This window comes from Diprion similis, chromosome 2 (genome assembly GCF_021155765.1).
Source record: "Diprion similis isolate iyDipSimi1 chromosome 2, iyDipSimi1.1, whole genome shotgun sequence".
In the NCBI taxonomy this organism is placed as follows: domain Eukaryota; kingdom Metazoa; phylum Arthropoda; class Insecta; order Hymenoptera; family Diprionidae; genus Diprion; species Diprion similis.
In genome coordinates, this window is record NC_060106.1 from 434834 (window position 1) to 506922 (window position 72089).

Here is a 72089-nt window from a genome sequence, read left to right on the forward strand (position 1 = left end):
ATAATCAACCAAATTATTTTATAAATACAGCTGAATGCCTACTTATAGCCTTACACTATTCTTCACTACTTTGTGAATTACTATAACTAAGTGGATTTATATTGTCTATTTAAATAACCCAAAATAAGGATATCAAATTCAAACGAAACAAAAGAAACGAAAATGCAACTGAAAAATATATATAACAGAAGAAAAGAATATTTCAATTTGATATGTGGATATGATCGCTGTGGATTGATCTAAGGCTCTCTCTACTAAACTGTACTCGGATGTCTACGTTATGAGCCGGCTCTGACACCTAGGGTGCGATTCTGTATTTGAAGTGAGATTGCTCACTTCTCGCATTTTCATCTCACGTGAGTTGGTTCGACTGATTCCGTAACGGTGTAGTGAAAATACGAAATAACTAGACGTGAGATGAGATGGAATGTTGTTTTTTCTCAGACTGTACTGTACTTTCCTACGCGTTGGCTCGACATTCGACTCAAAAAAAATAAAAAAAGATTTGATCGCAATTTTGTGCTTTGTTTATTGAACTTTTCAGTCAACATGAATGTAACTGAAAAACAAAAGCAAATGATTGTCAATTTCATGCGCGCCCACCCCGACTTTGGGCGAGGTAGATTGCGGTATAACCGCGATAATAAGAAAAGATTGGTAAGTAATTTTTTGGTTATGTTCAATTGAATTAATTAACTCAAAGTCGATCATTTATATGTATAACTAATGAAAAATAACAAAAACAGGAGGAGTTGTGGGAAGAATTAACACTTCATATTAATTCCGCTGGTAATGGTCCTAAAAAACAAGCAAAAGACTGGGCTAAAGTTAGTTAATTTCCATTACTTCATTTCTCAATTTGACATGAAAAGATGGTATAAATTGTATATTGTTTTTTATCACAGACATGGCGTGATTGGAAAAGCAATCTATTAAAAAAAGTGGCCGTCTATAAAAGTCATGCAGGGCAAACAGGCGGTGGTCCACCGATGACTTTAAATTTGAGTTCCGTTGAAGAAGATTTGTTAGACTTCGTAACGCCAGAAGCCAGTGGGCTGTCCGGCATTCCAGAAGGAGGGGCTCTTGACGATACGCGTCCATCAACTTCGTATTTTAAATCCAGGTCTTCCATCATAATTTCTGAAGAAAATACATGTAGCGAGCAAACATCGGGGATTGCAAGATTCGACATTCATCGTCCAGGGGTAAGAATATCACCTGACAGTCCTTATTATTTCAATATTAAAATAATATATGATTACGCTTGTTGTTTCCAATTCTCTGAAACAAAATTCCTAAATTTATAAATTTAATAATTTTTTTTGTCCACATCTTCAACATTTTTTCCAATGTACATTAACATTTTTCATTTATTTACATTATAGAGTTCTTCTTTCAATGCTTATGAAGATGATACATATGATGCAGAATATCATGCGATAAATGTAAGCCATGTTATATAATTTTGTTTCCCTTATGATTTTTTATATTTTTCGCTTAGTATAGTATTAATTGTTTTATATTGTTCTAGATCTCTCCCAATGTACATCGCTCTACGGGAAACGTAAGCGATGCTATATCATTTTTTTTCATTGACAGTTTTTCATATTTTTTGCTTAGTAGTATTAATTGTTTTATACTGTTCTAGATCTCTTCCAATGTACTTCGCTCTACGGAAAACGTAAGCCATGCTATATAATTTGTTTTCCTTTATGATGTTTTATATGTTTTGCTTGGTAGTATTAATTGTTTTATATTGTTTTAGATCTCTCCCAATGTACATCACTCTACGGGAAACGTAAGCGATGCTATATCATTTTTTTTCATTGACAGTTTTTCATATTTTTTGCTTAGTAGTATTAATTGTTTTATACTGTTCTAGATCTCTTCCAATGTACATCGCTCTACGGGAAACGTAAGCCATGCTATATAATTTGGTTTCCTTTATAATGTTTTATATTTTTTGCTTGGTAGTATTAATTGTTTTATACTTTCTAGATCTTTCCCAATGTACATCGCTCTACGGGAAACGTAAGCCATGCTATATAATTCTATTTCCTGCATGATTTTTCCGATTTTTGGCTTAGTAGTATTGATTGTTTTATACTGTTCTAGATCTCTTCCGATGTGCTGCGCACTACGGAAAACATGCAGGAACAAGATTTGGTTGGAACTCAAACCCAAACAACGCCAACGCAAAATAAGCGGAAACTGTTGGATGACTCAGGTAATAAGCATTTATGTCGCATATTGAATGATCATTACAAGCAGAAATCATGCAATTTATGTCACTTTTCAATATTATTTGAAGTTACGTAAAATATTGTTGCACTTTTTTTCAGATACTGGCTCGAAAAAGACGAAGAAGCCACGGGTTGCGCATCTTTTCGAACAGCACACATCCGAGTACTCCAATATTCAACAGCGAAGAGTACAGCTAAAGGAAGAAAAACTGGCTCTTGCGAAGGAACAATTCGAATTTACGAAAAGAGCTCACGAAGAGCGAACTGAAATAATTCGGTTACTTATCCAAAAGGTAGTTGAATTGACTGAATCGGTTCAAAATTTGGGTCCGCAATATTTGGAGTAAAACACAGAGCGCATCGTACACAAAAAGTGTTTTATTCATATAAAACTATTCTTATTACAGTTTTTATAATGATATGAACGAATACTATTGGAATAAATTAAAAAATATAGTTTTTCATCGTATCTCGGCTTTGTGCGCATTTATTTTTATCATCCAATAAAAATATACAGATTAATATTAAAATTATGTACAAATTAAGTTTTCTGATATTTCGGTGATCTTAAAGTCAACTACATTACTGTATCATATAATTATTAATGTTTTACATTGATAAGAAACTTATTTTTGTATTGTACAAAAATGTTTCGCCAAAAGGCTGTGATGTTTTGTACTCGTGTGTCGAATAAGGATTAAGGTAATTCTATCGCGACATTCAAATCGAAACATTGTTCTCAGTTTTTCTCAGATACAAAATGCTTGCGGGCTTCAATTAATGAAGAAAAGTTGTTGCAAAATCGACTAAAGAACAGCATACTGCGAATTCAAGGTCATTCAAGATAATATGTACTTGCTGTGTAATTACAAAATCGTTCTCTTCAGATTTTTTTTGAAAAACTAAATGAAGCTTCTTTGATGTTGCACAAAAATGTATGCAAAGTGTAACTTGTAAAATGCGCTCTTATGAGAAAGTACCGAAAATTGTGATTTTCAGTAATGAATACGCTTCCGCTCGGTGAAAGCTTCCAAAATTTACGTTAATTAGTAAAAAATAACTGAATCACGCGATTTCGGGTTTGTACTCCCTGTTCTTCCTGGACGTCATTGTGTGGTATCGGTGGCGCAAGGTCCATTTCATCCAGATGAACTTCCTCATACGGAATCCCCCGTCTCATAGCCATATTGTGTAAAACGCAACAGGCGTTTACAATGAGCGCTGTAAATACGTTTCAATATGTTAGACCGGGAAATTCATTACAAAAATACCATATACTAATATCATATACGAAATTATTTGTACATAATATAATATTATATCATAATATATTAATGCAATTCTATGTTGAAAATGATAGGTTATTAAAATAAGTCCGCATGGAAGACTGTTAAATAATATAGGGGTATTACCAGCAAATTGTGGACAATAGTGTAAAGCCCGTTCCTTCCGTAGACAACGCCAGCGACCCTTTACAATGCCAAAACATCTTTCTACAGCGACACGAGTCCGAGCATGGTGATCCGTATATCTTGCGCCTGGAGTTCCTTCCTCTTGATTTAACTTTGGCGTTAGCAGAAACGGTTGGAGCGGATATGCAGAATCACCTGAAAAAAAAAATTGTAATCGATAACTAAAGCTATTAAACTTTGTTCACTCACAACATGCAGAATTCAGAGTACGATTATCTCTGCGTAGCAACATAATTACTTGCCTAGAAGCCAGAAATCTCTTTCTCCTCCTGCGTATCTTTGTTCTAAATGAGTGAATATTCTTGAGGATCGTAAAACTCGAGAATCGTGCGTCCGCCCACCATGAGAACTATTTACAGCCAATATTTCACATGTGGAATCACAAACCTATAATCCCATCCAAAGCATAATACCATGTTATTGTTTGTCAATTAATTATCGTATTAATTTTTAGATAAATGTTGCAACATTATAGAATCCTTATATACTTACAACTAATACATTTAGCGAGTGATACGATTTCCGGTTGATAAACAAATGTTCCCTTTCTACTTCAGGTGGAAATATGGCAATGTGCGTCCCATCAATTGCCCCAATCACGCCAGGAAAACCACCAGCCCTGAAAAATCTGAAGAAAAATGAATTAATATTGATAACATGTTTCATTATTTGTAGTCTACTATACAGCACCTACTTTTTTACTTGATCTGCATTCTATATATGTACATATGTAAGATAATTTTTTGACCCTTCTTTGATGTGTTGAATTCTGTCAGCAGTTGTTGGAAATCGAATCCAATTGTCCATCACGTTATTTAATGCATTTACTGTAGCGTGTAGACTACGGCTGAGTGATGTTTGGGACATACACGTTAAAAAATCTTGCCCAACTCGTCTTTGGTAAGATCCCGATGCAAAGAAGTTTAACGATGCTAGTATCTACATGAAATAATGTATCGCATTAAGGAGGTCTAACAAATATATACAAATTAAACTCTGTTGCTTAAATTAAGAATTAAAAATACATTTTACGATAAATATATCACAAGTGCGTTTACCTATTTTACCTGTAATTCATGAGGGATCGCACTTCTTCTGGACAGTTCAGGCATAAATGGCACTAATTCTTCTATGAGGGCACGGCTTGTATCTTTGGTCAGTCTACAATAGAAAATGCATACCACACGCAGATTTTAGAATCTTCATCACTATTGAGATTATTTAATCGAAAAACTTACCTGTACAGTCAACGAAATTCAATCTCAGGAATTGAGAAAGGATCACATGTGTCTCTTAGTGTTCTTCGTGAAACTCTCATAATGTGATCGGGAGCATCCTCTTCATCGTTCAGTAAAATAAAAGCAGCAAATAATGCCATTTTTCAGCACTTCCGTGCACTTTAGTTGCTCTTAACACTACAAAACTTCGTTCTTCTTAACCTCAAAACCTCTAAGCTTTCCCTTAACCTCTGCAACTTAACCTCTTAGCTGCGGGGGTGGTCAATATATCGACCACCAGTTACATCGGGAACTCTACCTGAGATACACGGTGATTTTATGTATAAATTTCGCATTATATAAGAGGTTGATTTGTACTGAAATTTTCCCATACCTTAAAGGTTGAATTTACTCCAAAACGCATTACACATTACATGCGTCGGTTTGAGCCAACGCCAACGTATTTCTCTCTCTTTTTCTCTCTCTCTCTCTCTCTCTCTATTTCTGTTCTTTCTCTCTCGGACCCACGTATACGTCAAGAAATTTCATGTCGAACAAACTCCCGTGAGATGGCTCACTTTTTCACTATGGTGAAAGTTACGGAATCGAGAGAACTGCTCACTTTGAGTGTTTTCACCAGATTTCAGTTACAGAATCGCACCCGTAGTCTGATATTATAGATTTCAGAAATGCAATGAGTCAGCCGGGTCGGTTGCCTCAAGTCTGCTGCTTGGTCCGTGGTTTGCCGGTCAGATATTTAGTGGCCCGTGTCACCGTTGCTTCGAGCCCCGGTCGTCGCGTCATCCATCTGTCGGCGTATGGTCGGTACTGTCGGCGGTCTTTGTCGTAGCGCGATCGGTCTCTGTCGTTCAAAGGTGGTCTGTGGCTCCCACCCAGGGGTTCTTATCCGGTGACTATTATTTTGATGTGACCAGTCACCGGTCACGTTACAATATACCGGGACCATCTCTAGAAACTAAACAGGAACTGCGCATGCGCGAATTTGAATCCGCCGTCCGTGTAGTCTGGCCACCCCGAGACCCTGCTGTCAAACTCTGTTTCTGTCGGCGATGTAGTTCACATGCATTTTTGGGGTTAGAATCTCAAGTTATTGAGATAGTCACTCGGAAAGGCTTGGGAAGCATTTGTTATTGAAAATTGATTGTTCAAAGAACGGTCGGAATTTAATGCTGATGCTCTTTGAAAATTCGTCCTATTCGATTGAAACAAGAAATCTGTTCAAATGTTGGGTGCTTGGAAGAAACGAAGCAGGTAGGTGGGGACAATTTATTCAATCATTTTCATTACTTCATACATTAAGAATAACAATGAAATTTTTTTCTTTCAACAGAAAATACAGTCAAAATAATAGCATCTCTGCTGTTCGCTGATGTCTTCTCTTCCCGTTCAATTCATGACACATGCAGAGATCATCGGCCACTTTTGTTGGTTGGAAAAGGAAGTTGTAGATCTTACGGTTTCTTTCAATTTCAAATCTAATCTAAAAAAATCTAATCCGAAGAGTAAAACTCAGAAAAATTCTCTGACACAAGTTAAAAATCAACATTTTCAAAATGTGCCTCAGTGTCACAATTAACTTTAAGGATAATCATGTTTTAGAGTAATGTTCAGAATATTCATATGAAAACATTGACTTATCGGGTTCAACATTGTACCCCTTGTTCCTTTGAAACAAATGAATATCTAATTTTCACTGAAGTTCATAAAAATATTTACTTAAACCTAAATCCAATACAATATCTTGTTCATAGTGCTCCGAACATCATCCAGTAACATGAATATCCGGAAGGAATCCCTCTGTCGCAGAAACCGTTATAAGGTTCTTTGTTTTTAACTTGTGTCACTAGATAACTTTTGCATTGCAGATTCCATTTCCAATTTTAGGATGAGATTTTTTGTTTCGAACAGTGTTAACATGGGATGCAGAATTAATTGTAATAAATGGAGATTCACAAACTCTCAGTTTCAATGAAGGACCATTGTAAGAGTATAAAATTGAATCTGGTTTCAAGCTTTCAATAAGTTACCGGATGACTCCCTGATAAAGATTCATCATAAAAAAGTTAGCCAGCAAGTAAGTCCTATTGTAGACAAAGTGATCATTTGTAACGTGTACTAGTAAGTGAATGCATTCCTTAGACCTTGCTGGGGTTGAACGAGGCTCAAGCACGTATGATAGCTGCAACTAGCTAGTCAGATGATACTGTCGATTAATATTGACTTTAAAGACATTTTCAACTGAAGTTATCCAACATTTTTAGATTGAGATTGGTTCAGTTTACACATCAAAATTCATCCTTGGAATCTGATTTAACACTTGAAACACTATTCATCTGAATTGAATACCAAGAGAGTGAAAAATAAAATATCAAAACTGCCGAAAATAAAATTTGAAAAATAATGCGGGCCAATAATACTGCTTGGATTACAATGGTACACGGAATGATTGCTCTGTAAAATTAGTTAGCAGCAATTGTTGAATAACAAACTTATTACTATTGGCTCGATAGATCTAAAATGATGGAATATTCAAACACCATGATCTGTAGTGTGTCGTGCTCTTCAATTTTGCCACGACTGATGTTCAGAAGGTGGCGATGACCAGAAGAAATTCCTTCGGATACCTGTTGTCTAATGGAACAACGGAACAACCAAGTTCGATGGTTGGAACGGTGGCACCAATCGAGAAACTAGGGTCCTAGCCACCAAAACGTTTTGACCATCAGGTAAGGTATGATTTTCATCCTATTATCCAAATTTGAAACTTTAAATCTGTCAGAACAAACGAATTTTATCATTAAATACATGTGAAAATATTGTAATATGCAAATATCATAGTATCAGAAATTTACTCACACGCTTCGACGCCTGACAACTTTAGTCTCGCTTCGATGATGGTTGTTTCCCACCTGAAAATATTAAAAGATATTATCATCAGACAAGAGCTTCTAATTGTTCTGGATACCACTAACTATCAATAAATTGCGACAGAAAAACGAATTGCTACTTTTTGTACTCCTAAGCTTTGTGTTTCAAGATACACTATTTCTTTTATTCCTTGTTACTGATTTTATTTTAATATTTTATGTTCATCGGCACTGATTACTGGCTTCCGGAGCACTGCACTGTAACAAATCTACTCTGGAGCAACCTTCTACTGGGTTTCAACAATCCATTTATTTTTAATTTCATGTAAATAAAGAATCTGTTTAAAATAAACAATATTTTTACTTACCTGCCTCAGTTTGCCTAGACTCCCACTCGTTAATGACGTTCCACATTTAATTTCAGATTTCTTCTTTCAATAAATAACTGATCCAATTTCTGTAGCTTTTGATATTAGTTTCTCCATTGACGCCTTTATTGTGTCGATTAAATATCTTCTAATATTAACTACGGTATTGCTGAATGACACTTTTCGTAGAAAATTCACGATAAGTAGGAATAAATATCAACATAACCTCAATACGCTACTTTACGCGCGAGATATTCAGAGCCTTGTCACATTTCGTGTACGTTGGTCGCCTTGGTTAGCTGACGAAAATTACTCCGCGAGGCAATTTCGCTGACCAATGAAATTGAATCATTTGGCGCACGCGCAGTTCCTGTTTAGTTTCTAGAGATGGTCCCGGTATATATATATATATATATATATTGTGACGTGGTGGGTCTACCAGCCCGTCACCGACCCGCACCTCCACTCCCAGGCGGTCGCGTCAAGCGCTCTTAAAGAGCAAGGGAGAGCCCTGCCGTGCCGCCGATGAACAACCAGAGTTAGTTTTAAGATTTATGTATTGTTGCTAATGCTTTTTGTTACTCCCCCAACCCATTCTCTGAGGTGACCGCCACTGCCGCCGCCACTGCCGCCGCCAAGGCCAACGCCATCCAACGACCACCCTGCGCTGCCGTCGCGGGAAACGCGGAGGGACCACAGGACGACCGGCGTGAAGTTCGAAGCCCCGGACCCAGTAGTCGCGCTGTCGCTTGCTCGGACCTCGATGCCGCCAAGGACATGCTGCCGCTGCCGCCCAGGGGTCGAGTTGCCTCCACCTGAGCCTCCGATAAGACCGGCCTTGCCACCCGGCACCCACAAATAACCGGACTCAGTCTCCCCCTGGGCTCGCCGATGCCGACAGGACATTTCCGCCTTCGCCAGACCACCCTCGCAACACGCAGCACAGCGCGGCGAACAGACCGGCTGCCTAGGCTCCCGCCGGTCTCTCGCCAATCTACCTATCATCCCCTCCCGTAGCGCCACCGCGGGATCGCGATCGCCGAGGGCCGGCGGCCACCTTACTCTCCCTTGTGCTGCGCTATTGCAAGTATCGTAACTCATCGTAGTGCCTAATCGTCTTGAAAAATTATATTGAGAAATCGAAGTCGAGTTCTGTTGTGGTCCTTGCTCTGTATCTCTGCCGAGGAGGAACCGTTGCCGCTGTTTTTCTTTGGGAAGAACCGGGAGGTGTTTGCCGAAATAAGGTAGGCTGTCGCTATCCCGAATCTCGCTGGCTATAGATTCGCAACGGCCTCAGGCCATTTTTTCTCTTGCAACAGGTTGCCGGCCGGCTTTGCTCGGCCATTTTGTATGAAAGCCCGCGAGCCTCGTGGTAGCTAAGCTTTTCTGTTCAATTGTATTTCTGAGTTTAATTGCTACCTTGATTTGTTTTAATTACGATAAGATACTCTGGTTGTTCATTCGATATTTTTTTTTGCCGCTTTATTGTAACGTATAACTTGTACTAGATCGGGTACCGTGCCGCTTCCCGGCCGCGTACCATGTACGTGAGTGTGAGAGACAGAGAGAATCTGTGAGTGAGTGTGTGCGCCCGTGCCGTCGTTGCCGAGCGTAACTACCACCGTCAAGCAGCGACAGGCGACCGTGCCGATATTCTAGAAAAAGCGAAGAAGGATTATCTCGTATTTGTGAAACTGTTAGATTGTTAGCAAGTTTGTTTTTGGAATTGCTCTGCCTTGTTTTGAGTTTGGAAATTGTTAACGAATTTGCTTCACAACGATCCTGTCGTCGTATGAGTTATTGAATTGTTACTGATTTTATGCCGCTTATTAGTCGCTTAGCTTGGTCGCTTGCCGCTCGTCGCTTCTAGCTTATACTGCTTGATTTTGCCGTGCCCTATTGAATTGTTTAGTTTTGTTGCTGTGTTATATTTCATGCTATTTTTGTTTTATTGTTATTTATTTTGAATTGTATCGAAGCGTACCGCCACCGATAAGACCGCTTGCCGTGTAAATATTTTATTGCCTGTTGCCTTCTGCCTTGCCGTCACGGCGTTGCTTGTGAATAAATGCTGGTAATTACATCTATAATCATTCGATTATCATCTATACTATTTCACCTTCGCGCCTACGTTCCCCTCACCGCTAGCTAGTCGGCTGTTTTTGTTTGTGCTTGCCCCTGCTATAGTTTCGCTTCGAGATTTGGTGGTGTGAGTTTGGTTTGCCGTTCGAGTCGGCGAACGAATGCTATTGGACGGTAAATTTCGAATCTGGTAAGAGTATAGTCTATTACGGCTCTCTCGAGCCTGGCGCCCAACACCTGTTCTGCAGTGCCGTCAATCTTTATTTTTCCATCTTTCTATTGCCGTGTTGGTCAACGCCATTTTTGTAAACGAGCCTCTGTGCCGACCCCGCTTTCCCCCGGGTGAAGTAAAAAGCCCGTTACAATATATATAAAAACCTACGAAAACGCATAAACCATATGGTCAAAAGGCGAAGAGCGAGGCAAATGACTGACACACAATTTTACGGGACATACTACGGATAAGTTTTATTTTTACACCTATTTTTATTTTATTATATATTTTGTTTTATGTTGTTACCTCTATTTTTTTATTTTGCTGTATATCTTTTATTTTCACGTCTATATTTATTTACTATTTATTTATTTATTTGTTTTATTTTTACATCTACATTTATTTAATTATATACCTTCTTTAATTTTTACACCTCTATTTATTTTATTATACATCTTTTATTTTTACACTGTTTACACTCCTTTATAAATGTTGCAATAGAGATCTAAGTTCCTCAGTATTTATTATTTTCTTTTCTTTCACTTTTATTCATATTTAAAGAATGTAGTAATGAGAGCGATCCGTTACAACCCATTAAAACAATCTGCATGATGTCAAGCTTCAACTGCCGTCAAGTCAATTACACTTGAAATTCTTGTAAGAATTGTTCGAGCTTGATCATCTCTTCGTTCTTTTACTAGATTGAGAAGTGTTTCTTTGAACTGATACTCACTTACTAATCTGATTTTTCTTCGGGATGCTTTGGGTGACTTTACATTTTTGACCAGATCTGCTTCTTCATTGCATAAAAAGCAGTTACTCTTCCACTCGAATCCCGCGGAAACACTTTTCCTTAGTTTTTTTTTTCGGTGGGCTACAATTTTGAAATGTTGATTCCTCGGATTTGTTTTTATTATAAAGAATATTGATATACTTCTTATTTACGTATTTTTGTCGACACTCTGAGTAAACATGAACAGATTTAACGCTATTTAAAAACTTTAATCTTACATCGGATCGCTCCGTTGCGGCAAATCGTAAGTTAGGCATTCCTCTCTTCACTTTTATGAGACCTCCCGTAGTTTCGCTAATGAAACATTTCTCACGGCCATCGGAATTTACAGAGTCTTAATTGAGCCCACTCATCTCTAACGGCATGTAGCAGTCCTACCTTTACCGACCGAGCAAACTCATTCTTTTTCTTACTATAATTAATTAACAAACGAACGGATAGGGTTAAAATTTTGACGGCGCATAGCTCTTTCGTAGCGGAATCGAGCAAGGTTACTCATATCCTGGAATTCGTAAAAAAAATTGCTGGTTTTTTGACACGTGTTACTATTCCCACATCTCCTGCATTTCAGGGACCAAAAAGCGCATAGCTGAGGTACCTTCCGCCATTCTGCGAAAAATAAGGAGTAAAATGAGCCATCTTGAGACTGTTTTCATGCAATGTTGTGACCAGGCTATGAGAACTAGTAATTACAATAATTTCGCAAATAAAAGATGCTCTCGCGATCAGCTGGGCACACGGTCGGTACCGCCAAGCGTTCCTTAGTTGGCGTAGTCACCGCAGCACGAAGTGGCGCTTGCGTAACAATGGGCCCTGTGGCAGCTCGCCCAGGAGTGTAGTTATTTAATCGGCTCAAGGTTAGTGGCGTTTACGAATATCGCTGAATATGACTACGGGAATTTTTAACCCGAGTTATAAAAGATTCGTTTGAAGGTATAATACGGTTTCGGGGATAATACGATCAATGTAAATGTGACTCTTAATGCCTCTCGGAAATTCTGACTACGTGAAAACGACGTTCCAATAAACACGGAAACTACTGAATGCAACGGTAAGTGGTGAAATCGTCTGAATAATAAATGTATACATCTTTTCTCGTGGGTCTTTCAGAAAAGAATAGACGACAAAAATTTTGGAACGAATCTCAAAAAATCAATTTTATCAGACTCCGAATTATAATTTCAAATTCGAAATTGACCTGTTTGGATCATTCTACATAACAGAAATTGCTACATAACATGTTTCACTTTATTGGTCTCGTGCTCGGTTTTAAAGAATCATATATGTACATTGTACATAAATGTTAGCACAATAATACAACATTATGTTACAACAAGCGTCCCGAATAGTTGTACATCGACAGTAATTTGAATAAACACACCAAACCAAATGTCTTTGTAGTCGTACACATTTCTGACAAATAACACATTCATTTCGCAAGAAGACATGTCTATTTCTCACAATTCATTCGGAACCTTATTCTCTAATCGACGGTTCTAAAATAATTCGTCAAGTTTCTGCGCATAACAACTGTTGAAATAAAAATTTGACGCTGATTATGATGATTTGCCGATAAAATTAGTACTAAGTTAAACCTATCTAGTGAGACTTGCTCATCATTATTCAACAAATTTCCGGCTTCACAGCTGTCACCCTTGTCAGAAAACGTGACGGAATTGACTACGAATATTAAAAAAGTTATCATTTAGGCAAAAGAAAAAAACGTAATTATAAAATTAAGTATTTCGTAAAATTCATTGACGTAATTTCGAAATACATGGTTCACACCTGTCATACTGAGTGCCTGTCCAGTTCTAAGTATAACTTCGGGCTCTTCGGCTCAGTATATACTATACTGAGGCGGTTAGGATGTCAAAAATTGTAAGTTCCTCGACTATATTGTTGATAAATGTTTCTTGCATGGATAACAAATGAACTGCATCGTGACTACGCGTTCAAAACTACTTTTGATCACCACCTGTGATACGTAGAAACATACATACATTATATAATATCCTATTGGCCTAGTAATAAAATTAGATCTAGAATCAAAGTCCTTCTTTGGTAAGACAGGTATAAAAATCAGGAACTGCTAATAGGAACATTACAAAATAAAAATACCGAGTGAGTTCAAATATTCGATGAAGCAATCAGTATCTATCTAAGCAGTTTCAGTCGCATTGCTCAACCACGTGCGTACTTCACGCATTCAAGGGGTGAACTGAATTGTCGCAAATTTCATATTATAAAAATATACTTGCATGAATCCATAGAATGAGTTCATGTTTCTATCAAGTTTTGTATCCATCACAAAATGGGCCTTGAATAGAACATCGAAAGCAGCGTCTCCAGTTAATGCATCTGTCAGTCGTAATTTACCATCCACAGCTACATAGTAATTAAGGATGTTATCCTTTTTTGGACCTACAGCGACAAGGCATGGTTAGATTGTCTTGACAGCAGCGGCTTCCAATGGTTTTCCACTCTGAAAAGATTTGTGCCATCGATTTAATATTACTCAAAACAAATCAGACGTTACATCACGTGCAACTGAAGGGAGTGTATATTCATAAGTCGTTAGATAACCACAGTCGTGACAAGCAATGTGTCCTTCAAAGACCAAGAATAACGAAGTTTTGTGAATTTCAAAGAGCTTATGTTTTGTTCAGATTAACCCTTTGAGGGGCACATTTTTCTATGGAAAAAATTTTTAAAATCGTAAGTAGTCTAAGGGTTTTTGGGGTCGCTGATTACGATTCTGACGTCAGAATTAGGAAATTCAAGACGGTGGACCCAAAATGGCAACTATTTTGGGCTAAGTTCGTGGTTTTTCGTTCAATCGGCACAAAATTTGGTATAGAGGGTTTTTAGGGTCGCTGATCACGATTCTGATGTCTGATGTATATAAGCCTTCTGAAACTACTCCCCCTTACTGCAAAAGGCCGCAAGCAGGGTGCACGTGATGGGATATCTGCAGCTATCGATAGACTGATCATATTCCACCATGTATGTAGTTACACTATATATTTTTAATTCACTTTTTGTCACCAATTCTAACCACTGGCGATTCTCATGTATTGGTAGCAGATGACAATTGTATGTTGTTTATATTTATCAAATAATATCATCCCCAGCAAAGAGATTCAAAATGCATCAAATAGTTCTTTGAAGCAAAAAGCTTCAATTCGTAAATTCAGACACGGATAAACAAATATTAGCTTGAACGCTTACTGATTATTTAGTTAACCCTTTGAGGGGCAGCGGTACACATTTGTACCACCTTTTTTCCTGCAGTTTTTTCATTATTGCCGTTCTATTTTCCAATACCTCTATACTTCTAAGTCGTTTCTAGTATCTTGAAGGTTCAAGCTAAAAGATACTTGAGGGAAAAAGTGGATATTTTTTTATTTATAATTAATTATACATAATTCAAACGCAAGAAACTCGTTTCTTTTCAGAATAAATTCAGCTGTTCTCAAACGAAGTGACGAAACGCTTTGAAATTTTTTTCATATATCTTTCAGGTTCATTACTAACTTATAAATTTTTTTCAGATTTTTCGGCAAGCTCAAATTTTCAAAAAAAATTATCGAATTTTCTAAAAATCCAATTTCGAAGAAAAAAGTTTGTTATACATCAGACATCAGAATCGTAATCAGTGACCCCAAAAAACCCTCTACACCAAATTTTGTGCCGATTAAACGAAAAACCACGAACGTAACCTAAAATAGTTGCCATATTTTGGGTCCGCCGTCTTGAATTTTCTAATTCTGACGTCAGAATCGTAATCAGCAACCCCAAAAACCCTAAGACCACCTATGACTTTGAAAATTTTTTCTATAGAAAAATGTGCCCCTCAAAGGGTTAATCGATTTCGTCAGCCCTACGTATTTTATTTTTCGTAATTCAAAGCGGGTAGGCATCGGTTGGGAAGTTTTCTGCTCATCGACGTTAAAGAATTCTTTTCACGCACTTTCCAACAGAAAAAGTGTGCTTTCTAGTCCATGAAGTTCACTCATATTCACCGATTATAATTCCGAATGCCAACTTACAGACTTTGCACTCTTTGCAGCCACGAGGTCCGGAAGAACTAAGCGTAGCATTACCACTAGGGCGTCGGACACACTGCGTATTTTGCATGCAGCGACCTGAACTCATGCCAAGACCGTGGACAACACCAAATGGCCGTATTTGACAGTGCTTACACCGTTCGGAGTTGAATTCGCTATTGACCGGTTTCTGCACATCTCTTTGGTGTCAGCCCATGAAACTAACGCACGTGTTTCGTGTTACTGGCGGTATAATGCGGAGTGAACCAACGGGCAATCGTCGAAGGGTGGCGAGTGGGAGAGCGGGGAACTAACGCCACTACTCGTGTGATATTCGCTCAGCACGAGTTATATAATATACTACTATATAATATACTACTATACAATATACTACTATTGCTATTTAGATTTCAGTTAGGACCCGCGACAACCGTTAAAAACGATATTTTCTAGTTCCACTATGTAAATAGGATAATTGTTAAAACTTGTTATCCAGAGTTTCTGTACGGATTATAATTTTTTTTTTTCAATCGTCTATTGAATTTAGAGTATTTGGCTAGAAATCTCTTCAGTTTGTTATGGAAAATTATGAAATCCTTTAGCATTGAATTATGCGAATTTTCAGAGAAATCCAGAGAATTCGTTGGAAGCCTATCGCAATTTTAGTGAATGTATTTATTGCTCTAAACATATTTCAACACACAGAGGGTATGGCATTTCCGATAGGGGTACTACAAACTTTCCATTATGTTATAGAGATTTGAAAGACTATCTAACACAGTCCGAGGATAGAAGTGCATGAGAAAAGGTTAAATCTAAAGTTCTACATCTGAGTAACAACAATGATAGCACTCAACCGGTGTTGAACGTACCGTAGCTACACCTTCGAAAAACACAATCACACCGAATTCAATTAATTAGACACCAGATTAATGTTGCGCTAAAAGCAGTTTACAAGCGGTGCACTATCGTCACAGACTTGTATACCACAAGGCAAAACACCAGGCCTAGTGTTAAACTTGAGTAAATTTCCATGCAATATCGCTGTTCACGCCTCAGGCATCTCCGTGGCGACTTCTGCGTGTGATTAGTGTAAGCATTTTAATCTTAAGTCTAACTATCGCATCTGGAGTTTCTACGAAATATCGCAAATATATTTATGTAAACCCCGTAGCGCCGGCGATATACCACGTTCAGCACCTGAACTCTCTTTCATTGATTCCGAGACCGTCGAAGTACACACACGCGCTTACAACGACGGCTCATATAATAAACTTGCTATCATCGAAGAATATCTCCCTGAAAATTGTCTGTACGATTAAAAGAAAGCAACTGAATTTTCGCGTTAAGTGCATATTATTCAGGTACCGAGCGTCTATCCAAGTGTACCGGGATAAAAAACATGTGGTAATAAAAGCATTAAAACATTTTCATACAATTAACACGTACACGATTATTTTCCGAACGATCCGAAAATTCATGTCCTTCGCACACGAGTACGTCGTGTACTTTATTCATAATGAAACAAAAAATTATTAATCAGAAGTTGCCCACGTAGCGAAGGCGTGGACAAAACAATCGCTAAACACCGACGTACGGTGTATGTGGTTAACTATGATATGAAAATGGTACTGTTAATGACACTACCAATTTTAACCACTAACACCGGACAAAATTAACACGGCTACCGTCGCGATATTTATTAGCCTGGAGTTGAACCAGCTATAAAATCTGCTATTCCGCCTACTACAAAGCAGGATGGTGGCTGTCTGTAAACCCATGGTCTACCGAAGGGCTACAACAGGGTGACAAGCCCACACGTAGGAGGAGCGAACCATGTTGGACTGGTAGTCCAAAGGATGGCAATCCAGCGTGTAAGTCATCACCACCAGGAAGTCTCAGTACGTGACTTGGCGTTGACAAACGTCGACTGAGGTACATCTTCCCCTCTCAAAAGTGACGCAAAGCAGCTGACCGTAACCCTTCCAAATATTGCTCAACGGACCGATAATTCGATACATGTAAACGTGGGAGGAGAAGACGTTTAAAGGAGGACCGCCCGTCTACACCTGTTGACCCGTACCACGTGACCTGCTGGCCCAATTAGCGATCGTCAAAAACGAGAAAAGTATCTCATGATAGAAGCACGCCGAAATAAGGCCGGGATGGTCTGGATCGCCACGCGCCTCTTGACATTCTACGTTCAGCTAGTCGAACCTGCAGACGTGCTTTCGTTTAGTCTAATATCACTATCTTTCGCTTATCCTTTCAATTCAGTGCTCTTCTTCTCTCTCTCTACTATCACTACCTGTTTCTACTGCTATCTTTCATCTTTGTAAGTGAGCTTTTCTTTTCTATTTAGTTAAGCCACGAGGTTACTTGCATTACATTTTTTCTCCTTTTTTTTTATCTATTATCTTTTCTCTCTTATCTCGTGGTTTGCTCTGCGTGAGCCACGTGGGCTCATATATTATTTTTTTATTATCTCGTACCTTATTCCCTTATTTTCTAATGCTGCAAGTCATTTCGCGATTGTTTAGCTCACTCATTTAATTTGTAGTGACTATTGCTTGTTTCCTTGATTTTGTCTTGTTTGAATAATTCTGCGCCTTACTTATGCTCAATTGGAAGATCTTCGATTACCTTGTTTTACTTGAATTGCTCATCTATTCTCCGTAGTGATTGATAGATCAAATAGCTTATAAATCCTCTAATTTTGTCTCATATTCTGTTTCTTGCTATATGATCTCTATGTTCTTGTTCCTAACTTCTAAATATCTTTTTATCTAATTTTTTAATACCTTTCTGATTTGGTGATGAGTTGCTTTATCACCGAATATCTTTGATTGCTTATTATCGTAATTGTACCGCGTGCGCGATGTTATATCGTTGTGCGGTATAGTCGTACCTCTTTTGACTTTGGGAGTATTGTGTCATACCGAATAACACCTTTTTCACTGCTCTCTTCGCTAATACCGCTGTTACGTAGTTTGCCCGTAGATATTATAGTTTGTAATATATCGTATTATAATATTTTCTCTTTGTAATATTCGGTCTTAATACGTTAACAATATCTATCTCTCCTTTATTTCTATTATAATATCTTAGCGTATCGCATATATCGCAAACTAAAACCTGCGTATTTCTTTAATTTGTATTATACTATTCGTCTCATATTATTCCGTTGCGTTTGATTTTCTGTAGGCTTCAATAGCTTCGCTTCAATTGTAAGACTATTTGATTGATTCGTATTCCCTGCTTTTCTGAAACCGTGAGAATATTTCTCACTTGCTTCTTCGAATGTAATATTTCTGAACTCTTTTATCAATTGTAGTATCTTTTACTTTCTTTATCACTTGTAGTATTCTTACCTTTTCTATCAATTCTCATATCTTATTGTTGTTACCTGCAAATTGCTTCAATTATTCCTTCTAGATGTGATCATACTATTTTCGCAATCTTATATCGCTTTATCTGAATTGTAACAATTAGTTTCAAGGATCTTAGACTGTGCATTGCATGCTAGTCCACTTCACCTGCTTTGTAAACTTTGCTGATTTTGATATCGAGCAATAGTATAGCAAACACACTCGCTTTTATATCGCTTATCACCCGAATAATTGTATTGCTAATTTGGTAACTCTCACCCATATCTTTCTCTTTGCCTCTCTTTGAATATTCTTGAATTGTCTAATTGTATCTAAATTCGTCTTTGCTTGATGTGTTAATGCACTTGATACTATTGAAATTTCTGAATTATTGTGTTTTATCTATTGAATACGACCCCTCCCCTCTACCATTATCTGTACCTACGAAGTAAGTTGTGCAAAACCGTCGTAGAATATGATCTATCTTGTCTCTTCTCAATTTTCCATTCACCTCGTATCTGACGCTACTGCGTCTGGCGCCCAACATTAGTATTTTTTCTCCAATTATCGTTTCTTATCTAATTGACCAGGTTAGTAACTGCGCCGTAGGGTAACGTGATTTTCCTCCCTCAACAATTGCCTATTTTCAGCCGATAGATACAACTTCATCGCCTTTCTCTCTCTTCGAAAATCACACTTGAAATTTGACGTTACAATCTATACAAAACATTATTAAGGCATCATCTCAGTGTGACCGCCCGAAAAATCACTGATTTTCGCGATTTTTTTTTCATGGTTAGGATATCCTAATCGGTCTGGGTTTTTTTAAATAAATTAAAGCAGCGATGAAGAATACAAAATGATTTTTGTTGCGGTGATTTTTTAGTTTTTTATTATTGTTATTAATTATCAAAAATGTTGTAAAAAAAAAGAGTCCTAATCGGTTTCCACTTTTCCGGGCTCAATTTTGATCTGGAACAAAAATTTCAAAAAGATTATCAATGTGTAGGAAAGCCGCTATCGTCCGATGAAGACTTTTTTTATTTAGAATTTTTTTTGACAAAATGGCGGCGATTTGAACAAAAAGTAGTGAATTTGGCCTTTTTTTTCGACAGTTTTTCGAGAAAAAAAAATAGGAAGTTGAAAAAAAAAAAAGCTTCCGTAGGACGATAGCGGCTTTCCTACAGAATAATAATCTTTTTGAAATTTTTGTTTCAGATCAAAATTGAGCCTGGAAAAGTGGACACCGATTGGGACTCTTTTTTTTTACAACATTTTTGGTAATTAATAACAATAATAAAAAACTAAAAAATCACCGCAACAAAAATCATTTTGTATTCTTCATCGCTGCTTTAATTTATTTAAAAAAAACCAGACCGATTAGGATATCCTAACCATGAAAAAAAAAATCGTGAAAATCAGTGATTTTTCGGGCAGTCACACTGAGATGATCCCTTAATCTAAAATAGGAAGTCCTAACGTAGTCTGATTGAAGACTTCTTAAATATGAATTATTCATGATTTCATCAGCGAGAACTCAGAAAAACGAGTTGCTCAGGAAGCCATTTTGATTTATTGAAAAAAAAGTTTTCTCAAAACATTCTTATTTATTAAAGTAGAAAGAAAATTCCGTACAAGCTCTTGCTTAAGAAGTCTAAACTTACTCGTAAAGCGGTGCATCCAACGTCTTAAGGACTTCTTTACGGGTTCTTTTGGATGGTAATTTAGATATCCAAATCATGAATAAGAACTCTTTCGATATTCCTCCAGAATTCATATTGCTATCTCGGAAGGTGTCTATATTCTGGATAATTTTGGAAGTATCAATGAACTGAGTAGTTCGAAAATTATCGATCTTGAAAATTATGATTCAAACTCTACATCATACAACATTTTATTTGAAGAAAAATAAAAATATTTTTAATTCCTAGAGTTTAGAGAAAATGTGTGATTTTTGGGTACCTTTGGTACCAACATATCATTTATAATTGTAAAAAAGTACCATTATGAAAATAATTACTAATGCCACGTATGTCACAATAAAAAAAAATTATCAAAAAATTTCACAAGTACATATTGAGTATGCTACAACTTACAACGTTAAACGTATCATGCATAATTTTGCATTTACTGCCCGACCCTATCAGCAGCGTCGTTCATGAAGATAAACTTGTGCCGTGAGGTGGGCGATAGCAACCGAGTGTGAAAGCGAGGAAGCGGCCCTATTAAGAACGTGCGCTGCAATAGACAACAGCTTCGTACATATGTGAATATACTATATGTATAAATATCTTTATTTATCATTCATCCCGCGGATTTTTATCAATTTTTCGTTTATAATGCATTGTTATTTTGTTGAAATCCATAACTTTTCATAATGCAACAAATACGTTACAGTATAAATGCGAAAACTACTCTAAGTTTATCTTAAAGAAATCTCCTTGCACTTCTGTACACGACCTACAAAGTGTTTCCAACGGCAACGGGTTTGTTTGGTCGCTAACATCAAGTTTGTTCCAGTATGCCTTTACACTTTCCACGCGTGAGCCAGAAAAAATCACATAATTATGCGAACTCTCGATCAGTTATACTTTTATGCAATATAAAAAAATTGGCAATATAAATACTGAGTCTAAATTATCCTAACAATAAGTGCAGATATAGATTGTGTTCAAATTTCTGTCAAACGATTCGATGTGTCGAAATTTCACTGAAACAATTCTTATAGTTGAATCAATCGTCAGTTTACGACATTCCTACATATAAGTGTTATTACATCAGTGGTTTAAATGAAGTGTTTGGTCACACAATACTCAAAACACGATCGAATTGTTCGTAAAAATAAATATACTGTTTGATTAAAACTTCCGTAAAAAGTATTTGTTCAAAATGGATAACAACCATAAATTAAATGTAGCGAAGTGGCTCTCTCCGAATACTTCAACCCTAGACGAATGGTATAAAAACTGTTTATTACTCTACAAGTCTATGCGTAATCTGGTAGAAGATATTATCTCCACCACTGCGGATATTGAATCTTCGAATAGTTGCTATCATAAGGTTAGTAGCTGGACATCGATAAATTAGAATAGTACATAAATAATGACCGTATAACAGCCAATCTGCATGATATACGTACATTTACGATATACATATATTGAAAACTTAGTTTTGGTTTTGAAAAATCCAATGCGAATGAGTTGCCATGAATTATACAGTTTTTCATGAAGATTTAGTGTGAATTTACCTATAAATGACGTATTATTTTTTTTCATAATGAGGATTGGTGTTTCACATAAATTTCTCTTGACCATCGAAAATATACCTATGAGTTACATGTGAGATCTGAAATTTTTTTGATTATTGATTCGACAGCTCGTGACATATCATGAATTCTTTCTATAGATTCACAGAATTTTTGGACTTCGTTTATCGTCACAGCATTCATGATTTCTAGAAACGATCTAGATTTATTATGATTATTAGATACGTTATCTCTTATGTCGGGTTATGCTGAGCATTCCATGATTGACAAAGATACTTGCTGCCGGTTACAGCACATGTCGGAAAATGTTTTATTGTCAGATCTGGCGGTGCCATTGACACTGTTCAACAATAATCTGCTCAGTTCTTCTCCAATCAGGCGATATTGATATATTATCCTTATTTCATTCGATAACATTTTATTTCCGTGGTATGTTTAAACAGAATTCTGTAATCAAAGTAATGAATGGAAAACTAACAATACTGATACTCTAAGTTTTTCTCCAGTTCTTATCCCTCGTTTTTTTCATACTCTGAAATAATCCTATCTCTAAGCAGTCGTAGTTCTTTTCTAGTTTTGTCGAAGTCACTTAAGGTGCTTACAAAGACGCGTTGTATACCTCGAAAACGCGGCGATGCAAAACTCCTATACCGCTCAAGCGATCAGAGTGAAACTTGGGCAGTTAATGCCTCATTTTGGCAAAAAGTGGAGCGAGTTTTTGATTTTTGAAAATTTGGAAAAAAAATTCACAGATTGGTTATCACCCACAGAAATTGGCCAAAGGGTCTAGCCGAATAAGCATGTTAAAAATGCCCCCGAAGATTTTCAGCGGGGAATAGGGGCAAAAAATTTGTCATCCAAAGGAACACATTTTGACCAAAATTGAACCCTCTAATCTTCTTATTTATTGCGGAGTGTCAAATATTGCATTTTGGCGTTTTTCCTTTTTTTCTTCGACCTCATTCAAGCTGTCGTACTAAAAAAAATCACAAATGCGAAACTGGTCAGAATACGTAAAATCGTATTTTTTTAACCCATCTTGGCGTTAATTCCGAGAAGAAAAAAAATTAAGAAGTTTTTTTGTTTGTTTTCACTATGATAAAATAGACTTGCATTCATCATTATTTTTGAGAAAGAGTATGTGCTCAAAGTACAAAACTTCTAATTTTTTCAGATTTTTTGCATTGGTGGGCCATCGTCAAAAAAAACAAATACCGCTTTTTTAAATATTTTCCCGGGATTTTTCAGTATCTGGGTATTCGATGGTCGATTTATTTCACTTCCGAGCACGCTTCTGCAAATACACGTACAGACACATTGTTCTCAAAATAAGATCTCAACAATATGCTCAACAATGCAACAATGCTCAACAATAAGATCATCCCGGCGTAGACTTCTGAATCCAAAATGAGAAGGTAGAATATCTTTTTCGAAAGATTTCATTACTGATTCACAAAAATCAGAAACCTGTTGTTCTCGCTCGAGTTCGAGTATGGAAGCAATAATGTTATTCGAATTACCGCTGCGTAATTTAAACAAAAATACAACTAGAGCTTGCGTAATATTGCGGACTTCCGATTTCCGCATTGAAGTCATCATTTCAGTTAGCTGCCTAATATTGTCCCATGACAAGCCTGTGAATATTTTGAAACGTTCTTCGGAGAATGTCAAGTCCCCTACTTTGTCCAAAATTGTAGAATCACTCTTAACTGACATTTCTTTAAGATACCTTGATAATTCGTTGATTTCAATTGCGCTTGTATTTGAAAATACACGTAAATTCTGAAGCTCTTCTTCGAAAAAACGCTTTTTAATTAAATGATTCGTACAGCATCGATTATCATTGGGAATAAATATCCTTGTCTTTATGAAAGATTGTAATGGAGCTTCAAATGGTACGAGAACGATGTTTTTTATAGATCTGCAAACGCAGCAAAATCTATGAGTCGAAATTGTTCTACGAAAAGGCACGAAAGTGAACTGCGTGTTAACTTCTACCGTAGATCCAATTGTAAACGTTGGATCCTCCGTTGATGACTGAGAAGTGAGAACAGAACTTGAAGATTGAGAGACACTCAACGAGAGATTAGACCTTTGTACGACGCACATTTCCGTTCTTTTATCTTCAGATTCCTTAGCAGTGAATTTGATATACTTGCGACATCCACTACACAGTACATCACCAATTTTTACATCTGTTTCCGTAAGGTTTTTGACGATTTGCGCCTCTATTTCTGTCTGAATAACTTTTCTAAGTCCAGTTGTTTTACGCGTGAATATACCGCATTTAATGCACTTGCTGAGGACTCGAGAATCACGGGGGAGAATACATCCGTGCACTCAGATCTTTCGCCAGTAAAATACAGAGTGCGCTACTCGAGGAGTACGAAAATTCAAATGGCGAAGAAATAAAGGGTTGTAAAAAGTGATGACAGAATTGAGATTCTAAATTTACATCAGGAATCTCCATGAGTAGTATCGGCCAATCGATACATTTTTGGAGCAATTCTTTTTTTGGTCTGTTGTGTAGGAGCGTGCCTGGAAGTGAAATAAATCTACCATAGAATACCCAGATACTGAACAACCCCGGAAAACTAGTAAAAAATGCAGTTTTTATTTTTTTGACAATGGCGCACCAATGCGAAAAATCTGAAAAAATTAGAAGTTTTGTACTTTGAGCACATACTCTTTCTCAAAAATAATGATGAATGCAAGTCTATTTTATCATAGTGAAAACAGGAAAAAAAAAACTTCTTCATTTTTTGTCTTCTCGGAATTAACGCCAAGATGGGTTAAAAAAATACGATTTTACGTATTCTGACCAGTTTCGCGTTTGTGATTTTTTTGAGTACGATAGCTTGAATGAGGTCGAAGAAAAAAAGGAAAAACGCCAAAACGCAATACTTGACAGTCTGCAATAAATAGGAAGACTAGAAGATTCAAATTTGGTCGAAATGTGTTCCTTTGGATTACATATCTTTTGCCCCTATTCCTAGCTAAAAATCTTCGGGGGCATTTTTAACATGCTTATTCGGCTAGACCCTTTTCACAGTTGCACTGAATGGATCGAACTCTCCCGTATGATGCCACTTGGCGGTGATGAAACACACATTTTTATCCCAGTCTCATGAGATTTGGTAACAAATGTCGCGAAAATGAGATTTCGGTGTTTTTCATAATCGAAAACCAGATCAGCTCCCATTTCGTAATTTCCCCATCAAATCTCATGAGACTGGGCAAAAAATGTGTTTTATTACCGCTGAGTGGCATCATACGGGAGAGTTCGATCCATTCAGTGCAACTGGGAGAATTTGGCCAGTTTCTGTGGGTGGTAACCAATCTGTAAATTTTTGTTCCCAATTTTCAAAAATCAAAAAATCGCTCAACTTTTTGACAAAATAAGGCATTAATTGCCCAAGTTTCACTCTGATCGCTTGAGCGGTAAAGGAGTTTTGCATCCTCGCGTTTTCGAGGTGTACAACGCGTCTTCATAAGCACCTTAGGTGAATTTTTTATAATGTATTTATTGGCTGCAAATACCAGTTGTATTCATCCTTGGTTCTTTTGTCTTTCACTAATCGCAATAGTTCGTTTTGACATATTTTAGGGTATCCCCGTTCCCACAAAGCATTAATTTTTATAATCCGGTTGGAAGTCTTTTTAATTATTTGTAAATTTAGTGATAAAGATCTGGATCCTATCACGATTGCGCCATTTACAGAGTATTTCAACACATTCAGAATCCCCTTGAAGAACTAATATTGTAACGTATTTATTCTATCGATATAGCGGAGCTTTACGTTGCATATTGATTTATGCATTATTTTATGTTCAATTTATAATAATATGTTTGTTTATGTAACGATCATTCATTGATTCATACCTTTCAGTTTGAATATATGTAACTACGATATTTAATCACCTTATATATTTAAATAAAAGAATTCTGCTCTTTCAAGATAAAAGCACGTCATGAAAAAATGAATTACTGGGTTACTCTACCAACTGCTATTATTATTGTAAAAAACAATCTATCGTTAACCATCAAACGAGCAATACGCCATGCTAATTTTGCATAAACGAATCTTCTGAAAATTACATCATATTCATTTCTATCAAAATAATAAATACATAAACGTTTATATAAAAACATGTTCTTTGCGGATTAATGTCCGTAAAAACGTACTTTAATTAGTACAGGAGCCTTCAAGTCTAGACTATAAAACAAAACGCTGGTAACTATGGCTTCGAACAATTTTTGAAGCGAAGCTTTCTGACGTACGTTTTAGATGAGAGTAACGAATCAAAAAACCAAAAATCAGAATAGCCAGAATTTCGAATTTAGTAAACTCGAATAACAAATATGAGAGAAAAGATACTATGAATGTGTTACGTGGGGGTGAGGCATGAAAGTGCGGTTATCGATGTCGATTCTAAATAATCTATGTTTGCTCCCACGTAACTACGATGAAAATAAAAATTAAAAACTAAAAAAGACCTATCTTGCGATAAGTCGATAATATGTGAGTACGTTGTTGCTTAGTACGGAGACTGTGAGAATTGTTTAAATGATGGAGGCCAATTTATACCGAGTTTGATACTAATAATAAAATGGATAGGTGATCGTTAAAAATAAATGGTTAAATATGAATTAATCTGGTAAAAGTTAAAGTATATTCCTGAAATTGTTTTGGTTTTAGGGAAATAAACGGATACAATAGATGATGTAAAGAGTCAAATCAGAATTTATAATGCTAATGTATATGAATTTAGACAATGGTAACATCGACGAGAGAATTCGGTTTCAAATACAGAAAAGCTGTAGAACCAGTCAAATTCAATCGTTTACGTTATTCACTAATTTTGTGTGTTATTAATATTTAATGATGTAGTTAATAGGTACCAAGAACATCTATGCTAAACGATTATTAAATTTAGCTGGTCGTTTATAATTATGTAGTATCTCTCTTTTTAGATTGACGCAGTTTAACTTAATATATATATATATCTGAATTTATTCTCAATCAATCTACAATTAACTATGTTTATCCCAAAGTTATGTAATGAGGGGTAACTAATCGCAAATATGGTGTCCCAAGCATTTCACAAGTATTTCATAGAATTTCGCAGGCATTTCATAGAATTTTATGGTATTTCACAGGCATTTCAGATGTAATTCATAGTATTTCATTACCATTTCATAGCAATTCACACGCATTTCATAGCATTTCACAATCATTTCACACGCATTTCATACGCATTTCATAGTATTTCACAATCATTTCATGTCGCTGTGCACAGTTTCACACGATTTTTCGTCATACACAATTGATATTGCAGGTGATATGATCTCAATTTGAAGAAATAAAACTCATAGAACAAAAAACAACGTTTTAGGTCATGAAATATATTTTTCGACAAACAATCAAAACTTAATCTAAATCTGCAATATCGTATCATCAAACTTTAAATTACAAAATATTCGACTCGTTGGGATAAAATCCACTTATCATCTACATTGCAGGAAGAGTTTCATCTTGTACAATCGTTCATTGAATACATCTGGTAGCATTTTTACCTTACGTTATAATGTACTAATTTAATAGGTGAATTTAGAATACGTCACGGAAACAGGTTCATTTTGTACTGTTGTTTAACATGTAACATCGTATATTCGCTTAGTACTATACAGAATACCAAGATAATGAATACCAAAACTTATTACCAATTCGAAATCACGTTTTCAACCAGGAGGGTAACTATTTCTGTTCGTGAACATCTCTTATATAATTTCATATTATGTTTATTTTCTTATTTCATACGATATAGCTACTGACGAGAATTTGAAGTTGGCGCTCAATTTACTAATACGCGGTAATAATAAGTTTCGTCAAAGCCGCATCTTTCGTGATGGCGCTGTTAAGCGCCTTTTTGTATCAGTATTCAGCACGCAGTCGTGGCGTTCGGTCGATCTCTCGCCAACGTTATAATAAAAGAAAAAAGTTATATTTTCCTGACCGTGTCTGTATTATTTCATTCCTATTATTCCATCAACACGTGCGTAGCACCGGCTTTCACTTGAGAGCACAACATATTGGTCCTTCGAGCCGGATTAACGGAAATAAAAAAAAAAAAAAAAGTCTCGCTAGCGTCTCTATCGTTGAGTCGCCGAGATAAAAACAAAAAAAAAAACGTGGTCGAGCGTCGTTACGAGGCTACCGTCACGCGCGCGCGTAAACGTGAGGTACTGGCACAACTCGACGGCGATCTACCGTACCGACGGTGTATGCGAGATAGACGAATAAAAGCAAACGAGCTTCATACGTCTACCGCGAGGGTTATTCTCGTTTCGAGTGTTATGATAATTGTGTAAACAATACATGTTCTATAGTCAACATGGCCGAACAAGCTGCACTACTCAAATCGCTCAAATCAAATCGTACCACGATCAAATCAACGTGTACGAGATTTCGAACGTATTTAACCGATTTGGACGTTCCGCGAGCACAGCTTATTGAGTTACGTCAACGACTACAAAGATTCGTCGGATTGTGGGAGAGTTTTAATGACGTCCAAACGGGCATTGAAGCAATCGAGAGTACCGAGCAATTCCAGGCAGCTCACCAAGAAGAGAAAAATATTTTCGAAACACGGTATTTCGCAATAACTGTCGATTTGGAAACTTTGATCGAGAGGAAAAACGAGGAAATGCAAGTAGCTCACAGCTCGCGAAATGGTACGAATACTCAAAATCAGAGAGAAGGTACGCCGATATCGCAGGGCACCAATGCAGCGAACGATCATTTGAAATTACCTCGCGTTACAATGCCAACATTTTCTGGTAAGTACGAGGAATGGATTCCTTTTCGAAACATCTTTCTCAGCATGATTGACCAAAATCCCGCGCTACCAAATATTCAAAAAATGCAGTATCTTCTCTCTGTGTTGAGAGGCGAGGCACACGATGTTGTTAGCTCGCTCGAAGCCTCCGACGAAAATTATCCCGAAGCATGGAAAATGCTGAAAGAAAGATACGACGACGACAGTCTCATAATACAAAAACATATCAGAGCTCTTTTCGAGCTGCCCGTGCTGTCCAAGGAAAATCACACGGCTTTGAGACGTATGCTCGACACTGTACTAAAGCATATACGAGCTCTAAAAGCGTTGAAACGGCCTACCGATCAATGGGACGACATCATGATTTTTCTCGTCACTAGCCGATTGGATCAAACGACGAGCAAAGAGTGGGAAACGTCGATAAAAAAGGGCGAAATTCCAAATTTTACGCAACTGACAGACTTTTTGGCTCAACGTTGTCGTGCACTAGAAGCCTCAGCTCGCACGCACAAGGTCGAATCGAACGTTTCAAATAAAGGAAAATCTGAGCAAGGCAAGATTACAACATCACACGTTGCTACGACGAGCGTAATGTGTGTTTTCTGTAATAAAGAAGATCATCCGATCTATAAGTGCAGCAAGTTCGCTCAACTGACAGTGGATCAGCGAATACAAGAGGCGCGAACGCGTAAGCTATGCCTGAACTGCTTGAAAGCTGCGTCTCATCAGGCGAAACAGTGCGGATCGGGAACGTGTCGTAAATGCGGTAAGCGGCATAACACGCTACTCCATTTGGAGCAAACTCAAAAAAGCCAAAGTGAGCCTACGTCATCGAGCACGGCGATCTCGAGCGGAGAAAAGGTAACGACATGGAGTGTCACTCTCGCAGCTGTTCGTCAAGAAAGAAAAGTGCTTCTCGCAACGGCAATCGTCAACGTCATCGATTTCAAAGGTGAACCAAAACCGTGCCGAGCGTTGCTCGATTGTGGATCGCAATCTTGTTTTGCCACTGCTAATTGCGTGCAAAGACTCGGACTGAAGCAGATCGCGACGAACATTCCGATCTCTGGTCTCGGAGAATTGTCGACGCAAACGCGCAGATTGACGAAAATGACAATACAATCGAGAATCAACGGTTATCAAGCCAAACTCGATTGCCTCATCATTGAAAAGATCACTCATTGTCAGTCTCTCCCAGCCAATCAACTCGATATTGACGAATTAAAAATCCCGGACGGTATCACGTTGGCCGATCCTGATTTCGACAAACCTGCAACGGTAGATTTATTGATCGGCGCAGAGATATTCTTCGAGTTACTGTGCATTGGAAAAATCAAGCTGGCAGAGGATCAACCGACCTGGCAAAAGACGGTTCTCGGGTGGATAGTATCCGGAAAGTTCATGATGCGAGATCGAGAAAAAAAGAGTACGTTTTGTCATTTGGCGGTCAATGATGAGCTCAACGCAGGCCTATCACGCTTCTGGCAAATCGAACATCACGAGCGTCAAAATACTCGAACTCCGGAGGAACGATTCTGCGAGGGACAATTTTCACAGACCTACAAGCGCAACGCGGAGGGTCGATTTATCGTAACTCTCCCAACGAGGGACGAGCAGCTTCAAAAATTGGGAGACTCAAGAGAAACTGCTCTGCAACGATTCAAAATGTTGGAGCGCAAATTCGAGCGAAAACCTCAACTCAAAGCGGAATGTAGTGCCTTCATACATGAGTATTCGACGTTACAACACATGCGAGAATTGAGCGAGGACAGCGTAACGTGCGACATTCGGCCACATTTCTATCTACCGCATCATTGCGTGATAAAGGAAACGAGTACAACAACGAGGTTAAGAGTCGTATTCGACGCATCCAGCAAAACAACGAGCGGTATCTCGCTCAACGATGCTTTGATGGTTGGTCCCGTTATCCAACAAGATTTATTTTCGACATTGCTCCGATTCCGAAGCTTCGAGTACGCGTTGACCGCTGACATCGCGAAGATGTATCGGCAGGTACTTGTCGACGAGACTCAAGTGCCTCTTCAGCGTATTGTTTGGCGTGATCGAACAAATGACAACATCAAAACCTACGAGTTGCTAACGCTAACCTACGGTACAGCTCCGGCGTCATTCTTGGCTACCAAGGTCATTCATGAATTAGCCGATATAGAGGAAAATAAATTCCCTATCGGGGCTTTGGTGGCACGAAGAGACTTTTACGTCGATGATTTGATAACGGGTGCGCATTCCGAAAAGGACGCATTAACTATTCGTGAAGAAACAACGGCCTTACTCCAAAGGGGAGGGCTTGTGCTTCGATAGTGGGCTTCGAATAGCAAGAAGCTGCTGAAAGACATATCAGGATCGTCGACTACTAGTGCTCTTCTCGAATTGGACAAGGACGGTACGTCAAAGACTCTCGGAGTTAAGTGGAATCCTGCGAGGGACGAATTCCAATACGCAATCTCGATAAAGGTTCCGGGATCGAGTGCTCAGACAAAAAGATCGATCCTATCGGATATTGCACAAATCTTTGATCCGCTAGGACTGCTAGGTCCCGTCATAGTGAGTGCAAAAATCTTAATTCAGAGTCTATGGAGACTTCAAATCGAGTGGGATGAATCTTTACCCTCGGAGATACATACTGAGTGGTCGGATTATGTTACGAAGATTCAATCTCTGAACGGTTTCAGCATACCGCGAAAAACTATCGTTACCGGATCGGATATGCAATTTGATCTTCACGGATTCTGCGACGCGAGTGAACGCGCGTATGGAGCATGCATTTACATTCGAAGCAGCTGTTCCCGCGAGTGTCGTCAAGTACGTTTGTTATGCTCAAAATCACGTGTCGCGCCGATCAAAACGATATCGATTCCGAGGTTAGAGCTGTGTGGTGCCCAGCTGCTCACTCAGCTGATGAGCAAAGTCAAGAATGCCCTGTGCCTGACGATTACGAAAACTCGTTACTGGACAGACTCATCCATAGTGCTACATTGGATTAAAGCAACGAACAAAAAGCTACCTGTTTTCGTTGCGCATCGAATCGGCGAAATTCAAGAGATTACTTCGGTCCACGAATGGCATCACGTGAAAACGAAGGAGAACCCTGCGGATCTAGTTTCTCGAGGTGTTACTCCGAACGAGCTAAAAAATTCTCAGCTGTGGTGGAACGGGCCTAAGTGGCTACAAGATGATGACGCGATAAACTATTCGCCAGTAACACCAGAATTCGACGAGAGCGAGTTTAACGAGTCCACCCAGCCAGTATCGATCGCGATGATCACGCAAAAGGACATTGATCTATTCGACAAATTCTCAACGCTCGACAAGCTCATTCGGGTGACGGCAACATGTTTTCGCTTCGCTCGAATTTGTAGAAAGAGATCCGAACAGAGACCTTCTGATCCTTTATCGATTGACGAGTTGGATCACGCGAGGAAGTGTCTCATAAAAAGAGAACAACAATCAACATTTTTCGACGAATTAAGCGCTCTACGAGAAGGATCAGACATTTCGAAGAAAAGTAGTCTGAAGGATATAAATCCGTTCATCGACGAAGACGGTCTCTTACGCGTTGGTGGCAGACTTCATCACTCGGAACTTCACCATGATGCCAAACACCCGGTCGTCCTACCATATCGTTCAAGGCTCACAGAACTTATAGTCGAGCATGAGCATCGAAAAAATTTACATTCTGGAGCTGATGCAACTCTGGCTGCAGTGCGACAATTATATTGGCCACTCAGGGCGCGCGGTATCGTCAAAAAATTACTCCGGAAGTGCATCACGTGCTTCAAATCGAAACCTCGCGTCTCGGAACAAATTATGGGGAATCTCCCGGCTCATCGAGTGACTCCTTCGAAACCATTCAACAGCACTGGCGTCGACTTTTGTGGTCCGATATACATACGAGATGGCACACGACGAAACAGCAAGCATATCAAGACGTACGTTGCGGTGTTTGTTTGTATGTCTACCAAGGCTGTACATTTGGAGGTCGTATCAAACATGACTACGGACGCGTTTCTTAGCGCTTTCAAACGATTCATCAGTAGGCGAGGAAAGCCAGCCGATGTATTTTCCGACAATGGCACGAACTTTGTAGGAGCGAATCGCGAGCTAGAGGAGCTAAGAGCTCTCTTCGCGCAAGAAAAACACAAGACGAAGATCATCGATAGCACAGCTTCAGAACGAATTCGGTGGCATTTTATACCGCCACGAGCCCCGCATTTCGGCGGGCTGTGGGAGGCGGCGGTCAAATCGTTCAAAACGCATTTCTACAAGGTAGCTTCCGATGCAGCACTAACTTTCGAGGAGGCATCGACGCTCAGTACGCAGATCGAAGCTATTCTCAATTCGAGACCGTTGACAGCGCTTTCGTCAGATCCAAACGACATGACCTATCTCTCGGCTGGCCATTTTTTGATCGGCAGTACGATAACCTCTTATCCCGAGCCTGACATCACGCATTTGAAAATAAATCGACTGTCCAGATGGCAGCGCTTAGAGCAAATTCGACAACATTTTTGGAAACGCTGGTCCTCCGAATATTTGGTGCAACTTCAACGCCGTACCAAATGGCAGACTAGCCATGGCGAACAATTGAAAATCGGACAACTAGTCGTCTGTCGAGAGGACGGTTTACCTCCATTAAAGTGGGTACTCGGACGAGTTCAAGAGCTCTGTCCAGGGAGCGACTCAACTATCAGAGTGGCCGTTGTAAAAACAGCTACCGGAGTCTTCAAGAGACCTGCGGCGAAATTATGTATTTTGCCCGTTGAAGCTTCGTTGAACGATGTAAAATTGTGATCAGACTTTCCTTAGCTACAAAGCATATCTTTCATAATCGCGCCAAAGCGTGAGCGAAGAAGTATTTTCATTTTATTTTATTTAATTTTTGTTTTATTTGCGAATAAATCAAGAAATTGATACCCACCGGTTATCAAGGCGCGCGGTATGTTCGTGAACATCTCTTATATAATTTCATATTATGTTTATTTTCTTATTTCATACGATATAGCTACTGACGAGAATTTGAAGTTGGCGCTCAATTTACTAATACGCGGTAATAATAAGTTTCGTCAAAGCCGCATCTTTCGTGATGGCGCTGTTAAGCGCCTTTTTGTATCAGTATTCAGCACGCAGTCGTGGCGTTCGGTCGATCTCTCGCCAACGTTATAATAAAAGAAAAAAGTTATATTTTCCTGACCGTGTCTGTATTATTTCATTCCTATTATTCCATCAACACGTGCGTAGCACCGGCTTTCACTTGAGAGCACAACAATTTCAAAGCATTGTTTCCCAAAAACAAACTTTTTAAATGATATGAGAGAAATAATAATGTCAGACGAATGAATGTAAATCATTACAATCAATGAAAATTTCAAAATTTCTCTTTTGAGACATCATATTTTCATTCTTTAAACCATTTTCCAAAAATTATAATGACTATTCTCTTCTTACGGCAATCCATGTTGCCTGTGTCTATTGAACTGTTCAGACTGATTCGAAAAAGGGAAATAAACTAGTCAAAGCTTAATTGATAACAATGAGCATTTAATAAAACTATGAAATAGTTTATATATATTTTACTTGAATATAAACCACTGGAATACCAGATACATATATACAACACCATTATGACTTTGGACTGGCTTTCTTGAATTAGTGACTGACTGACTTATCTGACTTCAATATTCACTTGAAACTATACACCTCTAAATCACCGGAAAAAGTGTGTTGAAATCTATTACCCACAATCGGTGGTGATAAAATATCTTTTATATCACAAAGATTAACTGGTGATATATCGTTTTGATCAGAAAAAACGAAAGTATCACTTGATCTTGCAATTTTTCTCATAAATTTTACGGTAAATTCTTCTGAATCTTCTTCCTCCGTTCCTAAGATGAAGCCTACGTAGGATCGGGGCTGAGAGGGGAAGAGAGAGAACACCGTCGTAGTTTGTGTCGAGTTTAATTTCCGGTGTCTCTCAGAGCACTCACTCCTCGTCCGAGAGCCTGGGCCAGTTACATATGATACATATCTCTATTACATATATTCTTCGCTGTACACATATATACGTTGTATATGTATATCCCTATACTACAGCCTACGTAATGCAGTTTCCGTTTTTTCGTTGCGAATTCAACAACGACGAAGTTTCCACTCGACGAGCGAATCCGGTTGGATAACTGGAATCAACAATTATTTCAAGTACGAGATAAAAAATACGACAACACTAACCATCGGACTTGAAATCTAAGTATAATTTTTTTTTATTAAAGGATTCCGAAATATACCGGTAGCGAATCCTCGTTCTCTAATATCCACAACGTACTATTCAAGGGGGCACGTACGACTTAATGCCTTACAAGAATCATTGAAAAGTAACTTCGCCTCCCGTTCTGATTTCCATTAATTCGCTCGACGATGCATTTATTAGAGAAAGTAAACGCAACGCGTAAATATGCTGAATAGAGATCAAAATATACGAATTACGATTGTCCCAACTAAATTCCAACTTAAAATATGCAGGTGGCATTTAATCAGTCCCGCGTGGAATCGCCAGATGCGCGTTCCAGTAGTAGTATACAGTTCAATATTCCTACTTGATATATTACTGCTTTCACCATCTTTTCCATTCATACGCTCGTCAGAGTCGTTGTTCAAAATTGTCCGTATCATGGAAAGTACTTCTCCTGAGTAACCAATTCTGTAGTCTGAAGTAGTAGGAGCCGGAAGGGTAAATTTGTATTGACACATATTTTGGTATCAGTGAGAATGGCAAGAAATTGCTTGCAACCTGTCGTCTTTGGTCAGTATATACCAAGTACATAATACTCCAACTCTCGGATCATTACTAGCAGCATAACGTTTCGAATACTCTTTTTGGCGTATGGTTTTCCCAGAATTGTAAACGAAATTTAATACTAATCCTATCATGAAATGATTTTCAGTCTCTTCGTCAATCTCGAATATTACCCAGTCGCCAAGGCTAACTTCGCTTTCTTTCAAAATCTTCTTTTCCATTCTGTCACTATTTGCACTTCTAGCAATTCTATTACGGGAATGTCGGCCTAATTCGATTTCCTTCACTCGTTGTAATCGATCACTGCTTAGTCGGGTGTAGTTTTTACTCAAAAGCCAACATAAAGATCTTTCTCTTTCTAACAACGTATTTTTTCCGGTCAGAGTCTCTCACGATAGCAAATGGACTTCCATTGCTCAATTTGATTTTGTTATTCGCGTGATCTCGTAATTCTAAATTGCCAGTTACAGTCTGCAAGGTATTCATATCCGCTGATAAGTTTTCGCTCTCCGCATTGTCCAGTAATGGGTCTGAACACTGTATGGATTCCTCCTCGGACTCCTCATCACTTAGCGATTCATCATCTGAAATCTCGCTACTAGGTCTTGCCATGTCTAGCTGGCACGTAATTTCCTCGATACATTCAATACCGAAATCTCGTAAATCCTCCATAGCATTTTTCTTTGCAGCCTCAATCGTCGCGTAAATTTCTATATTGGACAGCAAATTATTAACTTCGCTAGCTTGACACGTTTTGAGTTTTTTTTCAAGTCTAGGAAAGTTGATTTTGTCTGATTCGTCATTCGGTATGTTAGTCTGTATTTGAACCCTACGAAGACGATGAATGATATCTAACATACTGAAATTTACGATCGTAGAGTAGGTTGAAGACATATTGTTAGATCGCACTTGTCTGAAAAAACTCTCGCATGGCTGACTGCTCATTAACGATGGCAAAAATAAATCATTCCGATTTCGATTTCGTAATTGTATTATCAAATTTATCAGTGTATGGCCATTTATTTCAATGCAAGTATAGCAGTTCGTAGTCAGGAAATTGTGTCTGAGATTGTAATTTTCATTATGCAGAATCCAATTTCGCCAGATTCGCAAGACAAAAATGCTGTACCAAATCTTTTCTAATCTCTGAAGTGTGCTTAAAAAAACGTCCAAAAAAGAATTCAGAATAAGATTGACAAGTTTCAAAAACATCATAGTTCTTTGAGAATTTGGTACAATTGGCAAGTTGTTTAACACACGGTCATCGCAAATTTTCTGAACCGACTTGAAATTCATTTTATCCTTCTGACATAAGTCATGCTGTGTCAAGCAGTGTTTATCTTTCGAGACAGTATCTATTAGAATTGTCAAGTGCGAAATCGAAATGACTTTGTTTCCTAGCGGCAATATCGACGATACTTTGGTAAATTTAATGCGCATTTTAGTACCAATATGTATTGTATCTTGTATATATTAGAACTGATCGTCAATCGAACTGTTGAACCAAGGCCAGTTGTTAATACAACTAACATTCGCAGGCCTACCACTTTCTTTATTTGTAATACCTAGTTGGCTTTGTATTCGCATGGCTCCAAGTAATCTCGGGTCGCCATCTAACAAAAAACCTACAATTTTCATATCGTATTTCTCGTATTCCGCAATCATGTACTTCCACCGAGTCTCCACATCAGCCGTTGTAAATTTGTTGTCTGTGCCGAATATGGTCAAGCAGAATGGTAGTGCATTTTTAAGCAGGGGTTGTGCCATATTACATAGACGAGTGATGCAATTTTTTCATCCGGAGAACATTGCTCAATAACTTGAGCTGACGTGGCGACATATGAAAATGATATTGGCATTGATGTGATTGAATTAGTCAGTAAAACAAAACCAACAAGCTGGTTAGTTTTAGGATCGTATTGTATTCTACCCGTTATCCTACTGGCGTTTCACTTATCCATATCTGGGGTGGATAATTCTTTGACGTTAGATGCTCTTTAATTTTTAATAAACGCAGTTGTCCTTCAATAATATTTTGGCAATTTTCAGATAAATATCTAAATATCTAGAAGGCGATGGTAATGGCAAATTATTACAGAGAGTTTCGTACGCTAATCTACCACCGACCATATGAGCGGATCCACGTCACTTCACTCAAAAAAAACCGTCAAGTCACGGATCTTTGCGCCATTTGAAATATCCGTAGTATTATGTGAAAAAAATACAATTTCAAGAATTTTGAAATTTTTTCAAAAATGGCCGAGTTCGAGCTATGTAAAGTTTTGTATATCACTGTTGCACTGCAATGTTTGAAAATTCATATCTCCGAAAGTATACATCGGAGCGGACTGATCCTGCAATCATTCTGTTCGTAAAAGAATGCGCTTCGATAAAAAAAATTTATTTGGAAAAAAAAATTTCTTCCAATATTTTTTTACCGTTTCTTTTTTTGATTTCGCTGTCATTTCCGCGGGACTAACAACAATTCATGGAGATAATTTTTTTCGGATACCTGTATCCTTCCTCTTTAATCCTAAAAAAAAAAATTGATGGAGAAGTTACCAGAGCCGGAGAAAAAAAATGAAACGTTTCGTCGCGCGTCACCGCGCGTGCCGATCCACGTCAGCGCTACTTCCGCGAAGTCGGTGTGTTGTGTATATGTATATTAGGGTGTCCGTTATTTACCAAGTTGGTTTTTTTTTTTTTGCAGCCCCCCTTAAATTTTTAGTTTATGATCTAAAACAAAAGATCGGACCAAAATAAGCCCTTAATATCGATGTTAAACCTTGCCCTTAAGACGATACATTTCCCGTTTAAATAACATGGGATTTTGCCACTTTTTACATTTAATTTTTTTTCTCCCGAATAAGTGAGTCTATCGCCATGCTAAGTACATATTTTCGTAGTAAATTGAACGCTCTACGAAAATGTCTTTGATGATTTTTCGATAAATTCACTCCTTCAAAAGTTATTCAAGGTTAAAATTGAACTTATAGTAAATTTTTGAAAATTCTTACTTTATCAGCAAAATTATTATTATTTAGATGAAAATTAATTGTTTTTACGGAAATATCTGATTCTGACTGTACTATAATGAAAAATTATTAAGTAAAAATTTCCAAGAATGGAAAATAATGTGGCTAATAAGTACATTTTAGTACAGTCAATCGAAGTTTTGAACACATCCTCCAATTTATCCTGAAAAATGAATGAAATCAATCAAAGTTCTTAACATATTAATGTACGTCATTTATTTTATTAAACTTCCTTTGGTTACATTTGGAAATTTTTTTTTATACTCGCTTACAATCTGAATTACATATTGTTTTTCATCTTCGTTTCTACTTAGAATATTAATGTATTCTTCGGTTAATTTTACAGCCCTTTCTGCAGTATCATTGACCACTTTTAGATGTTTGACGATTTCTAAGCCTCTTAAATATTCTGGATTCTTTGACCATTCACTGCTATTTAACTGAAGAAAGTTTGTGTCAATATTAAATCTTTCGAAAAATTTCAAAGAATTAGAACTGATAAAATAATCAATGTTTTTATTTAAAAACCATTTAAAATCATCCGAATTAAAAATAAAGCGTTTAGGAATATCGAACTGATCATTATTGCTTTTTTTTAAAGCCTCAACCATTTTTTGCTTTACGTCAAAAGATAAATTTTCGTCAAAAAACGATAACGCCGCTGCTTCCGGACTCAAATACCATAAATGGTTTTTAAATTTTTCCAAAGCTGCATCAGATAATACTCTATCGATTGTTCTATATTTGTAAACAGCTTTAGTGAATTCAAGATCTGGATTCGGAGCAGTTGCCGCTGAAGGTGCAGAATACCAAAATGGAACATAAACGAAAACGATAAATAATGAAATTTCCAGAAGATTTTTTTCGTCTTCTTGAGTTAACTTAAAACTGTCTCGGAAAATATAGATTTTCAAACAATAAATTGCTTTGGACATCCATCGAGCGTGATGGAATGCCCCAGGTTTGTAAAATTTGATATTTTCAGGGTCCATTGTGCCTAAAAATATTTTACTCAATTCCAAGAGTTCTCGATAATCATCACGTGGAAGAAAAAAAACTCATCAATTTTTGAAGTAACTTCCGGTATTTTATCTCGTAAAGTTTTTTTCAACTGATTTTTCTGTATTCCAGATTTATATTTCCTTTTATCCATAGAACTCCACTGACTTTGGAAATTTTTAAATAATGGTACATTTGGTCCGGTTGTGCCTGGCATTTTCGTAGAGTATACGCAAGATAATACCAATTCATACACGTGGTGTCTACAAGGAAGGTACAATAACTCTCTCTCCAGTTTACGTTCTAGAATCACTGCAGCTCCTTTTCTCCCACCGAGGTTAGAATTAGTGGTGTCACAACAAAGTGCTTTGACAGACTCGGTTAATCCCCATTCGCAAATAATGTTGTAAATTTCTTCTGCTTGAGTAGAGCCACATCCATCGGGTAATGCGGGTACACCAAGAAGTTTTTCTTGTCCATTACAACTAATTAAAATAGGAAGTCTTTCGACACGCTCGCAAGTCATACTATCTGGGATCAATTTTGAGTCCCAGTGTATAACTGCAGCATCAACTTTAGTTTCACCAAAAAGTACTTTAATGTTTTCAGCCATTTTTTTTCGTAATTTAGATCGTATCTCATGAAAAGAAGTTTTATTTAAAATAAGATCACGTGGATCAACTCCCATAGCTGGTGCCAAAGCTGAGACAAGACGAACTGATCCTCTGTAGGAAATTTTACAGCTGTCAAACGCTGCAACAACATCGTCTGTGAAAATGTTAATAGTTCCTCTTAACATTTTTTGGTTCATAATATCGTCCAGTTCCTTCGAATTCTGACACCGATGTTGATTGAGAGTTACTCAAAGTTTCTCCACTAGATTTTATTCCACTTACAGTTCGTGAACAGCATGGCGGATCGATATCTATTAAACAATGGAAATAGTTAAAGTTACCTATATTACACATATTCTAAACATCGTATAAAATGACAACACCAAATAGTTATTTTAAAATTTTACCTTTTTCAAGATATAACAACTAATATTAACAGAAAAAAATAAATTTTCACATCTTACCAGAAGTTTTATCACTTGCACTCTTAATATGATCTGTTGCTGTAAATAAATGAGCTGAGGATGCATTTCCATGAAGTTCGTCGTTTGGCTGCTGAATCCCAGAATTATTTTCGGAAGACAAATCAAGTTGTCCTACAATTGAACAATTAAATTCAGTTTTGATAGATATAAGTTTTTCATTTTTATTTATTAATTTATTTTTTCAAATTACCAGCGTTCTGCGACAATGTATTATTTGTTTCAGCAACATTCAGATGTAAAATCCGTTGAGTTCTTTGATCAATTAAAAACTTTTTTGTCTCATTGTCGATAATTTCAAAAATATTACCGCGAGCAATGTCAAATAATTTTTCGAGGTTATTGGATAAATCTTGCTCCTTTTTTTTTTTTTTTGTTTAACATGTTTCTGCACATCTCTGTATTGTCTATAAAGATTTTTTAATTTTCTTATACACCGTGAATTATCTTGAGTCGGAATTGCCGCTTTGCTCCAAATTTTTCCTGTTTCACGTATAACAATTGAACAGCTGTTATCTATCGATTGACTGAGATTTCTTGAGTGATGAAATAGTAGCTGCAGAACTTCTTTATTTGTTGGTAACTTTTTACCAGTTAGTTTATCTGTTGTTTTTCCGATTAAAAAAATATTTTGTCTTAGATCCATAGATCGATTATCATTCATTATAAAAATGATTTAAATAAAAATTTTAGGTTAGAACTGTTGATGCAATTATAATTATGTTTATGTTATTCAGTGTAAGTTTTATTTAAAAGTTTATGTCAAAAATATCACTGATTATAAATTTATATATCATTGATCGTTGATAAATCAATGACTATTGTAAACGTACAAAAAAACATCAACAACGTTCTTCAAAAATATTGCATTACTACCTAGAGAGTCTGAAGCGCCAACTAATCAGCTGATATTCTCTTGTCCGCCTGCGCGGCGAGCAGAAAACAGTCAGCGCTATACAGTGGTAATCGACGGAACTAAAATGTGGCGAAAAAACGCATTTCAGCCATCGTATAGGAATATCTAGCCAGTGGCAGTGCTACAATTCTGTAACTCGTTATAAGAATAACGACATATTTCGTTATCTTTACACCACATACTTTCATTTTACGAAATTTTTGGTGAATAATTTTTTATTATAGTACAATCAGAATCAGATATTTCTATAAGTTCAACTTTAACCTTGAATAACTTTTGAAGGAGTGAATTTATCGAAAAATCATCAAAGACATTTTTGTAGAGCGTTCAATTTTCTACGAAAATATGTACTTAGCATGGCGATAGACTCACTTATTCGGGAGAAAAAAAATTAAATGTAAAAAGTGGCAAAATCCCATGTTATTTAAACGGGAAATGTATCGTCTTAAGGGCAAGGTTTAACATCGATATTAAGGGCTTATTTTGGTCCGATCTTTTGTTTTAGATCATAAACTAAAAATTTAAGGGGGGCTGCAAAAAAAAAACCAACTTGGTAAATAACGGACACCCTAGTGCTGGATGGAGTTGCCACAAAAGACATTTTCTTCGGATTTTACTTGATCTGGTCACTTGAACTGATTTGATCGTAATGATTTGTTATGTTTAGGTTGCTATTCAATTTCAAAATCGTTTTGTTTTTCATGTGTGATTTTGTTTCCTTCTAGAAAATTCTTCTTTTGGAATCGAGTTTTGTGTCGGACCGGCTCTGATTTCTTTGTGGTTGGAACAGAGCCGCGATTGTTATTTTTTCATGGTCGATAAGCGATTATTTGATTTTCACATTTTTCTAACCCATGTGTCAGTTTTTGTCAGCACTTTTTCAGGTTGTTTTATGACATAACCTGATTTTCCTTTACCTTCTCCTGGAATTTGAGGATGACTGAAGGCCCCGATTTTAAAGAAACACTCAACGATAATCCAGATAAGATCGTTTATTTTCTCCTTTAAAAATAATAAAATATACGATCCGTGCTTTTCTCAAATTCGCTTAGCGAATTCGGATTGGTCTGCCTTCACTCACGTTTGTCCTCCCAATCTACGGTGTGCAGTTTCCGAAAGAATTCGGGACCGGCTCGCCTCCTTTCCCCTCCCTCGTTCCCGAAGGTTGAGAAGAGGCTCCAAAAACTTCCTTAGGCCGCTGTCGATTTGGACTCCTATTGGAACCTCTCCTGTTCCCGTGGTCCTTTTCCCGGATCATTTTGACCAAGTTTGGATTTTCCTGATTTCCGGAATTTGGAAACTGGCCGCTTCTTCGGATTTTACACGAAGCTATACACTACACACTTTTTACACTGACCTTTGTGAAAACATGGCACATAAAATTTTGAAAATTCAGTTCAATGCTCGACTATCTGCTCAAGGTTTTCTGTGGTTTACCTTGAGACTGTGGGCAAATGCCAGATAGCAGAAAGGGAGTCTTTGAATTTTTAGAGCCACAGCTCCGACTCACCTTCGAGCGTCGTATGCTAGATCAAGATCGTTATTGTTTTAATTTGTTCGAGTCGGGACGACTCTTTTCCTCAGGGGGGAGTAGTGGTACAAAGGATAAAATCACCCGTTTTACCCCCTTTTCTAATGATCTAGTAGTCGGCATGTGACGCAAGAAAACTAAGTCTTCTTATGTCATCAAATGAATAAGGTTGCTGCGTCAACCGCTATTATTGTAAAAACAGATCTGTTTCAGACTTTGAGCTGATAACACGTTCTTTACCCCAAATACATTTTTCTCAAAGCATATTTCTCATTTAGCGCCTTTTAATTGCTCACCTAACTAAGCTTCTTACCCTCGTTTTACTCGTTACGCTAAAAGTGTAATAATACCATCATGTGTTTATTGGGATACGTTTCGGTTTACTATGGTTTTGGCAGTCGTATTTTAACGTGAAGGGTATAGCCGGGCTTGTATAGGAAATCTGCCCGCGCGGTTTTTTTTATTTGCACTTTGGGGATCGTTTTAACATCAAATGAAAAAAATTCAGTCAAATTTCCAGCTGTTTATCTTGAACGGTTTTAGAGTTTTTCGAAAATACCTGTTTCTTCGCTGTTAATTTTTTTTTAAAGTAAAATAAAAAATTAACGAATGGAGATGTTTTCCCAATTTGTAAAAATAAAAGGCATAAAATAACTTTTTTTAATATGAATCTCAGGTGAAAAGCCGATTTTTGAGAACACGAATAAAACTGAAATCATTTCTTTGACCGCGTTTTTGAAAAGTGTCCACCACTTAACTTTGTCAAAAGATGTCTTTTATACTCCTCTAAACTCAGGAATTTTTGGATTTTTTTTTTTTTTAAAGAGATGGAACATTATGAAAAAAAATAAAAACTGGATTTTTTGTTCAAAATCTTGCGTTTAAACGCGCAAGACTCTTTTTCTGGTAAAAAAATATATAAGAAACAATTTTTGAACTGAGAATACACAACTTATGTACAATTGTGGTTTAAGAAGGTTTAAACAACAAGATTACGATTTCTGGGGTATTTCAATAATGCAAGTATGGCGAAAAATAAAAAATCGTATTTGGAAAAAAAAATCACACCGAAAAATCACATTTGTGTTTTTAATTCAAAACTCAACATTGTTGTTGAATTTCTTTTGAAAATCCAATATCAAACTCTTAAAGAGCACCCTTCAAAATCCCCGGTACATGATTACGAAACAAAAAAACACGCTTTAATTTAGGTGTGGTATCCTTGAAAATGCGTGAACAAAATCGTCGTTCTGCGCATTAATGGGTTTACCTGAATCGTCGTCTATAATTTCTAGATCAAATCTAGATATCTTACACTAGTTTAATTATACAGTATATTATTTCAGTTTGACTCACCAGGGGGGACGATTGCTGGAGCATCCTCGAGCATATCCTCTTCACGCAGGTGCTCATTGGGAATAACATCTAGCCTCTGTCCCAGATGGCCTTTGAGCGCTGCTGTTTTATCCAGAAATTACGCAGGGGGGATTGCTCCGTTGTGTAGTTGTTTCCAGGCTGATGAAATTGAAAGAAAGTATTATTTTCTTTGCATTATTCTTGCGTAATAAGATCACCAAAATCAGAAGGCTGGGTCTATTAAATAACATGGTTAGATTATACGCTAATATTCCCAACTAAAAGGTGTACGAGTAGTGGCCGCCCTTCTCTCTATTACTGAAAATTGGTGAATCTAATACCGAAAAACTGTTCAATCAAGATTTCATCATATATTGTAAGGGGCTATTCATTACAGCAAGCTTGAACAAATTTTATAGGAAACCGTAAAGGAATCATCACCAATTTTATTAGCAAGAAATCGGGGGAATCATTGGAATCCAAGTAAACCGAAATCTGGAGTACAGACTTTTTACGATGATCTATTGTTTGTGATTTTCTGTGTTTTCCAGTTCAAAGAACAAGCAAAAAATATAATAGTAAATAATGAGCGATTACTATTGATTTCCGTCAGTTTTCACTGATTTCGAAAATGGCTCTCTGACATTAAGACTACCTACTATTTGCTGTGATCTAGACTGATTCCCTAGCATACTCAACGAAGTCCTTAGTTTATCCTCAATTGAGAAATGGTTACTCACTTGAACTGGAAATTACTGGAAATCACTCTGAAGTACATGAGAAATCCCGAACTGTAGAATGCGTTCGGGAGCAGTGAATGTATACTGCTGTACTGACTGTCACAAGAATGAACCTAACGTTGTAACAGGAAAATGAATTACACATCTTGACTTAACGTCAGAGTCGAAATTCTTATACGTAAGACTAATTATAATCAATTCATCGACGCAAAGTCGCATAGAGTAAATTAAATATCACGCGTCGCCACGCCATGTTTACTCTAGGCGAATAGGATATCGATGTTCCAAATTAGGTTGATGCGCAAGCGTCAAATTGTCGAGCGAATTGTCGATCCGAGCCACGTGCGGCAAGGGCCGGCATGATCACTCTTATGTCAATACTCGCCTAATAAGCATCGGTCGACTCTTGCGTCACCTTTTCGTCTTGTCTATATCGTTTGACTTTTGTGTCAATTTTGTCATGTATACTTTGTCTTGACTCTTGTGTCAATATCCGTCAAATATATTCTTCTGATCCTTGCGTCAACTTTTGTTAAGTATATCGTTACGTTATAAAGCTATAAACTTTTGTTAATAATCAGTTCGTGTCGTCTGTGATTGGTTATATAATAATTTGTGTACCAAAGGGGTAAGAGTCAATTTCGACAGCGATTTGTGAGTATAAAATAAACTTGTATATTCTGTCTAATTCTTTCTCTACACTCTTGGAAATTGAGATCCTACCTTCCTTGGGTCCCCCAAACGAAGTCCCCTGTGAGTAGAATCGACTATTGACTTGTTGTAGCGATAGTCTACTATTTATTATTTTGTTAGCCGATAGAGCTTAGTCGTATGTTTCTTTTTCGTTAATTTTGACAATTAACTGGCGCCCAACATAATATAGTATATTTTCTGAGCCTCGACAGCTGTTGACCCAGGCCGCGTCGAGTAGAAGCAATTCAAATAAAACGATTTTATAGTTAAAATTATGTTATTAAATTCGACAATTAAGTCGAATAAATAAGGGAACTATTGTTTCTGTCTCAACGTACTATTTAGAAAAAATTTATTTCACCACTTTCTTCGCGTTTGTATGAAGAAAAATCAATTCTTCGGAATCTATTTGCAAAATATTTAATGCTTCTGTCAAACAGACTCAGATATAATCAATTACACTATGCAAACCATCCTTGAGTCAACTCCTTTTGCCTACGAGTGGCCGCATACCTCGGATGCCGTGATATGCGTCGGCTGTTTCTGAGGCTATCAACGTCAGCTCTGGCGTCAGATGTCAGTTTGACAAGTTTTGCTGTTGACAGAATGAAGGCAGCAGAAGAAATGTTGATGAAAAATCACTGCTTTCGGAAGTTAATTTCTAAGTAACGCACATCGCCAATAGCAAAATTACTAACCAATAAAGATCCATGCACGCGGATGATTCCCTATCTTCCGGGCTAGTATGCTGTTGTATGATTCAACAACATTGTTTGTCCGGCGTGATAGTTGGTATACACTAAAGCCAACAGGTTTGACTCTCGTTAGCCATTGACGCGTGTAGTACGTAACGAATTCTGATAAAGCACGTCTGGTCGCTGACTCCAACGCGTTCTTTAAGTTCGTGAATTCGGGAACAATCATTTGCGGCGGCAAGTACGCCAGCGCCATGACTTTTTTCATAGCGAGCTTGCCATCTTCTCTGCGTCTTACCGCAGGTACCAGTCGTAGAGATTTGATTTTTTTCAGCAAAGCCTTGGGGAAATAATATAACAAGTAATTACTGTTACGCCTAATATTGCACCAACAATATACTTCAAACCGTCAATTCAACAAGTGTATGTTCACTGATCTCAAAATTTTGTTCTGCCAAAAACCAAAAGGATTGATCACCAATTTTGAGTTCGACAATTTGGAAAATGCTCATATATTGCTTTTGGTGCATAATTAATATACAATCTTCGCTGCTAATACACGCTGTTTAATAACGGGATTTCGAAAAAGTCGCTAAGAAGATTAAGCAAATAACATTCTGATATTTTGGAAATTCCACATGTCTTCCAACCAATAAATAATTAGGTCACCGTCCGAAAGTTCGGTTTTACATTGCAAACTCGACATTTCTCAACTGCCAAGCAACTTTTTGGAAACTCGTTTCTCAAGAGCGTGCAACAACATCTATGAATGAATATTTTTAATATTTCCGACAAAGAAACATATTACTCTTATATGTTACTTTTATGAGAAAAAAGTTTTCGAAGATGGGTGCGTGGATTCTAATTTCGAAAAGTTAACGAATAGTTCGTTTATTTGGGGCCACCGCGTATAATGTATTTCTACTTCCAATGTATGGAAAAAAGAAGTCTTACTCTGTCGTAATGCACGCTGCAGCCCGTGACATGTGCATTAACAAAAACCTCTCTGCAACTATTGCGGAGTCCCTGCTCAAAGTCAGTCATCACAACTCTGATGTTTGCAACATTTATAAGGTCAGAGATAGCCCTTAATACCGCCGTGTATGCGACCTGCGTCTTATTGGCCATCAAAATCTGAATGAACGGTACAGCCTGGAAAGCAAATACAAGTAATTTGATAAATATCGACGAGAAAGGGTGGATATTGATTGAAAGGAAGCACAGGGCAGATTTGATAGCATATATATATACACTGCGACCCGTCAATCGATGCTCGCCTACTGGGGATCGTGTCAGCAGCAAAGATGAGGACAAATGAGGCTTTCGATACGTCACAAAATTGAAGGAATTGTTGAATCGGTTAATCAGGCTGAAAAGTAATAATTCTCTGAAATAAACAAAAAGGAAATTTTTGTTGGGCGCCAGGTACAATGTACCACGATAATCTGAAAGAGAAATAAGGTGAAAGGAAAAAGGGAACTCGGTAGCTCAGTATTTGGCGGAGGGGAGTGGCCGGATAGTGAATGTACAACACACTTTTCTAAAATAAAAATTGCCCAAAATTGAGGTAACGAATGTTAGTTTATTAATAGGGACGGGAGTAGGTCTCAAAATTACCTAGATCGTACACAGTCCTCGGTGAAAGGAGGTAACAAACAAAGGGTAATTTAAAAAACTCGATACAAGAAACGAAAATAATAACGGGACTAAAAATAAAACAATCTTCTTCGATCGAATTACACGGAAGCTTAAACCTCGTTACAAAATAGGACTAGTAACATAAATCACAATAAACAATCTTCAATAAGCGACATACAAATAAACTTAAACTCGATACAACGCGAAAATAAAAACGCTAACTAAAATCAAAAGACAGTCTTCGATAAATGAGATACAAGAAAACTTAACAAATTAAGATACGGAATAAACGAAACGTGACAGCTGTTAACGGATGACTCGATATAATACAAAGGAGTTGAAAACGATATACAAGCATCAGCTGTCGCGAGACTAGAACTCGTCCAATTACAAAATAATTGTAACAAAAATCTTAACGCTAAATTATAACCGGTAACGATATTTCGAACAAGACGAGAGGCTATTTATTGCGCACGCGTGAGTCTATCTTAAAGAGGCGCGTACAGTCGCGCGGCTCACGTCACAACGGGGAGAGGGCACGGTGGCGTAACCCCTCAGGGAGCGTCCGATTTACAACTCAGGCGCACTGGCGTGGCGCGGCTTCGACCTACTGCGATATTTCGATATCTCGAGTACAGCGCCACACGGTAGCGTGAAGTTAGCGCGGGGACGATTCAAACGGAGACGCCACAAAGATGGCCGCAACCGACGCTATTGCGCAATATTTCACAACTGTTGCGCAATTCTACGAGATACAATTTTTGACTAACGGTAACACAACAAGGGGATCAAATACAATATTTAGTTAAACGAGAATGATAACCGAAACAATATCTCAAAACGATATGACATTTAATTACCCGAAAACACGAGAAAACTAGGATGACGCCGTCGCCACGCGGACGTGGGGCGAGGGGGCCATGCGGGGTAAAAATTAACAGAAATTCGGGAACACAATTGGGGACGTTAATTATCAATCAGGCTCGTCGAAATGGTCATTAATAAAATTAATAAGCCGCACGAAAACCCGAGATACGGAAAATTACGACCCAAACGGTGACCAAGACAAAAGGAAAGCTAATGCGTCTTGGGGGTTCGAGCGGTAACAAAAACTCATTTACGTTAGAAGAGCAGAATTTACTCCCTCGTAACACTAAATAGAGTTCTGGTAACTGGACACAGACTCACGATACACGAAACGATAAAAAGTAAAATGCGGTAACAATAGGGGGAAATATAAACCAAAGGTACGACACGACAAGATAAAGGCAGCAAAGCACAACGAGAAGCACGTCTGATCAAGATCAAGTCTAGATGCAGAAGTAAGTCGTCCGGGGATTCTTCCGCGCAGCGTCATTGTTGCAGCGTCGTTGCCCGCCAAACTTCTTGAGCGGCGCGTTAGTTGGCAGCACCTCCTGGGCATGATTTCTGGCAGGCCTCGCAGCACACGCAGCGTTCGCCGTGCCTAACCCCATCGGAATGCATGGGCGGTACTCGAAGCGGTACTGAGCCTGTAGAGGGCTCTTTGATGTTCCCGAGGTTGTTGGCAATCATCACATTCTGGCCATGGACATCCTTCATAACTGACCTGGCCGATTTTAGATTCATCGGACCAAGGCGACGAAACAGCATTGAGTGGGCATGTCATTTAGGCGAGCAGATTCGTTCGCGATTCTCGGCTCCGTAGATGTTGCTGGCGGCAGCTTCGTAGCTCTCGAGAACGTGTGCGGGGGAGGCACGGGTACTGACTGCGAGACGTTGAGCCACCTGCCAGGGTGGTTTCATCGACGTAGATGTACCCTCGGTGTCGGAATGTCGGTAGCTGCTCTATTTCTCTCCTCTCTCCGCCTTTAATGCTCAGAATAGCTCGGGATAAGTGGGAAGAAGGGAAACAAAATCGAGAGAAATTAGTAATAGAACTTAAAATTACATAGGTGACCATATCGATTGCCTGTATTCCTTGCTGCCTTTTTTTCAATAACGGGGATATCGGAGGTCAAATAACGCGGTGCAAATCGCCGTGTTACAACACATATTGATGGATAATGTGTAATGATACCGGCATTGATTTCTTTATAGGGCTCTGGAAGATTACAGTCGAAATTCGACTCAACAAAGTACACAAAATCAGAAACTGCAATATAAAAAGTGCGTGTGGTGATGAATGCGATGTAGCAGTCCTAGTTTTCACGACCGATCAAACTCATCAATTTGTGCCTACATCAAATAAAAAAACAAATGCGAAGGGTTGAAATGTCGACAGTGCATAGCTCTTCCGTAGAAGTACTTGGTAAAATTACGCAAAATACGGAAATCGCCAAAAGACATTGTTTTTTTGACACGTGTTACTATTTCCACATTTACCGCATTTCCGGAGCCAAAAAGTGTACAGTTGAGGGACTTTCCGCCATTCCATAAAGATGAGTAGCAAAGTGAGCCATCGTGAGACTATTTTCATGTAATGTTGAGATTGCTAGACGTGAACTTCTGATTAAAATAATTTCGTAAATAAAAAATGCTCTCATGACCAGCTAGGTGCACGAAGGAGCGACGGAACCGGGCGGACCGATCGGTAGAACGCTGGGCTGTGCACTATGCCCAGCATTCCACCGTTTCTTCGTGCACCCAGCTGATCCTGAGAGCATTTTCTATTTACGAAATTATTGTAATTACTAGTTCACGTCGAGCAATCTCAATATTGCATGAAAATGGTCTCGCGAAGGCTCATTTTCTTTCACTCCTCATTCTTTCTGGAATGGCGGAAAGTCCCTCATGTATGCACTTTTTGGCCCCTGGAATGCGGGAAATGTGGAGATATTGACACGTGTCGAAAAACAACATTTTTTTTAACGATTTTTGCATTTTGAGTAATTTTACTAAGTACTTCTACGAAAGAGCTATGTACCGTCGACATTTCGACTCTTTGCATTCGTTTGTGTATTTAATATATGCAAAAAACGGATGAGTTTGCTTGGTCGATAAAGGGAGGAGTGCTACATCACGTTAACAGTAAAAATAAGATAAAAAAATTTATTTCAGAATCTTACGTGGTCATATCTGATGCCTAAAATCGTTAACAGCTGATAAACGCCTGTCATTCGGGGCGTGGTTTGAAATGTTCCGTCAATGAAAATTTTTGACAATTCGTTGAATTCACCATTGACAAATTGTGGATCACAAATAAGCAAGTCCAGTTGGCCTGAGGTATCTTTGATTTTCCGTGAAACAAGTGATCTTCCATCTGTATATCGGAGCAATCTTCCGTTTTCTGGGTTCTCTAATTGAGTAGCCATCTGCCGTAAATTGTTCGGACACTCTGGGAACGTGCCGCGCCTCCAGCGTTTTAAAGTGGTTAAAATACTATTGTATTGTACAAGCACCCTTATGTTCCCTTGTACATCTCCTTCGAACCTACAAAAGTAGTAATCCTCATGACAGTAATCAAGATTGATTGTAACTGTCACACAAACGTACTTAGAGATTATGACACTCAAATCTGAGGTTAAAATTTAGTTTCCAGGGACATACAAGCATAACCAGAAAAATAATATTCAAGCTTTCGATGACTTTTTATGGCATAACTTTGTATGACAAACATCAACTTTCAAAATACGGTATTTTTTTACACAATCATCACGGGAAATTGGAGAGGAGCACTTGGGGCAGAATGAAGTACCACGAAAAAAAACGTTGCATTATAAAATTTTTTAAAGTTCCTTATTTTGCATTGATAGAATTTTTCGCTACAACAGCCTATATATCATTATTATTGACCTCATCCAGACTTAAAAGGAACGGGTAACAGGACCCCGATAAAAAATAGAACTCCGATTGTAAATTTCAATCGCTAGATCTTTAAAGTGTCATCTGAAAACGATAGCTTGAGCAATGAACGCCTGAAATTCAAGTCAGAAAATTTCTGGCAAAACGGGCGTCAGCTTGAAGTGAGTAACTTTTATTAGTTTCCAAATTTTTCAAAAGTACCCAACAAAAATTATTTGGAGCAGGAGAGAGAGGCGGTTGTTTTGTATTGCTTGTTGGTTGCGATTTTGCCTAGCCTTCTCCTATTTGTGAAGAACAAAACGGTTATTGCCGTAGTGGATCCGGCTTGCCCCAGTCTCTCTCTGCTAGAAGGCACAAAAAATAAACGCGGAATTCAACTTCATACTCACATAGCAGCCACGAGATCATAAGCCTGTGTTAACTCCCAGTAGTTACGTTGCAGTGATGACTTCAATTCGGCCAAGAAATCAGCTTTTAATTTGACGGTCCTATTATGGTACACGTAAGGGAATGCGGCTGCCGTGTAATATTATCACCGTCGGGTAATTTTTTTACGGTTCCACCACAAAAAGCCGTAGCACATGTCATGTAACTGAAATTTCAATGTCATTCTGTAATGTAAGTGTAAAAATTTTTCCAGTCGATTTGGAAAATCAAAAGCATGGCACTTTGAATTCGTGTTATTAGAATGTGACATATGTCCGTGCCACCGAAAGAATGCTATTAGACTGAATTTGTGTCGAGCTCGAATATTTTTTTTATATCGAGTGAAAATTGTTATTATATATACATGCATCAATTACGACACTAAGTTGAATTTTAAATTAGACACGCTACCAAGATCAATACGAAAAATAATTTGAAAATACTGCAACAATTAGCTCGCGATGTCACTTGGTATCAGTAAGAAAATTATACAAGGTTTGTTTAATTACTACATATGGTTTGAAAAAGTGAAAGAAATCGTCACATGCAGGATCTCAAACATGGTAGAAGTGAGGTAAACTGGGGTGAGGATGCACCACTATTTCGTGAACAGTTAGTGAAGCGCTGAAAGTTGCTGAAATGTTCAGTTTATTTAGAGCAGTCACAGAGAAAAATTTCGGATGGATCAATTTTAAAAGGTTCAAATATTACATGATGCAACGGAAAACATCTCATGTGGGGCTTTTTCCGGGTCTTGCAGTGGTTCAATCAAATGTTCGCCAATGTCCTCGCGATGCTCTGTAGCGGCACGAGCATGCCACCGCTATAAACATCAAAATAGTGACGAAAATGGGTATACATAACTTTCGTAATAGAAAACTGCGTTATTGTGTATCATGATTCCGTGTTTCTATGAGAGGCACGCGAGAGTAACACGTAAAATAAGTTCTATATTCAGAACAATTGAACAGCTTTGATTATTATATTATTATGATTATATATTGTTCAATTTTTAATTAAAAATGTTTAAGCAAGATTTAAGATGATAGCGTGTAGTGAATAATAACGCAACTGTGATGAGAACACATATAAATACAGAACTGTCCGAAATATACTTATTAGGTGTTCAGGTATTTGTCAAAATGTGATTCCCTGAATTCCAAGTTTTCCCGACAAAAATCATTATTTTTCCAGGCTTACTTCGAGTATACAATGAATGAAAAATCCAATAATGAAGATGCACGAAGTGAGCCGCGAGCTGGACATGAGTCGTGAGAATCGAAAGCCCCGAATAATCCCGAGTTGCGCTAAAATTCACACCGAGACGAATTTATAAGAATTCGGTAGCACGTACAATTTTGAAGGTATTAAGACTTGGTTCATTACCATTTCTCGGAAGTTGAGGGAGAATTTGTTTTTTCGCCAAATAGCTAAATTTTTATGAACCTAGGATTAAAATTAGTATGTTCCAGATATGACATGAAATTCCTTGGGACTTCCAAGTTTTTTCCAGATGATATCAAATTCCCTGAGAATTTTCTGATTCCAAAATTTCCCTGATTACTAGACACCCTGCTTGTTTATAATGTATTGCCATGAGTGACACTTTGTAAACAATGAATAAATTTATTTATTCAATAATAATTTTCTATCACATTCATCATGGTCAGCCAAACATGCATTTTCTTTGAATTCGATTGGAAAAAATATTTGTTGAGAAATTAAAAATATAGATTCACAATTCAACATAGATACGGTAGCGTAGGCAGCAATTCTAGCCTTGCGGATTCAGTAAATTTCTGTACGACTCTAATACAGACACGGAATCATGTTAATTGCCACGGTGGAAAAGCTATGGGAGAATCGAATGAGTCAGGAAACAGTTTCAGAAATTAGCAATGCAAAAATTCTTGTAGTTCATCTGTGTGAAAACAACCGGCACGTGTGTTGCCAAAAGCTTATGTCACTCTTCTGCCGTTCTTGTTGATGTTGCGTGTCAACGAGCCTGTCGACAAGAAGCAGCCTCGAACAATACAATTGATTTATTGAAAACAAGTAATTTCACCAAGTGACTGCTACAAAATTTTATTAAATATATAAACAATCATGTAATTGCCGTAATCTGATTACAGAAGACAACGAGTTTTGTGCGAGAATTATTAAATCAGAGGATAAGACATAGAATGTTTGTTACTGACACAACTCCTCTGCGTGTCCTTTTATTTACAAGATAAATCTTTCCGCCTATTATCCTCTCTTTTGGCGGGATATTAACCCGAGCATTCCGATGCGGAGGCATGGTCTTTAGAAGTATGTTCACTTCATACAACTCGAAACACACACAAGTAAAAGAAAATCGATGCAGATTCTACGGAATTATACTTGTCCTGGAAGTAAAGTGAACATTTTGAGTTGTTATTGTCCCAGATGTTCGAACCTATAACCTGTTGAATGCTGCAATAGCTATTGGGTAGTAAAAAATACTGTACAAACGATTGCACAAGATGAGGCAAGACGTAGAGAGGACCAGCACCGCTGAAAAGCTCGCGAAAAGACTATGAATCACGATCGATGTTGAGGCTACTACTCTAGTGGCTGCTATAAGAGAGGATCATACAGTCGATCATACACGACTGTACCGCGAACATTCACGGGGTTCGTACGCTTCCAGCGCGGTTGATGACAATTGATCAACTAATTCGCACACGTATTGTGGAAACAATGACCAGAAAAGAACACTACAATCGAACACGGATTTTATTGATGAAAAAAATTGAATCAAAGAACGATAATAAAACAACGCGGGTCGAAGTATCAGAAAACTCGAAAATTAGGATTCGTTTCGACTTTCACGCGTGGAAAAGAAATTGGCGATGCAGGGTGGGATATTTATATTACTGGAAGCGGAAAAAACATAACACAATCAGCTCAACGCAGCATGTCTGTGACAAATGCAGAAATAATAATCAGCGAATGCAGCGGCTACCCGGCGAGCGAAGATCGGAAATCGCGCGGCTTCAAAGATACCGCGGTCTCGCTAATACAATAAGGGGGAATAAAGATTGTTGACCACGCTGTACAATGTGGTAACATATTCGAATTTCAAAAAATTACCTGATTCAGTGAAACACGATCGTGAGATGTTGATGAGAAAGAAACTTGAATGAATTTTCAATTTCACCGATGCTCGCATGAAATCACATGAAAAAAAAAATTATACTTGTCCTGGAAGTAAAGTGAACATTTTGAGTTGTGATTGTCCTAGATGTTCGAACCTATAACCTGTTGAATGTTGCAATAGCTATTAACGTAAAACACGAGGCGTGAATGTCGAAATCGACAGTTAGGAAACACAGAAAACACAGAAAACACTTAGAATTGACGTAGCGCACGCGTTGCTGGATGCTAAACGAACGACCGGCGAACGTTCGAACTCGCACGCACTCGCACTCGTAGAAATAAATTGCTAATTAAAAAATCCGTTTTTAAGGAATAAAAAATTTTTCATCAGAAACAATTTTTGTTTTAAAAATCATAATTTGCATCACAGATTATGTTTCCAACAAAAAATTTCATATTGTTTTTCAAACAACTCATTTGTTTATAACAAATTTTTAAACAATAAGAGATGAAAAAAATTTCAAACCATTTTCATGTAGCTTCTGATCATAAAAAAACGGATCGATAGTAATATTAAGAAAATTTATTATTTTCAATGATTAATCAAGCTTTCTAATTTTCAACTTGAGTAAATTGTTGATGATAAATTAAGAAATAACAATTTTCTCATCATTTCGACGGAAATCTATTATGAAACCTTTTAAAAAAAGCTCCAAAGAAAGAAAAAAATCTCAGATTTGTTATTCGACAATTATCGTACTTGCAATGTTTCTGTTTCAGTAGGAAATAGTATATTGTATGGCTAGTGCGTGAAGCAGGCGAAATCCGAAGAGTGTGAAGTTTGCTGCACGAGCTGACGGCGCATACGGACTCGCGCGAATTCCATATGCGCCGAGGTGAGTGCTGCAATCACACTCTTCAGATATCGCCTTCACGCACGTGCTGCACACGCTATTTTTTGTAATACATGCATAGGAAAGTGTTATTTGAGAGGCAAACCAACGTCGAATTGTATAGAGTGCCGCGCGCGAGGCGGGGTCCTAACCTGAAGTTAGGCAATAGTCGAGACCGTACATACGCCGCTCAAGCCAAATGGCGTTGCTGTCGACCGTGTTGTCGGTGACAAGAATACGCTGCACCGGGAAATAGAGCATATCGAATGCACGCATGCGCCAACTCTATTATTCAGGAATAAGGCACTTCACGCACGCTACACGACCCTCGAAAATGACACTTTCCATGCAGGTGTTACAAAAAATCTTTTACACAATATACTATTACTTAACTCATGCATAATTAACTGGAAAATCACGATCAAATTTTTTTGACCGCGGGTTATTGTTTATTTATTCAGCCAGTAGATGCCTGAATTTTTTCATCCTTAATTTGATATTCAATAAGTTTAAATAATATTTATTCATTAGAGGTCCAAATTGGGCGTGTGTTGCCCAAGCCAGAGTACCGGTTTTAGGACGTTTTTTCAACCCGCTGGGAAAATTATGAAAACTGGTACTACAGTTCCAGGACGTAGCACTTTTTTTGGGGGAAATTTCCTTCTCTTTTCGAATCTTGTTTCAAATTTGCAAAATGTCGAAAAGTTTTTGAAATATTTGCAAAAAACCAAACCCAAATTTTTTTTTTAGACAATTGTTTATAACTCTTGCAATTTTTGCGAGCGCCACTTGAAATTTTTCAAAAATCATCTACACGCTATTTCGAATCGAATGACACCTCGTTTATATTTTTCGGAGGCGGAGAAAAAATTTCGACCTCAAAGGCACTTGTTGACTAGTCTAGCCCGGAGAGCTAGGAACGAAAACCGCGCGGCTTCGAATGTACCGCGGTCTTCCGTAAACAAAGACAGGAAATAAAAATTTACTACAATGCGGTACAAAGTGGTACTATGTTCGAATTTCAATAAATGATATGATTACGAAAAGCACGATCCTGTGATATTAACGAGGTACGAAATAAAGTGAATTTTCAACTGCACGACGAATCACGAGAAAAAGAATGTTGTAAGACGTAAATATCAGATGCTCAAACTTGAATCAATCTTCAATTCCACTAATCATCATAATAAAAAAATACTCGACCAGAAATAATGATCTGTAGAAGTGATCTTGACCTCGTAGTTTATGTAAGAAGGATCGTGGAAATGTAGGTCCAATTAACAAACATATTTTTTTGTCAACGTTTCGACCCCAAGTTTCGGGTCATCCTCAGGACGGTTTATTTTATTACAAATTCTAATGACAAAACAAAAAAAAAACAAACAGTGAGCAACAGCGTTGTTATAGGTTGCATGAATGCCAAACGGTCTCAGCGGAGACGATAATTAATATAACTGACCTTGAGCCTTGCAACTTGCAGGTGTGGATTCACATCGATTAGTGAAATTAATTATATGTATATACAGACAACACGTTGAATTAATAATGGACATGCCCATTATTACACTAAAACAAAAGAATAGAAGACAGAAACATTATTATATTCTAATTAACTGGAATCAAAAACCAGAACAGGGATGACTAACCTTAATATTTACAAGTTTGGAAGAAAACCTAAGCCCAAATCCATCCGTCAGCTTTTGTTAAATCCAGGCCAAGCCCTTTAATAATAAGGCTATACGCCTCTTCCAACTCTCTATCGAACGGTTAATTCGTGATGTTTTACAAAATACAGAGAAAGACGGTTGGCACGTATTCACGTTAAATAAGGGCGCTATTCCTAATTCTGAGAATAAGACTTCTTTATCTGAGAGCTATTCATGATTTCTCTTCCCACGTTTCCTCTGTTTAGTCTACTCGACTATCTTTATGGAGTGATAATTGCAAGTGATTATTGACTTGAATTATTGCAGGTGTTTATTGCTTCGAATATAGGGTAGAGAACTATCGATATAAGAATATTGCACGTTATGATTATAATTGTGCATGTCAGTATTAGTCTAAGAACTACGGGTAAGAGCTCCTAGTGCAGTGCTCCGGAAGCCAGTCATCAGTGCCAATGAACATGAAATATTGAAATAAAATCAGAAGCAAGGAATAAATGAAATAGTGTATCTTGAAACACAAAGCTTAGGAGTGCGAAAAGTAGCAATTCGTTTTTTTTTTGTCTCAATTTATTGAAATCTAGTGATATCCAAAACAATTAGAAGTTCTTGTCTGATAATAATACATATTAATATCTTCAGGTAGAAAACAAGCCATCATCGGTTGTCAGGCATCGAAGCGTGTGAGTAAATTTCTGATTCTGCGATCATTGCATATTCCAATATTTTCACATGTATTCCATGATAAAATTTGTTTGTTCTGACAGACTCGAAGTTTCAAGTTTGGTTAATAGGAGGAAAATCATACCTTACCTGATGGTCAAAATGTTTTGGTGGCAACGACCCTAGTTCCTCGATTGGTGCCATCATCATAGCACATCAAACAACATCAAACCTGGTTGTTCCGTTGTTCCATCAGACATCAGGTACCCGAGGGAATTTTTTCAGGTCATCGCCACCTTCTGAACATCAGTCGAGCCAAAATTGAAGAGCACGACACGCTACAGATCATGGTGTCTGAATATTCGATCATTCTAGATTGATCGAGCCAATAGTAATAAGTTTGTTATTCAACAATTGCTGCCAACTCATTTTACAGAGCAATCACTCCGTGCGCCATTGTAATCTAAGTAGTATTACTGGCCCGCATTGTTTTTCAAATTTTATTTTCTGCAGTTTTGATACTTTATTTCTTACTCTCTTGGCATTCAATTCAGATGAATAGTGTTTCAAGTGTTGAATCAGATTCCAGGCATGAAATTTGATACGTAAACTGAACCAACCTCAATCTAAAAATGTTGGATGACTTCAGTTGAAAATGTCTTTAAAGTAAATATTAATTGACAGTATCATCTGACTAGCTAGTTGCAGTTATTATCCGTGCTTGTGTCTCGTTCAACCCCAGCAAGGGGAATGCATTCACTTATTAGTACACTTTACAAATGATCAATTGGTCTACGATAGGATTTGCTTACTGGCTAACTTTTTTATGATGAATCTCTGTCAGAGAGTTATCTGGTAACTTATTGATAGCTTGAAACCAGATTTAATTTTATATTCTTACCATGGTCCTTCACTGAGACTGAAAGTTTGTGAATCTCCATTTATTACAATCAATTCTGCGTCCCATGTTAACACTGCTCGAAACAAAAAATCTCATCCTGAGATTGGAAATGGAATCTGCAACGCAAAAGTTATCTAGTGGCACAAGTTAAAAACAAAGAACTTTTTAACGGTTTCTGCGACAGAGGAATTCCTTCCGGATATTCATGTTACTGGATGATGTTCGGAGCACTATGAAGAAGATATTGTATTGGATTTAGGTTTGAGTAAATATTTTCATGAACTTCATTGAAAATTAGATATTCATTCATTTTAAAGGAACAAGGGGTACAATCTTGAATCCGACAAGTCAATATCTTCATATGAATGTTCTAAACATTACTCTAAAACATGGTTATCCTTAAAGCTAATTGTCTAATTGTGACACTGAGGCACATTTCGAAAATGTTTATTTTTAACTTGTGTCACAGAACGTTTCTGAGTTTTACTTTTCTGATTAGATTTGTTTAGATTAGATTTGAAATTAAACGAAACCGTAAGACCTACAACTTCCTTCGCTGACCAACTACAGTAGCGATGATCTCTGCACGTGTCATGAATTGAAAGGGAGGAGGAGATATCAGCGAACGGCAGAGATGCTATTATTTTGGCTGTATTTTCTGTTGAAAGAAATTTTTTTTATTGTTATTCTTAATGTATGATGTAATGAAAATGATTGAATAAATTGGCCCTACGTACCTGCTTCGTTTTTTCCTAGCAGCCAACAGTTGAACAGATTTCTTGCTTCAATCGAATAGGACGAATTTTCAAAGAGCATCAGCATTAAATTACGACCGTTCTTTGAAGCATCAATTTTCAATAACAAATGCTTCCCAAGCCTTTCCGAGTGACTACCTCAATTACTTGAGATTCTGACCTTAAAAATGCATGTGAACTACATCATCAACTACTACATGCCGACAGACACAGAGTTTGACAGCAGGGAGGCGTGGTGGCCAGATTGCACGGACGGCCGATTTAAGGTGCCGCTGACCTGACTTGAAAATATCAAATCGTGACGTCATAAATACGTGCAGAGCCTCTGAACGTTGAACGGTGAACTAAGGCCGCTGATTTCATTGGCTTGTTCTGTTAGATCCAACCAATGATGTCAGTTATAGATCGAAACATACTTCTTGTGGACCATAAACGGGCTGCTGTCACATGAAAAACGCGTATACGAATCGAGCCATGTTTACAGAAAAATAACTGATAGTATAAGTTTTCCCGGATAACGTGTGTGCTTTTGTACGTGTGAATCTCCCTGGCGAGGGTGAAAGAGATTGTGGAACAGTGCAATCAGTGAATATTCAATATGCGGTAGCTCCGATCGGCCATGTTTGTTGTCGCGTGATTTTATTCACTTCATCATTCTTTATTATAAACATTATCAGCGATTTGCCTGAGCTGTGACTGAGATTCACACGTACACTATTATTCAAGCTACGATTTAAAAGATTTCCGAGTAAGATTCATACTCTCGTTATCGCAGGATTCGTATAGGCTTTTTCACCCAATTTCCCCGCTTCTGACGTCACGGAATATATATATGACACGCCAGGTCAGCGGGGCCTTAAACTCGCGCATGCGCAGTTCTTGTATAGTTTCTAGAGATTGTTCCGGTATGTATTTCGCCACATGAGAGAAGTGTTGTTCTGCTTTGTCGCGTCAGCGCATTTCTGGATATTGCCACATCTCGATATTCGAATTGCACCAAATTGCATTTTATATTTGTTAAAACTCAAGTATTCTATACTTTCTTTACTCATCGTATAATACTTTTTTTACTGTACTTTTTGTTCATTTTCACTTCATTCATTTTTTTAACTTTTAGAATGTACTAGAGCATGATTTTACCCTTCCGTCAGATGTTGTTTTCGTCGCGCTCCCTGCCAATTGTGCAATGATCGTGGCAAGTAGATGCCAAATATAACCCTTGAATAGTCAGTTAGGTAGATCAGTGTACGGAAAAGCAGAGTAGAGAGTAGGTATAGTAGAACGTTGATTGTTCAAACCTCTGTCAACCGAACCCTCTATTATCCGGATCACAATCGCTCCAACCGAACTCTTTATTATCCAAACCTCAACTTGCTCATTTTAAATATATTGGCAACGTAATGGTAAGAATTAAATGTGCGTGCGTGTGTACGACTAGCACCAATGAGACCGAGCATCTGACGCGGACCGTGTCGACCGTATACCGGAGCTCACGTGAATTTCCCAGCCGCTCTATATTAAGGGGGTCGTCTAGTGTTAAGGCTATTTTTTTAAATGCTTTTTTGGGGATTTTTTTTTGAACACACCATTAAAGTAAAAAAAATTCTAAATTTCATGTCAGTTTTATTAACATTTGAACAAACTTTGTGTATTTTTTGAAGTTCATATATTCAACACAACCGGAGATACACCGTGCAACAGGAACACATATGAAAAAAAAAGGTGCTCAACTGCTGCCATGATTCCGGCCGTTCTGCTTTTCTGAAATCAAAAAACCAAACGCCATTTTAATTGTGAGACTTTAGGCTCTACATGGAACTAAAATAAAATCAGAATTCCGGAAAATTATATATTTTTTGGAATTCTGATTTTATTTAAATTATATTAAATTTCTCTTCTCCTCATTTTGTCTTCAAAAGCGTAAAAAATATATAATTTTTTGGAATTCTGATTTTATTTTAGTTCCATGTAGAGCCTGAAGTCTCACAATTAAAATGGCGTTTGGTTTTTTGATTTCAGATAAGCAGAACGGCCGGAATCATGGCAGCAGTGGAGCACCTTTTTTTTCATATGCGTTCCTGTTGCACGGTGTATCTCCGGTTGTGTTAAATATATGAACTTCAAAAAATACACAAAGTTTGTTCAAATGTTAATAAAACTGACATGAAATTTAGAATTTTTTTTACTTTAATGGTGTGTCCAAAAAAAAATCCCCAAAAAAGCATTTAAAAAAATAGCCTTAACACTAGACGACCCCCTTAAGTCGAGTGTCAAAGATTGAACGATTGAGGGTTGCGGTTGCGCTCAGTAAGGCAGTTTCGCGATCCCGCTTGAAAAGCATGGTAACTTAGAACGCAATTTACCTGGTAAGGCTAAGACCTATGATAACTGACAGAGCACTTCTTACCGATGAAGAACGCACGAGGGCTAAAACTACGGCCATTTGCGTCATTTTTTACCGACGATCTCGTCAATTTGAGGCATTTTTTACCGATGATCATGCTAATTTAGGGGATTTCTTCACCGACGATCGCTCGACAAAGCGCACCTTATTTTACAAGGGTGGGAGTAACCTTCAAGGGTTTGCGTCTGAGGAGCCGGGAGGTAGCTTTGCCGGTAAAGTAGGTATTTCTACGCAGAACCAGCCTTGTATTACTACTCAAGACCTCCCCCGAAAAAAAACTGGCTTTCTGGTGACGAGATAACACAACTTCTGCGCCGTATTAGAATTTGTAATTCGAAAAAAGTTGATTTTCGATCCACCCTAACGTACACTGGGGCTCAACGATATTCGGACTGCACCCACGACAATTAACACAACAGAAAAACTTAATGCAACACATTCATCCGACATTCGCATGAATCAGGAATCGCCAACCAGCACGAGTTACACATCCTGTTATTTTGTAGAACCTGTAATGGGAAGTTTGACTGCAGAAGATGGAAAGCAAATAAAATAACAGTAACATTTACTAGAACATAGGGCAAAGGAATTCGGTGGGGAGCGCGGAGGAGTCCAGGGTCGAAGCTTCCCTAAATAAAAAATATATTAGTTTAAGGTTTTTTTTTTCATCATTAATACGAAAGAAAAGGTATTCAAGTAACAAAATCACTGCCGTAATCGGAATCATTACTTAATTAAACTCATCGTTCTCACTGTCTGTTGTTCAGTTTTTTGACACCTTCTCGAACACGTGAACCCTCTGCGGTGACGGTACTCTTACCTAAACGTTCCTTCTAGGCACCGGACGTAGTCGTAGTCACCACTTAACTCGTCCGATAGCACTAGTTACGCCCATTTCGCTCGACTTAGCGTTGAGTAATAAATATTACCTAACGCTGACGTACATTAACGCGTGCTCTCTGCCCAGCGCAGGAATTGGCCACTTCGCGCACATTTACCTTGCGCGAAATCGAACTTTCCATGGAGGTGTTACAAAAAAAACATTTTAAATTGGATACGTCAGTAATATCGAACAAGCTCATATCAGCCAATCATTCCAATGTAAAGTTGAGTGTGTTCGAAAAAACAATACAGTTGATTCATTTGATTTTGAATCTCGATCTTAGAGACGACACTGCTACATGGGATCGCGCAAAACACGAACAAGTATAACACAGCTCAACAAAAAAAAAAAAAAAAAATTTTGTTTCCCTAATTTTTTCTGTGAAGTTTGATGTTTGAGAACGTAAAATTCACGGAAAAAAATATTATTATATTAGATTGGCTCTAGTTTGTATGCTATAGTGGTATATGATAATATTCAGTTCTCCCATTCAGCTCATACGTTAAAACGCGTTTTATGCGCATTCAGCTCGCGCATTTATGTATTTTACAGCTGTTCGTGTGATCTTGGGTTATCATATACGCATTTTCTTCCATGTATAACCTACAAATTTATTTTCTTTGGCAATATTGATATAAATGTAACGTGTAATCTGGTAAGTTACTTATACGGTATTATAAAATTCATTTTTCTAATTTTATTCATTAATTTACTAATTTTTTCTACAGAAATGAGTTCATCGCGAAGAAAGTGCCGACATCAGCCTGATTTATTTTGCTACATTTGTGGTGGGTCTATAACAGTGAAAAGTCGACGAAATATTACCGATTTCGTGAAGGAGGTTTATTTTTCTTATTTTCGACTACAAATGAGGAAACAAGATAAGCCATGGGTTCCACACAAAGTTTGTAAATCTTGTGTCGAAACTTTGCGATTGTGGAAGAAAGGAGAACGCTCAGGCTTAGATTTTAGTACCCCTATGATCTGGACAGAGCCCAAAAATCATGTTGATGATTGCTACTTCTGTGTGGTGAAGACCAAAGGCTTCAATCGTTTTAAAAAATGGGAATATCCTAACGTGAAGTCTGCAAAACCTGCCGTATTACGAGATAAAGAACTTCCTCAGCCTATTTACCCCTCGCAACCGGAGCGCATGCTATCGAATGTAACCGTGCTTTCAGAACAACAGTATTCTACACCATGTTCAGGTACAAGTGGAAGTGAATATGTAGGAGAAACGTCAACACCGCAGTTATTTTCTCAGAATGAGCTCAGTGATTTGATACGAGATCTTAGTTTATCAAAGCAGGCATCAGAATTGTTAGCGTCAAGACTAAAGGAAAAAAAATTGCTACGACCAGAAGTAACGATTACAATGTATCAAACAAGGGAAAGTAACATTTTACCATACTTCAGTAATACGAAAAATTTTGTCTATTGTAACAATATCACGAAGTTACTATGAGACATGGGTTTATCTGAATACAAACCTACCGATTGGCGGCTCTTTATTGAAAGCTCTAAGAGAAGTTTAAAGTGTGTTTTACTGCACAACGGAAACCAACATGCATCTATCCGATCGCACATTCAACCAAGCTCAAAGAAGAATATCAGAATATTAAACTAGTTCTGAAGAAAATTAATTTTTACGAACATGAATGGTCGGTCTGTGTTGATTTGAAAATGGTCAACTTTTTACTCGGCCAGCAAAGTGGATACACAAAATATCCTTGCTTTATTTGCCATTGGGATAGTCGGGCAAGAGAAAAACACTGGAAACAAGAATTGTGGCCGTTGAGAGAATCGTTGACTGTTGGTAAAGCTAACGTAGTAAATGAGCCACTCATAAGTAGAGATAAAATCATACTTCCACCACTCCATATCAAACTAGGCATGATAAAACAATTTGTCAAGGCATTAGACAAGAACGGAGAAAGCTTTGCATTTATTTGCCAAACATTCCCAAAACTAAGCATGAAAAAATTAAAAGCTGGAATTTTTGACGGGCCGCAAAGTCGAACGTTGATGAAAGATAAAAATTTCATAAAAGTGATGACTACTGTAGAAGCTGAAGCTTGGAGTGGCTTAGTATCGGTAGTAAACCATTTTCTTGGTAATCATAAAGCATCAAACTATGAAGAAATCGTTCAAAACATGCTGAAAAGCTTTAAAAATCTTGGAGCAAACATAAGCATAAAATTACACTTTCTTCGTAGTCATCTTGACAAATTTCCTGACAACTTAGGAAATCACAGCGAAGAACAGGGAGAACGTTTTCACCAAGATTTGAAAGTGATGGAAGAACGATATCAAGGTCCGTGGGATAGTCACATGATGGCAGATTACTGCTGGTTTCTACAAAGACATAGTTCCCAAAAATCTTATAAGAGTAGTTTTTGAAAAGTATTCTATTTTTAATGTTTTTTTTAAATTTTATATGAATAAATCACGTATATCTACAGCCACTCATTGTATTTTATTTATAAACTTTAGATATTAAAAAAAAGAACATTTTTTCTTCATGTAAAAATTGCCGTTATGGGTTATATATGGAAATGTCAATAATATCAATAACTGGAGCCAATTCCATGAAACTATACTTACTTTTAGAGTTACTGACATTAAACCTTCCTCAAACCATAAAAATATCAAGGGCAACAAAACCACTGTTGACCAGTGTAATCGTTTTAATAAAAAATACTAAGTAAATGTGTCCACGTAGCTCTTAGAATGAGGTTTCAGTATCAGTGGACGAAACATTGAGGTCCGACTTCACAAGGTGAACCTACTTGCTGAGAGATCCTAGGGCTTGAAGTTTTTTCCGAATTCGACGGCAGAAAATTGTCATCCAGAGTTTTTCTTGTATTTCCGTGATAAGGTCTTGGTAACTTGCCGGATTCTTTCACATTTCTGATTTTTGTGCCCAGATAAAAACTTTACTGACAGCACATTATCTATGTCTCATTGATTCTTGTTTCTGTCTTCATAATTCTATATTTTCTTTCAAGAACTCGAAGAATATTCTAACTGATTTGAAGATGTTATCACAAGACTATGAGACTATGGATCGAGTTGCAAGAAGAAAGCATCCCGTACACAAGTACAAGGTGGAAAGTTTGAAAACCCTTCTGAGGCGGAGAATCAAGATGATCACAAAAATCACAGCTGATCTGATCAACGATATTTTCGATTGTAAACATGATGCTCTACTTAGCAACATCTTCAGGTAATTTTGCGTATTTATGTTGTTATGCCTTAGTTTTCATCTTTGTAATTTTACGATCACTAATTTTTTGTGGAGTTGATGCCTATATCTCATTTGATATACGAAATTAAATATTGCATCAATGACACTAGTACGTTGAGGTACAAGTGCAAAAAGGAAGTGCTTTCCAACAATTATGAAGTCAAGAGTGCGAGTTGAAGGCTGTTACCAAGATCCTACGAATACAAGTGTAAATGTTGCATAAGCCTTGTTGAAAGCTGTAATCACACTACATTAATATCACTTATTCGCACGTGTAACATGAGATATTTTCTGTAATATTATCACGGTTTATTCGTTTTTTTTCGTGCGCTAAATACATAAAGTAATACTTTTTGCGGCAGTACGAAAAAAAAGCATTAACGTAGGTAAAAGTAAACTTTTATCCGCACCCGAGAATGCTGTTTCATACTGCACTTTGAGGAAAAACTCGTAAACTACACATTTCTTACGTAAAGCATCGCTTGCGCCGTGGCGGTAGTCTTTTTTGCCTTACGATTAGTCCTATTTGTAATACCCGTCTTCATTTCGCGCACGCGCTCACCAAAGACTCATGTTGTAAACTCACGCTCTGTGCGAAAAATTTACTTTGTCTTCTTGGTGCAAGATCTACTACTCTACAACATCTTTGAAGTAAAGTGTGATGTCTGAAGTGCTGAAGATGATACTGACAGTGTCTCAAATTCAGATACAGTAACTCATGCTCAATGACACAGTGCGTACGATTGAGTTTTTGGGAACTGCCTATCTGCCAAGAGAGGCAACATTGTGTAAAAGTAAATAGGCTCCAGAGGTTCTGGGTCACTAAAATTTTTCCAAATCGCCAAATCGATTCAATGCGCATGTGCGACCGCGGGAAATTTGAATTCTGCGCAGGTAGAATACGCACACGTAGTCAACAGAGGAGATGGGGGTAATGTCGTTTACGACTGGAGTGTGATGAATTCGTAAGATATCAGTTTTCATTATTTTGTATCCTGCTATGTATAAAGCCCTCTGTGAACCGATTTGGTGTGTACGAAATAGACTAATGGCATGTCGTAGTCCTACCTTTACCGGCCGAGCAAACTCGTTCTTTTTATTTCCATATCTAATAAACAAACAAACTGAAAGGATTGAAATTTGGACGGCGCATAGCTCTTTCGTCGTGGGTTCGAGGAAAGTTTACTCATATCTCGTAAATCGTCAAAAAAATTGTGATTTTTTGACACTTATTACTATTCCCACATCTTTCGCATTTCAGGGATCAAACAGCCCATAGCTGAGGTACCTTCCGCCATTCGGGGAAAAATGAGGCGTAAAATGAGCCATCGTGAGACTGTTTTCATACAATATTGAGACCAGGCAATGAGAACTAGAGATCAGCTGGGCGCACGGCCGATACAGTCGATCGTTCCTTGGTTGGAATATACTTTGGTTGGAACGCTCATCTTTTATTGACGAAATTATTGTATTTACTAGTAAAGTTTTTTCTTAGGCACTGCATCTGCAAGTCATCGTCTCCTCATTGAGCAACCATACAAGCCTCCATGGTTATCGAATGAACTGTTATCGAAATGATCGTTACATATCACAGAACTTTTTGCAATTGACGATAAACCAGTTGCATGCATCCTAGGGTGGTCCTTATTTGGGGTGTTGACGAATTTCAACAAGTGCGCCCCCTAGACACGTTCGAAATAAATTAAAAAAAATGTGTGCGAAAATGGAGCGCTGTAGTCCAATTAGAAGACGTGCCTCTGAGCTCATTTTGTTTCTCATTTGAATAACATGGGATTTTCAGACTACTTCAGTCATTATGTTTTTGAGTAATCCCCATGCACGCAAAAAATTCTTTTTTCACATAAATCTGTTGTTCATGGGTACAACTACGCATTTATTTTTCCACAAGTCGTTATCACAACCTTGACGCCCCCCATCCCCCTGATATTATACACGACGGCAAATTGATCAACGTGAATACCTGTTTTTAGCCGCTTGGTGCTTGACAGTATTTCACCAATTAAAAGGCAGTCTTATTTACGTCATAAGTTTGTCAAATAAAGTAATTGTACATGTGGGAAAAAATATATATTTCAATTAGTGTATTTCAAAACACATCGTTTACACTTTATACTTTTTAAAAAAATCATAATCAAAATTAAAATGTTTTGATCACCGTCTGTTTTTTTGGATCGGGAAAGCTTTTACGATATTCCGAGACTATCTGAAGAATATACTGCTTTTGATCTTCATCCCGTGTAAGAATATCGTTATATTCTTCCATTAAATGAACTGCTCTCTCAGCCGTATCATTTACGACCTTTAAATGTTCGACCACATTTAAACTTTTGTTGAAATGTTCATCTTCAGGCCAAAAAGACGGATCGAGTTTTAAAAAATTCGTACTAATTTCGAATCTCGTGAAAAAGTTTAGCGATTGTGGAGATATGAAGTGATCCATCTCTTTGTCGAGTATAGTAATAATATCTTTGGAATTTATCTCTATGCGATTGGAGTAATCCTCTTCGGTTTCGTCACTCGTTTTTAACCCGAGCAACATGTTTCGTTTCACGCACAGTGATATTTCGTGATCAAAAACTGACATCGCTGCAGTTTGCGGATTGAGATACCATAAGTGCTTTATGAGTTTTTGGATCATTACTCGAGAAACATCAGGATCAATTGACTTGTAATTGTCAAGTTTTTTTAAAAGCTGCAAGTCGTGGTTTGGTGCTTGAGGTGCAAATGGAGCTGTAAACCATGCTTTCACGTATATTATGACAATAAAAATACACACCCCTGCAATTGCTTTGTGTTCTTTTGAAGTTAACTTAAAACTTTCGCGAAACAAATATATTTTTAAGCAATAGATCGCCTTTGCCATCCAACGAGCATGATGATACGCTCCGGGGAACCGGAATATAATACCACGAGGCGGAGTAATGCCGATAAATATTTGAGTTAATTCTAGTAACTACTGATAATCTTCTCTCGGCTGACTATTCACCGACGTTTTTTCCATAAATGATTTAATACTTTCGATATGCTCGATTAATATTTTTTTACATCCGCATCTTCGATTCCACTTTTCCATGAGGTCTTATCTATTCTAGTCCACGATTCTTGGAACCTCTTATAAATAGCGACGTTTGGACCGCTCAATGCAGGCATTTTTTGTTCGAAAACACTTCGTAGAATAATTTCAAAAATATGGTGTCGGCAAGGTAAGAATAAAATATCTCGTTTTAAAATCCGTTCTAAAACGACTACCGCGCCTTTTATGTGACCGAGATTAGAAGCTGTCGTATCACAGCGTAGTGCATTGACTGTATGAGAGAGACCCCAATCTTCAAGTACGTCAAATATAGCGTTTGCTTGGGATTGCCCAGTTCCGTCTTCTAACTCTGGCACGCCCAACAGTTTTTCGACATTCCCGTTCGTTATGATAATAGGTAGTCTGTCATTGACCTCGCGTTTCAATATATTGGGCAGCATTTTTCCATCCCAGTGCAAGACGACTGCATCGATTTCCGTTCCTTTAAATACTCGTTTAATATTAATTGCTTTTGCAGCACGCAATTTTTCTCTGTAGCGTCGAATTGACGATCTATTAAGAACCATCGAGTTGAGATTGTATTGTAGAGATTGAGCAACGGCAGTAATTACATGGACAGCATCTCTTTGGCTTAATTTACACTTATCTAATACAGCGACCAATTTTTCGTCAATTATATTCACGCTCCCACGTGCTCTTTTAGGCTGCGACGGTCCGGCTACAGACTCATCGAGTAAGAGAACCGACGAATCCATACCATCTTCTATAGAAACGTTAGAGTAAGTGCCAACGCTCCTCTGACTCAGTGTGTTCAGAGAGGTTTCATCACTTGATGTCAATTCTACGAATTCTCCTACAACAAATTATAATCATTTTGAGTCGTATTAAATCTGATTAAAGAATATTACGTAGTGTTTGGGCAAACAAGAAAATCTGTTTGAATGAAGGTGTTGTCTCGCGCTTATTTCGATTTTATTTCACTCGCCATTTAAACTCATCCTTACATGTACGCACACTCGCGTGCAATGTTCACCTGCCTCTACCTCAAATCTCGTCGCCTGCCCATGTCGCGCTTCGCAGCACATCAGCTGTATTTCATGTATTGTCTACTGTCTCAAAATTCTGTACGTGTATTATCTGTGTGTATTCTCTCGTCTCTGTAAACCCTCAGTTGCCGTATCAGTCTCGTGCGAAATACATCGTTTTGCTATTACTTATCCCAAATAAACTATCTTGGTTATTGTTAAAATTCATCATCTATCTCATTTATCATTCCGTTCCCTCACTTAAGTCATTCATCTCTCATTCGCGGATCCTACGTCAATGATCCACATCTTTCGTTATCTCAACAAACATTTTTTGGTCCTTCGAGCCGGATCAGTCGCGAATCGAGTCGAATCTTTCGAATTGTCGCGATTTACGGGAAAGCGAATTAGCCAGTGAGGAAAACGGAACTATCGTGTAACGTTTATCAAGTATCGCGGTGATCTTCATCCATCAAAGTGAAAAGTTCATCAGTAAAGACCATCATCAGAAATCAGTCGCGTCCGTTAAATTCAAACGTGCGCTGTCCTCTATTGTAACCGCGACTAATCTGTGCGTCAACAACACCGATCTATCGAAGTGTGAATCGCGTCGCGCAATTATCAGTGTGTTCGTGTCTCGTTCGTGAAAACTCAGTTCGTCGCGTGAGTGTGAAATCCTTCGTACATCAACATGTCCATCGAAGAATACATCGACCGTCAAAGTGACTACATTTGGCGCATCTCTCGGGCCGTCGACAATTTGCGCAAGCTTGGTGAAGCAAAAATCACTTATGGGCAGGTGAAGTCGCGGCTGAACACGTTAAATTCAGATTGGAATAAGTTCCAAGACACTCACGAAAAGATTATCGAACTCAAAGCCGGAGCCAAAAGTGATCAACTCGACGTGATCAAAAAGTGTTCGTACTTCGCAAAGGATTACTACGGGCAGTGTAAAGAA

General features: G+C 37.8%; 2 protein-coding genes and 1 long non-coding RNA gene across 3 annotated transcripts in view; 1 reads left to right on the top strand and 2 right to left on the bottom strand.

The window, feature by feature from the left end:
- Positions 1-3285: 3285 nt before the first annotated feature.
- On the bottom strand, positions 3286-5093 carry LOC124414044 (putative nuclease HARBI1). Its single transcript, XM_046894924.1, has 7 exons — positions 5000-5093; positions 4783-4865; positions 4464-4654; positions 4208-4343; positions 3958-4102; positions 3656-3850; positions 3286-3464 (listed from the first exon to the last, which is right to left on the bottom strand). The coding sequence occupies exons 1-7, from the start codon at positions 5091-5093 to the stop codon at positions 3286-3288; spliced, it is 1023 nt and encodes a 340-aa protein (XP_046750880.1).
- A 9068-nt stretch (positions 5094-14161) lies between these two features.
- Positions 14162-43168, bottom strand: LOC124413092. The gene is made up of 4 exons (XR_006929845.1): positions 42985-43168; positions 33501-33504; positions 22848-22855; positions 14162-14172 (listed from the first exon to the last, which is right to left on the bottom strand). It is a non-coding gene; the product is annotated as an uncharacterized LOC124413092 (long non-coding RNA).
- A 28654-nt stretch (positions 43169-71822) lies between these two features.
- LOC124415046 overlaps positions 71823-72089 on the top strand; it is a 1596-nt gene continuing 1329 nt past the window's right edge. Inside the window, exon 1 of the mRNA XM_046896314.1 lies at positions 71823-72089. This exon is cut by the window's right edge and continues 1329 nt beyond it. Coding sequence (XP_046752270.1) covers positions 71823-72089 — 267 coding nt within the window.

Coding starts and splice junctions, on each gene's coding strand:
- LOC124414044 (XM_046894924.1), bottom strand. CDS start 5,093: ATGGCATTATTTGCTGCTTTTATTTTACTGAACGATGAAGAGGATGCT. Junction 4,344..4,463: donor ATTCAACACATCAAAGAAGG/GTCAAAAAATTA, acceptor ATTTTTCTTCAG/ATTTTTCAGGGCTGGTGGTT. Junction 3,465..3,655: donor CTATTGTCCACAATTTGCTG/GTAATACCCCTA, acceptor ACGTATTTACAG/CGCTCATTGTAAACGCCTGT.